This window comes from Miscanthus floridulus, chromosome 4 (genome assembly GCF_019320115.1).
Source record: "Miscanthus floridulus cultivar M001 chromosome 4, ASM1932011v1, whole genome shotgun sequence".
Lineage (NCBI taxonomy): Eukaryota > Viridiplantae > Streptophyta > Magnoliopsida > Poales > Poaceae > Miscanthus > Miscanthus floridulus.
In genome coordinates, this window is record NC_089583.1 from 110,270,683 (window position 1) to 110,341,927 (window position 71,245).

The following is a 71,245-nucleotide window of genomic DNA, read 5'->3' on the forward strand; positions in this document are numbered from 1 at the left end:
ATCAAGTCATGAAGGAATCCTCCTACAAAAGCCCCCTCATGGCAGCGTACTGCCAGAATGTGTGCAAGCTCGAGGACAAATTCTAGGAGATCGAGCTACACCATGTCCCCCAAAAGGACAACGTTGCTGTCGATTTTCTCACAAAATTGGCCGCTAGGAGAGACCCGTCCCCAAGCAGGATCTTCATCAATGACCTCCACGAGCCATCCGCCCGTGTCCTATAAGGTCTGACCCAGACACACCCCGACGCTAGGCCAGCGCCCCGGGGCTCCAACCCTGGCACCAAGCCAGCGCTCGGGGCTCCGATCCCAGTACCTCCATGATGGCGTCACCCGCCGATGTTGCTGTATTGGCACTCGATCAAACCAACTAGCGAGCATCGCTACTTGCCTACCTCATTGAGGAGGTTCTCCCACCCAAAAGGACTGAATCTCAATGGATCACTTGACACGCCAAAACCTTCATCGCGCTCGGTGGCGTACTCTACAAACGGAGTCCATCAGGAGTGCTCATGAAGTGCATCCCCACCGACTAGGGGAAGCAGCTTCTCCTCGAGGTCCATGCTAGGATTTATGGACATCATGCGGTCCCAAGGTCATTGGTCAGAAAAGCCTTTCGCCAAGGTTTTTACTGGCCCACCGCGCTATGAGATGCAGAGGAGGTCATCCATAGATGTGAAGGATGCCAGTTCTACATTCGGTAAACACATTTGCCGACACAAGAGCTCCAAACCATCCCCATCACCTGGCCATTCGTGGTCTAGGTCCTCGATATGGTGGGACCCCTCAAAAAGGGCCCAGGTGGTTTTGCTCACCTACTTGTAGCAGTCGATAAGTTCACCAAGTGGATAGAGGCTAAGCCCATCACCAACATCCACTCGGAAGAGGCGGTCAAATTCTTCCTTGACATTATCTACCGGTTCACCGTTCATAACTATATCATCATTTACCACAGAACCAACTTCACCAGAAAGAAGTTCCTAGACTTCAGTGATGGATATGGCATCAGGATCGACTGGGCCTCTGTTAGACATCCATGAATCAATGGTCAGGTTGAGCGTGCTAATGGCATGGTCCTCCAAGGACTCAAGTCATGCATCTTCGACAGACTCAACAAATACGCCAGACGATGGGTGGCAGAGGTCCCAGCAATCCTCTGGAGTCTGAGAATGACCCCGAATTGATCCATAGGGTTCACACCGTTCTTCCTAGCTTACAGAGCTGAGGTAGTGCTGTCCTCTGACCTCTACCACGGCGCCCCAAGAGTGAAGGCTTTCAACCACGATCGAGCCACGGAGGCTCAGCAAGATGTAGTCGACCTGCTCGAGGAAGCTCGTGAGACGACCATCATCTGCTCCGCTCACTATCAGCAAACTCTCTGCAGGTACCACGAAAGAAAAATCAGGAGGAGAATCCTCAAAGTCGGTGATCTCATACTCCGGAGGACCCAATCAACAAAGGAAAAACACAAATTCTCTCCACCATGGGAAGGACCCTATACGGTGACCGAAGTAATCCAACCGGGCACCTACCGACTGGAGGATGACAACGGCAACATTCTCACTAGCACTTAGAACATTGAACAACTACGTTATTTTTCCTCTAAAATTTGGTCTTACCGCTTTTTTAGTCAACACTTGCTCCTGTAAAGCACCCCGACCCGAACAGTTTCTGCCCAGGTCGCTCGGGGGCTACATGAGGGTATAATACCGAATATTACCTCTCTTTTTTATTGTCACGTGGTAAACAACTTTGTCCCCCGAATGGAAGCGCATTCCTTTTCCTTTGACTGTCCTACGTAACTTTGTTCTTACTCCTAACCGAACACACCCCGCCACAACCTGCGGTTACGAGCAGCCGAGCCCCATGGGCCATACCCAGGTTCTTAAAAAAGCTACAGCCTATGGAACTAACGGGCAGGTGCGAAAAAGAAAGGACAAAAACAATAGCTACGTCAGGATAAAAACAAGGAACGGATAGTGATTCTATCACAAAGAATAGGACTGATGTATTCATTGATACAAAAACTGTTCACACAGGGGCTCACCCATGAACTCAACTATTACATTTTTTTACTAAAAACTACTTTTATTCCAAATACTACTATGGCCACTCGACGACATCGCATGACGCCAAAGGAAAACGGCACTCGCCGTTGGACATAACCATCGCTATAGGGGCCCCTACCCGGTTCTGCTCTCGACTTCAGCGAGCACAACGGGTACCTCAAGGGACCCGCTCGGTTCCATTCCCTCAACTTCGGTGAGCGCAACAAGTACCTCAAGGGCACCACGCCCATAGATGCTCAGTAGAAGAGAATGGGGCTCCGGACCTTCTCATGCAAGCGAGGCAGCTCCTCGGTAGGGACGCTGCCACTGAAGTATGGCCACCATGGCTAGAAGAGATCTCATCAAACTTTATGAACTGGCCAACCTAAGCAGCTACAGGCGTGGAACCCTCCACCAGCATGATCCTAGACAACTTCCCCTCCACATGCGGCTCCATCTCGAAGAAGGCCTCACAGATGAATCCAGCACACCACCCCCTTCGGTGGAAGCCACCCCTTCTTAGGCAAAGACGGCCAGCACCGCCCCGAGCAGCCTCCAGCTCGACATCGTGCTCTAGATTCATAAAAGGATCTATAAGTCCTCCCCCTCGCTTACCATCTCTCTCACTTAGGAACCGACATGACATACAGGCACTCTCGGTGAGGAGAAAGGAGGAGAGACAATAGTTGGAGAACAGGCAAAGGACTATGATGGAGAGCCCTCTCCCTCCCCCTATTTAAGGAAGAAACGCGGTAGTCAAAGAGGGGCAAAAGATCAGAGCAAAAAACTCTCTCCCTTCCCCCATTCAACGTGGATGGGAAACGATGGGACACACCCTGACCGATGGGACGCACGCTGATCGATGGAACAATGCTGGGTCAGATGGAATGCCACCTGGTGAGACAAAATGTGGCCTGGGTGTGGCCCACCACTATCGCACGACCGGGCACAAAAACTAAAATGTCACCACACACAGGTAGCTCTCCGCACCCCTAGGTGGGACTTGGAAAAACCCAAAGCGGGATCTCTGCCGGGAGAGACCATCGGGCTTCCTAAGTCAATCGAACAGTTCAAAAAAACACAATAAGAGACAGGTAGGAAGCGAAGGGACGCCCCATATAGGCCACGCCGACTCCATCACAAACGACGAACACGGGTCCCGATCGAACGTTTCTGACTGAAGCTTTCCAAACCCCATCACTTAAGTCATTAATGTAAACACTACCAACCCCCTCTATTTCTTTATAATCATTTCATACATCCATATGCGCATTCATTCCATACGTCCGTGCCTCCCGGACGATTCGGGTCCTGAACCACCCGGGGGCTTAGGAACTAAGCATCGCATGTGCAGCGAAATGCATCACAATGCTCCGTGTTGCGTCATGAAGCGGCGGTTACCTTATTCGACATGAGCAACCAATAGAGCCAGGGGAGAAAAACGTAGATGAGCCCCATGCGGCCCTCACCTAGTCTGGCAGACAGGGTCATCTCAACCTTCTTATTCGATCCTGAACCTCTTACCAAGCCTACAGAATCTCCATCGAGGGAAGGCCGTTAGGCCACCCGGGTCGGTCTCTAGAACGACCTAGGCATCTGCCAGGTTGTAGGTAAAGGAGCAGTGGAATGTCACAAGAGGGCTATGCCGACCCCATCACGAACGACAGACCCGGATTCCACTCGATCATACCTGTTAGCGAACTCACCGAGCGCATCACTCGAGCCCGAGCGATCGAGACAAGCGACAAAACTCAGCCCCTCCGGTTGTGAGGAACCGAGGACGGGGTAACGCACACAACTCACACCGACCCCTACTAAGGCCCAACAGGGCTCGGGGGCTCAAGACACAAAACGCCTGAGTCTGCGACCCCCAAACTCACCCCATCCAGCTACGCTCCGACTATGCTCCAAAACGCCTGGGTCTGTGACCCCGATCTCGCCCCATCCAGCTACGCTCCGACTGCGCTCCAAAATGCCTAGGTCTACAACCCCGATCGCACGCCATCAGGATCCACGAGCACCGTCTTGTCGCCTCGCCTGATCCCTAAACTAACAAAGTAATATCCTTGGCTGCGCGGGCTACAACGAGGCCGAGATCCGCGAGCACCGCCTTGTCTGCGCCTACATTTCTCCTACAGTATTGTGGGCGCCATTCAACTCCCATACGGTAAGGCTCCCCCACATGCCTCTGGGTATCGACAGTGTTGTGGGCGCCAAGATTTATCATACCGAATGCACATGGTGAAACTCCTCACATGCCTCTGGGCATCAACAGTATATGCAAGTACCGACATCTGCCATACCCAAACAAGAACGGCGAAACCTCCCATGTGCATCTGACATTCAACAGTGTTGTGGTCGCCTACCATCATCCTGTATCCGTCGGCGTAGGCAACAAGGCTTAGAAGCATTCGTACTCTCTCTCTCTCACTTGTAAGGCCATCCCCTTCATCTATAAAAGGGGATGCGCTCTCTCCCAATAGACCCAGTTGATTCAAGCTCAGTCCCTTTAGATTCATTAGATCGATCAAGTTCACTAGCTCACAACCATAGAACTGCTAGGTTTGGACCTCAGGCACACGCTTGAACACTTAGCCCATAGCGAATCTCCTATCGCTCTCGGTCCTTCCAACTGGAGCCGACCGGACCTCTTGTACACCCCCATCTTTCTCCTTCTCGTTTGTAACCCCACTGCAGACTTCGAGCACCTGGGCTCAGGAATAAAGTCACCGACCGACTCAAACTGGACGTAGGGCACGTTGCCTGAACCAGTATAGCCCCTGTGTCATTGAGTGCTAGGCCACCGCCAATCACAACGTACGGCAAAACTATAAATATTTACGTGTTGGTCACTTTCTACACCGACACCGACGGTGAACAACTTGGAAGTTCATGGACTGAGATGATACCCAGTGGCGGAGCCAGAATTTTACTTCAGGATATTCCATGTTCAAAAAATTTCCAATGCAAATAAGAGTAATAAGAAAAGTAGAATATGCAATAGTAATAAGCAAAGTGCAAATATGCTAGCACCCTTCTTCTTCATCTAATTACAAATACAATGAAAAAATAGAAAATGAAATCTTTATTCTCCCTTAGAACTTCTAAATAATGGATCTAGGGGTGTTTTGTGTCCACATTTCTTCAAGCTGAAGCTGGGATGGGGACAGAGGGGGGAAGGTTGACCAGTCAGAGCCCGAAGGGGAGCTGCTCCTTTGCTGTAGGCCGCCGTAGGCTCCTTTCCCGATGGGCTTCGACATCGGCCATTGGGGCCGGATAGGTGCGGTTGAGCAGAGCTAAGAGAGGCGAGGGGGCTGAGGGAGAGAGCCAGAGGTGCTGCCGTGCCGCCAGTTTGCACCGCCGGCTGCTTTCGGTCGATGGCTCGATGGGAGTGACGGACAGGAGCACAGAGCGTCGGGAGATGTCAATGGGTTTTTCTGGAATCTATGACTTCGTGGGCTACTACTGCTAGTTGTTCAATTGGGCTTATGGGCCATATTTGCAACATTCAGTATACCAACATGCTATACCATTATACATATGTATATGTATTTGTTTTTGTTCCCAAAACATCGGTATTCCATGGCATACAGGTGCATACCCCTGGCGCCGCCAATGATGATATCGTTGGCTAAGTTTAGGGACCCATATATATCACTTTGAAAGTTCGGGGACCGGGATGACACTACTGACCAAGTTTAAGGATCGATGGTGAATTTTACTCTTTTTTATATTAGCATGACTAAGCTTTTTATGTTGTTGTTAATCTGAGGTGAACTAAAATGGACCATGTTTTCGTGGTTTTTTTTTTATATATAGAAATGTTTTCGTGGGGTTATTCGCTTGATGCTGCTAGATGGGCTGAGAGCCCGAGACCAAGAGTCCCGACGGCGACGAGTCAGCATTAGGTTGGGCTTATATTAGGCTTCACTGTGTGAACCGGCCCAATTTCAGAAATCGTTAATGCGCCAGCAGCCCACCACTACATAGAGAGCGGGTAAGCCTCTTGGCATTTCCAGGCTTCTAGGTTTCCGTCTCGCCGCCGCCCCCGCCAACTTGCCACTCGCTCTCCCTCCTGCTCGCCCGCCGCCCACCGCTCGCCACAACCGCCGCCATGGGACGCGTGTACGGCCCCGGGAAGGGCATGTCCTCGTCGGTGCTGCCCTACGCTCGCGTCGCCCCTGGCTGGGTGAGGTCGACTGCTGGGGAGGTGGAGGACATGATCGTGCGCGCCGCCAAGAAGGGCCACCTGCCGTCGCAGATCGGTGCGCTGCTCCGCGACACGCACGGCGTCCCGCTGGTCCACGGCGTCACGGGCGGCAAGATCCTGCGCATGCTCAAGGCCCGCGGGCTCGCGCCGGAGGTGCCCGAGGACCTCTACTTCCTCATCAAGAAGGCCGTCGCGATCAGGAAGCACCTGGACAGGAACCGGACGGACGTAGACGCCAAGTTCCGCCTGATCCTCGTCGAGAGCAGGGTCCACCGCCTGATCCGCTACTACCGCCGCACCAAGAAGATCGCCCCCAACTTGAAGTACGAATCGACCACCGCGAGCGCTCTGGTGGCGTGATGGTTGTGAATTGATTCTCTACAGGTTTGGAGTTTGTCTTAATCCTAAGGAAGTTAGTAGTAGTACCTTATGCTATGTTACTATGTGAGGTCTTTAAATTTATCTACCCGATGCACCTAGGAAGAGGCATGTATCTTGAGACTTGGCAGTTATGAGACTGGATGAGGTTTTTGACCATTGAAGCTGCATTATTCAAAATGGTTTGGAGTTGGGCTTAACCTTGATTAGGTTGGATGATGCTCTCATCAAAAGTTTAGAATGAAGCAAGAGACTTGGTATTTGGTTTCGCCTTTTCGCCCTTTCTATCTTGGTTTCACCAATTAGTTCATGTTACAAGTTTTGGTATAGCTTAGCTAATGTTTGAGATTTGAGGAGCCTCCAAGGAGACTGTGATACTTATGGATGTCGGTTTCCTTATCCCATAATTTCAAATGATCTGTGTGAGTGTTATGTTTGGTTGCCTATATCAAGTTTTTTTGTTTAGGTTCTAGAATCATTCAGCAGTGCTTCTGTTAGAATTTTTGGGATGTAATTCCAATTTGAACAAAATATTAAGGATTTGGATTCTGCTGCCCAACAAGTATCTTTGGTTGATAAGTAGCATTCCCTAGGTTCTATTGATGTGTGGTCATGAATCATGATATGTTTTTCTGTAATTTATTGTCTTAAGAAGAAGAGGCTTTTACATATATGCCATTAAAAAAGTTTGTAATTACACACATGCCATTAAAAAAAATTGACCGCACACGAGTGCCATCGTCCTGAACTTCTTTGCTCTCCAAGTCATTCCGTCGGTATTGTGTTCGTTTTTCACCGTTACATGTGGGTCCGGTCAGTATAAAGGTCCAAAATACCCCTCTCATCCTCCCGTCAAGGTCCGCCACCATGGAGGAGTGCGCGCTGAGGCCCGAGACGTCGCATTTGTCCACCGTCGGGAATGGCTCCACTCCGGCCGCAACCACAGCCTCCACCGCCTCCTCCATGTCTCTCTCTGTTGTGAGACCGACCAGGCACTGCGCACGCGTGTGTGCGAGCTCTCACTCTCTCTCGCACTGCACACTGCGCACGGCGTGCCAGCTCGAGCAGCAGCCGCCGTCGCCGCAAAATCCGCTGCCACCACAGTGCATCCGTCCGATTCCTCGCCCCAGCAGCAGCTTCTCCATGGCCTCGCCTTCGCCCCCGACCTGAAGAAGCTGCCATCCGCGCAGGTAGCAGCCCGGGCGGACCTCTGCCGCGGACATAGGCGCCGCCGAGCAGTGCTCGCCGTTGCCGCGTCGGTGCTAGGAGCCTCGACGGGAGGAGGAGCGGGCGCGAGCGAGGAAGAGCGGCGGCGCGCGTGCCGGGTGGTCGACAGCGGAGCTCGCGGCCGCCATCCCCTCAGTCAGCGCTCGTGCTCGCGGCCGTGGGCGTGCCCGCCGCGCTGTGCCGCTGCGCGCTGCGCGCCCGGGCGAGCTGCAGGCGCGCCTCCCGCGCCGCCGCGGCCAAGAAGAAGGAGATGGCGGTGCTGCTGATGGTGGCCGCGACCATCCTCAAGGTGACCGCCTCGGTGCCGCTGCTCCGCACGGCCGCCCAGCCTAGCCCTGGCCGCCGTGGGCGCAGGCGAGCTCCGCCCCGGCCGCACGCACGAGAAGAGAGAGAGTTTGAGAGAGAGAGGACAGGGATGAGAGGGGTATTTTGGACCTTTATACTGACCGGGCCCACATGTAACGGTGAAAAACGAACAGAACACCGACGGAATGGCTTGGAGAGCAAAGAAGTTCAGAACGATGGCACTCATGTGCGGTCAATTTTTTTAATGGCTTGTGTGTAATTACAAACTTTTTTAATGGCATACATGTAAAAGCCTCTAAGAAGAATAGCTAAGAAGTTAGAAGCTTAAAAAGGTTGTCTGAGCAATGGTGTTTTCCCCCCTGTTTTATTCTATGGGCCATTAATTTTAGTTCCATGTCAGGGGATCATGCAATGGTGTTACTTTTTCTGTTTCAGAGTAATTGAATCAAGTGATCTTGAACTTGAGATTTCCTTGTCATGCGTGCAATTTAGAGTGAGTACTATCTCCGCCCCAAAATAAATCAATTCCTAGAATCACTTAAAGTCAGACTATCTTAAGTTTGACCTGTTTTATAGGAAAGAGTAGCATCTTCTATGACTCTATCTAAGTACATTATAAAAATGTATCATGGTGTACCTATTAATACTACTTTGGGTGTCATAAACATTGGTGTTTTTTATATAAATTTGGTCAAACTTAAAATAGTTTAGGATAGCTCTAGAAGTTGATTTATTTTGGGCGCGACGGAGTGAGTATTAATTTTCACTTTAGAGATAAAAATAGAAACATTGAATGGCAAGGTCTTAATTGAAATGTCATTGTTTTGGTCTCCTACCTGTCATGTCTCTGTGTCCAAAGGACACACGGTTAATTCCTGGCTTCAAATTTGAGCTCTGTTAAGGTAGATTGGATGCCTAGAGAATGTAATAGGGTTACACATGATTTGGCTGTTCTTGGTTCGATGTGCTATGGAGAAGCCAGCTCTGTGCTGGATGTAATTTTGCACTGTATTGTCCTTTTAGTTACTGAGAAAATCTCTCATCGTTAATTGAAGTGATGTTTCCTCTAAAAAAATGGTTAGTGCTAAATTTATGTTCAGAGTGTGTCTACTTCTTGCTCATGATTAATTAAAGTGTTGTTTCCTCTAAAAAAATGTTTACTGCTAAATGTATGTTCAGAGCGTGTCTACTTCTTGATTGGGCTGTTCCTTTACTGAGGGTCTAGAGAACATGTTTGCATGTGCTAGATGGTCTCTATTCTCACTAATAGTCCAGGTTTTCTTAAAGAAATTATTTCCTATTTTCCTTTAAGAATTTTATCCCAACGATTCAATACTGGTATTTTGTTGGTTTAATTTATATCTTGTACATTCTCTGTGAGGGGTACAACTAGAGAACCTCCAAAGGTTACTGTTTTCAGAGTAGTGTGGTGTTACTGTTTCTGTTTGGTTGTCTGTTCCACACTAACACAAAATTTGGATCCCAGAGCTGTATATAATTTTGTACATAGTGAGCTTGAATGCTTGTAACTCTACATCGTATCATCATGCAATGTGGAGTGACAATTTGTATTTGCATTATTGAGCTAGAGCCTAGAACTATTTGGTGGCAAGGTTTTAGTCGACATTTGTTTGTTTTTGGCTCTTGGCTGGCTTTCATGTTGTATTGTCTTGAGATAACCAGGTGGTTTTTAAGTTGCTAAGTTCATGTTTATTGTTTAGCACAGCTCTACTTAATTGTGATGTTTCCTTGGCAACGGATCAAGTGTAACAGGCATAGGAAAGCTATTACCTCCTTGCTACCAGCCCACTGATAATTCTTGGTGAAATGACTTTGAGAATATTTTGACCATAATGATAATTATGGATCTGGAGGCAAACCATCTAGTTAGACTTTGCAGTATTTTGACCATGATGATTATCTCCTTGCTACCAACTATGCCCCAAAGATCCGGTAATCTGATACACAATCACTTCAGTCCAACATGTGTAGGGTGCTTCCAGATGCAACAACCGGACATTTTGTCATCAGTTGCTTGCACATATATTAGTGGTTGCATATAAGTTTAGTGCCTAATTAGAAAGTCTAATCCCATCCATGAGTGACAATGATTGATCAAATAAAGCATCCGCGCTTTATCATGTGGACGCACTGTTGGCTGGTGCTTGTAGCGCTGGGAATTGTTGTCGCATGCACGCCACTGGTCAAGATAATGCAGCATGATTTTCGATACAGTTGGATGCTTGATTTGAATTGATCGCGGACATTGTCTGCACTTGCTGTCTGGATTTGATACCATTATTTTTATTATTCGCAAAGGTCTTGAACCCGATTCAAATAGTTGCAGTGTTTGGACTGTTGTGATCCCTGCTACAGTGTTTGGTTTCAGTTGCTCAAACTCTTGTGCATGATTTCAACTTTCAAGGAACGAGGAACTCATATCATGGTGAATGATTCATTTCAGTTGGTTGGATAGTTGGTTTGCATGTATTACATATATCTTGCTGGATGTGAAGATTAGTTGGGAGAGATGCTGCTCAACATCTGTTTTGGACCACTCAACCACTGTGACTGCCTGTATTAGTCGGCTTAATTTATCTCGGAACTAGGCTTAATAGTTATCGTATCAGCCATGCTTATCAGTCATAATACATTATTTTTCTCTCACAACAAAACAATATCAGCTGGCTTATAAGCCATAGAAACGATCCCGCGAACATATTGGTAAACCATGCTCATGTCTGCTGCACATGTTAGCAAACATATTTGTACTGCTGAGTCAGGTCAAGTCAGACAGATCGAGATGCCATCTAGGTCTTCCCTTGCTTCTGATGTGGTATACTCCTACGATGGAGAACAGATTGGCTGGGAGCGTACTCGCATGTTCTGGTCAAAGCCGGGCAAGACTTCCCTGATGCCGCAAAGTGCAGGATAAACAAGGACGTTACTGGTGCACTTGCCATGTTATTAAATCGAGCACACCATTTGTATATGTATAAACCAGAGATCGCCGGACATGTTGCCATGCGCCGTCTGATCGGACAGTTCATCGCCGAGCAATACTTTATGGCTGGATCCAACAGTTTCCCAGCCTGCGAATCTGCATAAATGGTCGTTCAGTGTGTGTACTGTTTTCAGCATCTCACACAGTCTCGTCGGCATATAGTATCCTCTTCTCCGGTGCGACCTCCGTCCCTCTCGGGCTCTCCTGCTCGCGCTTCTTGATTCCATTTCCATGGCCAGCCTCGTGCACCAGGCGTCCATGCCGGCGATGGCACCGCCGTGCGACGAGGAGCTGGTCCCGCAAGGCTTCAGCTGCTTCGGCCGCTCGCTGTCGCGGGCGTCGTCGTCGAGCCGGCTCGAGTACAGGACGCTGCAGCACGAACAGGGCGAGGAGAGGCGCGCCGCCGCCGCGCAGGACGCGCGGTCGGCGCGCGCCAAGCTGCGGTGGAAGGCGGTGGCGCACGAGATCATGGCGAAGGGCGGCGGCGGCGCGCGGCGGAGGAAGCGGCAGCAGCAGCTGGCAGCCTTCAGCTACGACTCCCGGAGCTACGCGCTCAACTTCGACCGGGGCGCCGACGAGTAGCAGCACCAGCAGCGTGCATGTCTGCGTGCTGCTGAGCTTGCTGCGGCCGGCTGACCCTGCGCGCGGCGCGGTGCGGATCGGAGCCTGAAACAGCGCGGTGGCACGTGCGTGGGTTCGTGCGACCCGGGGGAGCAGCGACGACCGGCCGGCGAGGGAACAATGGCGATCTACTCAAGGTGGAGAGGAAAGCATGAGTTTTACTGTGTAAAGATCTACTACTCCGTACTGGAGATCAAGCTCAGCCCTAGCTCTCTTTTTTTTCATTCAGATGGCACGATCATGTTTGGGTGATTCGTCCTCGAATGTTCGAGTGGTGCAATAAGATCTGGCTCCTCAGTAATTTCTTCAGTCCCCGTGTTATTTTTACTACCGTTCTTTGTCGATTCATGCTTCGTCAAGACGGTACACTGTAATGCATGTGCGCCAATGTAGTTTGGCCTGTTTGTTTCGCTTAAATTTGGATTATGCTAGTGCTGCTGTTGAAATGTTATTTCTTCTGTTGAAAAGTATCGTTGCTGATCACTAATGAAGCTGTTTCAAAGAGCAAGTATAACCAGGAGCTATAAGCGGGTTGTATGCTGACGTGAAGAAGAGGGGGAGGAAAGAGAAGATAAGTGTGCTGACGTGAAGAAGAGGGGGAGGAAAGAGAAGAGAAGCGAACTGTAAGCTTATAGTCAGTTTGTGCATAAGAACCAAAAAAATATATGAGACAGATAAGTAGGCTATAAGGCGGCTAACTATTATATAAGTGAGTAGATAGATTTAAGTTTTCATACATCTAGCCATTGACCGTATTATTAGCCTTGCTCTGAGCTGAATCGGCCAAGAAGGACAGGATTTCGATGCATCACTATAGGCAAATGTGAGTTGGACTCTTCAATAACGACAGGATGAATTTGTTTATACGAACAACACCGAAAGACTGAATCAAACGGATTTTGAGATTAACTTACAAGTTCTTCAAATATGCCTAGCTGTCACAGAACTTTGAAATGACAGTCCATAACATGTTGCTCCGTTCGCTTCGCTGAAACAAGCCAAAATATTGTTACAGCTGATTTGTTGTGAGAGAAAAATATTATTCCGACTAAAAAAATAAACTGAAAAGTACAAATTATAAGACAAGCGAACATGGTCTTTGTAGGCACGACGAGCGCCGCTACCCGTTCGAACCCATGGTCGACGAGTTCGAGAACAGGTAGTAGCGCTCGTCATGCTCACAACCTGTTTGACGAAATACACTGATCAAGAGCTACTTCAGATGGACAAGTTAGCAAGCCATGTTGCATGAGCAGCTCACGGGGAGGGTATGGACATAAATGATACGACATAAAAATTTTATGGACCCAAAATTCACTTTCAAAGTTGATGGACCTAACTAAAACCTTCTCACAAGTTAATGGACCTCGGGTGCATTTAACTCTAATTTAAAATTTGATTAAACTTAAAAATAGCAACAATTATATTGTCGAATAATTATTATTAGATTAATTATGAATACGTTTTTATAGTAGAGACATATAAGCTTATAAATTTCATCGATCTTAAGAAATATTAATTTTTTTGGTTTATAAATCTAGAATTCTACTCGGTATAAGCAAATCTGCTATATGTGGAAAATGGAGAAGACTCTTGGGCCTTGGCCACGAGCCCACGACATCAGCAACAAATCAAAAGGGGCCCTTCGTGAGCGAACACGTCGGTGCCACCAGCAACGGAGCCCCACCAGGCACTCGGGCACCGCACTGCCCATGGACGCACGCCTCGCGGCGCGCCCACCCCGCCCGCGTGCCTCTGCCCGCCTCCTGTTTGCCTCCACCGCAACGCGGCGCGCGGGGTGGCGGTGCCCTCGCGATCATCGTGTCAATTCCAGCGGCGCGGGTACCTTTCCCTTTCACTCCCCTGGCCGTTCCCCGCGCCTGGCGGTCGAGCACCGGAACCGGAGCACCGCGGCGAATCTAGGTTTGCCTCCGCCCCGCCCTCTCCTCCCGAGACTCCCAGCGGCTGGAATTAGGACGAGGGTAATAGGCGACGGAGGCTGCGAGGGACGCCCCCTCATCGAATGCACCGGCGACCGATCTGTTGAGGAGCAGCCGGAGCACGCAGGAGGTTAGTCTAGGCACGTATCGCCTCTCACCCTCTCTTTCCCCTCTAGACGGTTCGATCCAATGTGCTTGTTGTTGGCTGATCGGGTTACGCGGATGCCGGATGCGTGTAAATTGAGCGGAATTCCTGATTTAGTCCCATTTATTCGTAGTAGTAGACCCCCATAATCATATTTCCTTCACTTCCGCGAAATTTTGCACTTGATCGTCTTGAGTTGGTGGCGAAATGCTTATTCTGGGTGGTCGGTGGTGGACATTTTTATGCGGCTGTGACTCCGTGAGGAGGCCACGGGGCCAAAAGTGTGAGAGTGACGCGGTGATGGGAGGCGGGGTGGTGGGGGGTGGGGTGGGGTGGGGTGGGGTGGGGGGATGTCCGGATCAAGGGTCTAGAGAAAGGGAAGAAATGGTTTAGACAATTCGAGTGCGATGTGAGTTAGGATAGGCGGCCAGCCACACTTGCAATTTATTTTCTGTGCGTCAACAAGCTGCCTACCAGTTCATTTTCCAAACTGGTTTAGATCTGTTTGTCTGATTACTGACCTAACCCCATGCTTTCTACTCCTATTTACTATTGTGACTTTTGACTCGAGGAATTAGAAAGCACAGCCCAATTCATTTGTACAATCTGTTCTGTTATTGTTTATAAAATGCTTAATAAAGAGCCACTATTAATTGAGAAGAGAATCTACGAATTGGTGGGCCATGAAGTTGCATGTTTTTTTCCCCATTTTCTTGAAAAGAATGGAGCCTTTCTTGTTGTTTTCTGAATGATATAACTGGACACTGTAGTTGAGGGGAAAGCTTTGAAAATGTCATCCACTGTGCCGAAGTCATCGAATATCTTCTAGTATGATTGCCCAGTTGGCAAGACTGATCGCCAGAAGCTACTCAAGCAGAAAGGCTGTGTTGTGTGGATTACAGGCCTCAGTGGTTCAGGTAAGCAAACCTTGCTTTCTCTCGAACTGATTTGTTGTGTGCTTCTGTCATGTGGGGCCGCACGTACACACGTCAGCGGCGGGCCCGAGACATCAGGAGAGCCGCAGAGCGCGCGGCAGCAGCGAGTGGAGGCGCGCCCAACAGCCAGGCCAGATCGAGTGGCTAAGGGCTGGCCTTGATTTTAGGAGTTGGTTTCCTTAGTTTGCAAAGATTAGTTTGTTTCCAAGATTAGTTGGCTGATTGGCTATTTATATGTAATTCCGAAAAACAATGAAGGGGAGAAGATCATTATCCTTAATCCTCTCTGTCTCTCAACTAAGCCTACGGTAGAGGGGTGTAACCTCACCGGAGAAGATGGCCGACGGCTACGAACTACGTAGCCGCGGTCCGGCCAGCCAAGGGCTTGACGCCCTTGACAGCTTCTTGCACTGTTGATGCAATTGTTTAAATTCCCAAGCTAAGATAATGTCAACTGCAGTTGGTCACTCTTTCTGCTTCGTATATATTATATCCTCTTTGTTTGTCTGTTGTTGACCATTGTTGTTGTTCGATAATGTCATCTGCCATTTTTATGTACATGGACTGAGATTTCTATACTGCACTGTTTTGCTTGAATTACTGAATTCTACTAAAGTCATTTTTGGCCCAATGCTGTGATTACTGTTTTGTTGTCAAATGGCTTTCTAGTTTTCTTCTCTCTGCATCCATGCATTTCCATCTTGTTACGAATTTGGCCAAAAATTTTATTTGTTTCAAGAAAATAAGTTCAACTCTGTTCTAGATTTATCAATAAGAAACCTATTCATTTTGACCTGAATAAATTACATACCTTATTTTCACTTGCCTTAAATTCATAGAAATAACTTTTAGGTTCTTAAAAGTTAAATATGCACTGAAGCTGTGCAGTACTTACATAGTTTGCTGACATGTATTGATGCTCTTTTGGGTGGTTACTCTGCTGGTCTCTTGAAGTTTAGTTTAGAGGGGAAGCGCCTTGAGCACCTTGATGAATCTCTTGTAAGCTTGTGAGTGGTGACCCCAGCAAAACTAAACTTTGCTTTCTATAAATCGGGGCCAATGGTCTTTGGTGTAAAAAAGGTTAATATGTAAAGTTTCCAAAAGAACTGTAATATTTTTTTTCAATTTGTATGGCATATGCCTATTCACAGTATCTTCTGGGCTTACATTGCATTTTTTTTTAAAATAAATCGGAATCTATTTTCTGTTATTTCAAAGGATGGCTACAGTTAAATGATAAATCTCCAATATCATTTGTGTTTCCAATTGACACTATTAGTTTTTTAGATGATATTTTTTTATCTATTTTTTTTTTCAATTTTTTCATCTTGCCAAGGTAAAAGTACGTTTAGGGATGAAAGCGGTCGGGAACGGTCGGGAAAACACTCTAACCATTCCCGCTACTGTATTTTTTATGTGGGAACGGGAACGGTAACGGGAAGGCCGGTCGGGAAAGCGAAATCGGAAATACGGGATGTCGGAAACGATACATTTCGATCGGGAAAAAGTCGATAACGATCGGGAATCGGTAATCCAAATCGGGAACGTCGATGCACATAACCACTTCAACCATTCAACTTAACACCAAGGTTACAACCATGTATAATACATAGGCAAATTGTACCGTTGGTAAGTATATAACACTACAAATAAGTCCACCAATTTATGAACACTAGTGACTTGTTATGTTTGTGTTGCACATATTCATGCATGAATAAGTGACCTATGATTTTTTACGTGGTATATGCTAATAAAACAACAGCAGTGAGTCAACTTTTTTATTGTCATGAAATACTTCAAAAAACTAAATGAGAGACCTGTAAAGAAAAAAGGAAAGCGCACATGCATACTTCAGCTTATCTACGAGTTCACCGAAAAAGCAGAAGTGGCTGGTTGTGTCCATCACATCCAATAGGGATTCTTGCAGCATCAAATCATTTAGCATATGTTGTAGGCACAACAAAAAAAATAAAAAAAGGAAAATGCACATGCATACGCATGGCCTTAGCGGCGTGCGCAACGCGCTCAACAGGCAAGCGCTCAGGTCGCTTTACCTTGGTAACGGCCCAGCGCGCACAGCAGCAGCAAGCACCACTACACCAGTACATCAGGCGCACACTGAAGTTTAATACCACCTCACAGAGCCAGCTGGGGAGGGGGGAGCCAGCGCTTTTAATAATTGGACTCCCGGCTTCCAGAGAGCCACAGGAGCGCTCCTTGGTCTGTGACACGAGCTGAAGTAATAATACAAAATAAAATTTATACGGGAATTAAACGGGAATTTTCCCATTAAAAAACAGGATCCGTGAATTCGGTCGGGAAACAAGCCCAACCGATTCCGTTCCCTTTTCCTGTTTTTTGCCGGATTTATTCGGTTACCGACAATCTGGTATCCGGTCGGGATAATACGGCATTCGGTGCCGGTCGGGATGGAAAATTCCCGTCCCGTTTTCATCCCTAAGTACGTTGGCATGTACATTAGGTCGGGAGCTCCACACAAGAGGGAAGCTTGCATATGTCCTTGACGGTGATAACTTAAGACATGGTCTGAACAAGGATCTTGGCTTTAAAGCTGAAGATCATGCTGAAAATATAAGGAGAGTTGGTAAGTGTCTCGCCAACATAGATGTGTCTATAAGGAGAGTTGGTAAGTGTCTCGCCAACATAGATATGTCTATAATATTTAAAGAAACTCCCATGAAAGTAAAAGAATGATAAACAAGTCCTGCATTTGCCATTATTTTATCTTTCCAGCATTCAGCAGTTCACATTTTGTATCAACTAATTTGTACAGGTGAAATAGCACGAACAAGATGCCTGACGAGTGGAGAAGTATATTAGTACCGATCTACAAAAATAAAGGGGATATTCAAAGTTGTACTAATTACCGGGGAATTAAGTTGATGAGCCATACTATGAAGCTAAGGGAGAGAGTTATCGAGCATCGCTTGAGAGCAATAACGCGGGTCTCTATGAACCAATTTGGTTTCATACCCCGAAGGTCAACCATGGAAGCCATTTTCTTAATAAGACAAGTTATGGAACGGTATAGGGAGAAGAAGGACCTACACATGTTTTTTATTGACTTTAAAAAGGCTTATGATAAAATACCAAGGAATGTTATGTGGTGGGTTTTGGACAAACATAAAGTCCCAACGAAGTACGTCGGACTCATTAAGGACATGTACAACAATGTTGTGACTAGTGTTCGAACAAGTGATGGAGACACGGATGACTTCCTGATTAGGATAGGACTATATCAAGGGTCAGCTTTGAGCCCTTATCTATTTGCCTTAGTAATGGATGAGGTCACAAGGCACATACAAGGGGACATCCCTTGGTGTATGCTTTTCGCGGACGATGTAGTGCTAATTGATAAAAGTAGGACAGGAGTGAATCAGAAACTAGAGTTATGGCGGGAGACTTTGTAGTCCAAAGGTTTTAGACTCAGTAGAACTAAAATTGAGTATATGAGATGTGACTTCGGCACTACTACTCGTGAGGAGGAAGATATTAGTTTGAAAGGTCAAGTAGTGACTAGGAATGATACCTTTCGATATTTAGGATCAATGCTACAGAGAGACGGGGATATTGATGAAGATGTTAGCCATATTATCAAAGCAGGGTGGATGAAGTGGCGCCAAGCATCTGAGTGTCCTATGTGACAAAAGGGTACCACAGAAGCTAAAAGGCAAGTTTTATAGGACGACGATTAGACCTGCAGAATGTTGGCCTACGAAAAGACGTCATGTTCAACAGATAAGTGTCGCGGAAATGCGTATGTTGCGTTGGATTTGCGGTCATACAAGAAGGGATCGAGTTTGGAACGATGATATACGTGATAGATTAGGGGTAGCACCAATTGAAGAAAAGCTTGTCCAACACCAGTTGAGATGGTTTGGACATGTCCAACGGAGACCTCTATAGACACCGGTGCGTAGTGGAATCCTAAGCCAGGATAGTAACGTGAAGAGAGGCAGAGGAAGACCGAAGTTGACTCGGGTAGAGACAATAAAAGGAGACTTGAAAGGATGGAATATACCCAAAGACTTAGCCTTAGATAGGAGTGCTTAAAAAACAGCTATTCACGTGCCTGAACCTTGATTGCTTCTGCTGGGTTTCAACTCTAGCCTACCCAACTTGTTTGGGATTTAAAGGCTTTGTTGTTGTTGAAGTAGCAAAGTTATTTTCAGATGCGGGCCTTGTATGTATTGCAAGTTTGATATCTCCATATAGGAGAGACCGTGAATCTTGCTGTGCATTGTTGTCTGATGGTAGCTTTATTGAAGTAAGAGATCCAATTTATTTGTTTTGTATTTAGTAAACTTATCGACCTCATGAGTTTACCGCCAAACACCTGTGAACTTTTTCAGGTTTTCTTGAACATGTCCTTGGAATTGTGTGAAGCAAGGGATCCAAGGGGCCTCTATAAGCTTGCTCGTGCAGGAAAAATAAAGGGTAAGGTTCATATGATGCTTGGTGTCCAAAGTGGAAATAGTTTAGAGTGCTTAGTGCATCCTGCAGAGCAAAATTGGATCAAACCAGAATTTTTTTTTAAATGTGAATCACATTTCTGCCTTTTTTTGTAATGTTAGGTTCACTGCCTAAAGAACAATTTAAAATACTAATTGAGTCGAATTATGCTTTCTTTGGGAAGCAGCTCCTTAGTTCTGATATGATTTTGCAGCGACAGTCAAATTTTGATGATGCATGTCCTGTCAATGTGAAAATGATTTTATTTTCTCGAACATGCAGGAGAGTATGTATCATTATATTAAGAATAAGAAAAGGGTATAAGAAACCCGAACAGCCACTCACAGCAGCACCTTTAGACTAAGACAAAAATGATCTTGACCTGGACCTGATAATACACTGCAAATGTAGCCTTGGGGCAATCATATTTTTGGCCACATGCTATGTTTAGATTCTTCTATTTGGTTCCTTGGCTATACTGTAATGACCAATGGTGTTGCAGCTAGAAAATGTGCAAGCTTGTAGGTTCTATTTTGTTACTATGCTCTTTTTTGACATTTGCTCACTCATTGATCATGTTACTTCTGAATGCTGAATTTAAATAAATTGAACTGATTTGTTTTGAATCTGGACCAGACCTGAACCATGGAGTTAGAGTTAGAGGCCAGTGCATGGTAGGGCCCTTAAATATTTTATTTTCAGGTGTCAGAACGTCCATTTGCCTACCCCAACTTGTTTGGGACTTAAAGGCTTTGTTGTTGTTGTTGTTGTGTCAGAACGTCCATTTGTAAGTTAGCTCAAAGTGTTCTCTAGTCGAGAAATGGAAAAGCAGAAAATGAGTAAGCCTGAAAGTTTTAACCATTAATCATCTACTGTAAAAGGTATCTTGTATGAACAGATACATGTTCACTGCAAAAATTCCATTGTGGGCTGGCTTATCTTCATTTTTAAAGTCAACCTGTCTTGTTAACTCATATAGAGTTTAGTCACGCTTCAAGTTTTAAACATGGTTTGTTGCAGGTTTTACAGGAATAGATGACCCTTATGAAACACCACTGAATTGCGAGGTACATTATCATATTAGATTTCCTGTCATCTTCACATGTTGAAGTGTGTATTATCAAGGTGTTAATGTAGCTGTTGGTTTTGGTCCATATAAAAATTTGGTAGCCTGAAACTCGAGATTCAATGTCATAAGAAATGCATGGTCGGATTAAGAGAAGAGAGTGTGCTTTATCATTTTCTTTTATTGCTACATGGTGAACCGTGTAGGTTTTACAGGCTGTTTAGCTGTTTGCATACAAGGACAGTTGTGGGTAGCAAACGTTGGCTACAACACAACCCTAAGTATATGAGTATCTTTACAAGACATTCTAAATGTGTCATGTTTATAGCTGACAAAGATGGTTAAATTGCTTTTCTGGTATAAGAATGAAATCATGTTTGGTTCTTTTCTATGCTGGTAGCAAGTTAGCACTCTTTGTTTATGACTTATACACGTTGACTACTTGCAGATTGAGATCAAGGAAGTAGATGGTGTATGCCCTTCGCCTTCTGACATGGCAGGGCAAGTGTTTACTTACCTTGAGGAGAAAGGATTCCTGCACGAGTAGGCTGAATCCAAGCAACATTCGGGGAAGATTTCAACAAGACTAGCGCTCAAAAGCACTGGCAGTTACCGTATACTAGTAGTTACATAGACGGGTCTCAAGGCCTTAGTATTTTCTTCCGTACTTCCACTGTCACAAGTTCCATGCAATTTCATTCAGATGGGGCTAGATGGTTCCTGATTTCTTTGACCTGTAGATTACATGTAATTCAGTTCTGATAACCACTTGGGGGCAGTATTGATGTGGCAATCATTGTCAGGGGAAGGTACACCTAATGTTAAGAGAAGCTGTCTTGTTATGCTCCACTTTCTGCAGCGCCGAGATGTACAGCGTGTTAAGGTTTCAGTATTGACACGCTGAAACATCCGCGTGTGGCGTGTTGCATGTGGCAGGTTACCAGGACGTCAACCGGCATGTTAGTCCGCAAATTCCTGACAAGCGTGATGCAAATCTTCTCGTAAGCTACTCTCTGTATTTTTCTTCGGTCAACTTGTTGAACTTCTGTCATAAGCTAGATTGCCTTCGCTTCGCTTGCTCGATCTGGTTTTGCTTGCCAGCGTCAACAACAAGCGTGGGGATAAAGGTCGTACATACTTCACGGGAGTAATGCGCTCGGTGCTCCGCGTCCGCGAACAGGTTGGACCCGGTACGCTGGAATTGGCCGAGTACCACAGCAAGCGTGCTGCAACGTGCGGTTTTTTACCATGGTCTACTGTTCTATCGTTCTATGCATCTCGGCACAACAGGATCTGTCACCGCCAGGCGTCAGCACGAGAAAAATGACCCAAGAGATACGCCGTCTCGTGATGAGGTTGAACGCCGAAGCACGCTTACTGGTCCCCAGCTGAACAACTCAAAACCGCCGCGCCGGGTGCCTTCCGCGCGCGCACGGCGGCGGGGACTCCTGGCACCGGTCCGCCGGTTGGCCATCGTGTACCCCTGCCTCACGGCACCCTCGCCCGCACACGTAAAATTCCCGCGCGCTCGCTTCGCTTCGGCTCTCACCTCTCAGCCTCCCACACGGCCACACTCCCACTCCACGCAATGACGCAACCAAATTAGAAAGCCCGCACCCAGGTTTACACCGCGCGCGGCAACGCGACACAAAACCCGACGAAGCCAAACCGAGCAAGCAAAGCAAGCATCCGACCAACCCCCGGCCGGGCGCGCGAGGATCGGAAGCTTAGCCAACGAAATGGTGTTCAGCGCCTCGTTCGTGGCGGCGGCGGCACGCGTGCCGGCGGAGCTGTTCCAGCAGCCGCGGCGCCCGGGGCGGCGGCGGGTGAGCGCGGACGACGTCCTGCGCGCGCTGTTCCTGCCGCCGGCGCGGGAGCTCGTGCGCCTGGGGGACTTCCTCTTCGCCTTCTTCTGCCTGCCGCTGCCGGAGTACTACCTGTCAGGGTCCGGCCGCGGCGGCGGGTGGGTGGCGCGGGTGCCCGACGCGGTGCTGTACACCTACCGGAGGTCTCTCTCGGTCAGCTCGTCGTCGTCCTCCTTCTCGTCGTCGATGTCCTCGTCGTCGGAGGACTGATTGCCGACGAGGAATAATAAATTGTGTAGGTTGCGGAATGCAACGGCCGTGCTTGTGTTTGTTTGTTTTTTCCTTTGTGTAGGAGAATCGATTAGGTGCGACTTGTACGCCCAATTCTTTTTGTGACCTCTGTATATATATCCAATGATTTGATATAGATAAATATTCAGTTTTCTTGTGAGCTGCAAAATCTAAATGATTCTTTTGGCTTTAATCAGTCTACTCCTAAATTACACAATTCGCTCAGGTGATCATAGTGTTTTCTTCCCAGTACTTTACCTTTTTTAGAGGAAAACAATTGTTTGCTTCTACTTTTAATAATGTAACATCTTTTGTAATGTGATTTTTTTTCTTTTTTAGTGGACATCTATATACAATCTGGACAAATTGTTCCATGTTCAAAGGCCCCCATGCTTGTAGAGGGGAAGCCCGGCGATAACTAAACTGGGCCTCTGACAATCTCAGCCCATTATCCCAGTTCGGTCCACGCGCTAACCCGCCGCGTCGGACGAGCAGTTAGCCAGTTACAACGACGCGGCAGGCGAACTCCCGCGAAAAGCGAGACTGAATCCACCACAAATGCATCACCACCGTCCACTTCCACCATCCGGCCAAATCAAACGGTTACCCGAGCGTCACGCTCCAAAACGAATAAAAATCCCTGAGCTGAAAACCAACACGTCAACCTCCCCATCCTGAAGCAACCCCACCTTCTCTCTTCTTTTTTCCGCCTTCCTTTCCCCGTGCAACAAACGCAAACGCGACCCAACGAATCGAATCAAATCCGCCGTCCACCTCTTCGGCGTCGGCGCCACCGGCCTCCAGCGCAAGCCCGCGTCCGATCAGCCACCGGAGATGCAGCACGGGAGCGGAGACTACGCGTCCTCCGCCCCCTACTACCAGCACCAGTACGCGCCCCTCGGCTCGAACCCCTATCCAGCCGCCACCGACGCCCTGGCGCCGGGGGCAGCGGCGGGGCGCTACGCCTCCGCGCCGCCCTACTCCCTCGGCGGCGGCTACCCCGACCAGCCGCCCTCTGCCCCGGCCTACTCGCAACCACCCTCCGCCCCGGCCTACGCGCAGCCGCCGCCCCAGTCTCAGCACGGAACCGGGTACCCGCCTTACAACACTAACCCCACGACCTACCCGCCGGAGGCATACTACACCTACACGCCGCCGCCCACCCAGACCACGGCCCCGCCGCCTCCGGAGCCCAACCCCGTGCCGCTGCCCTACGACGCCCCGTACTACGGGGGCGGGTACCAACCGCCGGCCGCGGGGTACGACAACGAGGATTACCTGAACGAGGGCGCCTACGCGTACAGCGGCGGCGGTGGCTCGGAGCCGTACGGGGCGCGCGGCACGGCCCCTGCGCGGTCGGGATCCGCGCTGTTTGATGACTATGGGCGGTCGATCAGTGCCCCATCTGATGACTATGGGCGGTCGATCAGTGCTCCATCTGATGACTATGGGCGGTCGATCAGTGCCTCATCTGGATGGGAGGAGCAATCGTGGGGCAGTGGTGGCAGTGGCGGAGGGGGTGGGAGTTATGGGGTGATCGCAAAGGCCCTTCCAAAGGCGGAAACGCGTGAGGATGCCAGTGGTGGTGCACAGAAGTTTAGGGTTAAGCTGCTGCCAGAGGGTGCTGGGAACCCTACTGATGTGCTTTGCCAGGTACAGTAATGATTAGATTGATGAAATTATGCATCATAGGCAAAATTTGTTTGAAGACTGGGAGGGCTTGGTAATTTCTAGGTTCACTAATTTTCCATGGGAATTCCTATAACTCCTTGAACCCACATCTAGTATTTGTTGTTTGTAAATTATATATAGCAAAAAAAAACCACTGTCATTTTGGTACATGAAATGCCTTGATGGTGGTGCTGCAGATTGGTCTAGATGGAATTCGCATGCTTGATCCGAGTACAAGCAGGACCCTAAGGATTTATCCACTCGATTCACTGACAAGCTGGGAGGTGAGTTTGCCAACTTCTTCTTATGAAGACAATGTCTGTATCTTTGTACAACACAAATTTGCTACAGTTTTATATTAATAATGTTTGTTTGCTCTGCTTATTTAGGTTTTGGATGCAACTATATTTGCATTCTGGGCAAAGACATCAGTGGATGTTGAACCAAAGAGAATTAGGCTGAAGTCAAGCAGTTATACTTCCAATACTATGCTTGACACTGTGACAGCAGCAACAGTGCAGGTATTGCAGCAACACTGTTTTTCCTGTCCCTGATAGTATTTAGCCTCATGTTTTCTACTAGCAAGATGCTTCTGTGATGATGCCTTAGTTTCTTTATATATACATCTTTTTGCTTCTGGTCTTATTTGTCTTTGTTGTTGCTTCATATCTGAACTAAATCTGTAATGAGAAGCCAGAAGATTTAATCCTATCTGCTAGCATGCATCAGTTCTAAGATGGAAGTTCATCTAGTCCAACATTTTTATCGTCATGCACATATATACTAAGGAGTTCATGTCTTAGTTTTTTACTTGGTTTACCCCTATTGATTATGGATTGTATAAACTTATATCTCATCAATACCAAAAGTAATCAATAGGAACAGTTGTTAGAGGAGAAAACAAAACATAAATAGTTTCCAAATAAACTTCTATAAAGCTGGAGGTTGTTACAATAAAATTGTATTCTAGTTTTCCACATTGCTAAATGAGACGTAACACATTACCTGTAAAATGGCATGTTATTCTTTATTGTCATGTTTGCATTTTAAATTTCTTCTATCCCAATGTTCGCTCTGTATGAACCACATTCTTTTTTTATTTCGTAAAAAGGGATAGAAATTGGATAACTTGGATATCAGATGGGATTTTAATCTTTTTTCTATAGAAACGGTCCTGTTTTTTTTATGTAATTTTCAGCACAAATATAGGCTGCAGAAAACTTTAAATTGTTTTCCTGGTGGTCTATTTTGTTCAGTGGATTATTTATTCATGCGATGCTTTAAGCAATTTTGCCTTTTGATGAATTGAGCAGCACTTCTTAACTTTGTGCTTCCGTATAATTAGTTTAAGGAGATAGGTGGAGATGCAAGAAGCAAAGGAGCAGTGGAAACTGGCAAACCTTCAGTACAATCAAATGAGAAAAAGAAAGGTTTTGATTGGATGTTTACAAAACCTGTTGATGAAGTGAAAGACCATTGGGTATGCTGAGCCTGAGCTGTATTATGCGTTGACTACTTACTTTCAATATTCTTGGAACCATTTTAGTTTAAGCTATTTCATCGCTTATATTGTTTGCATGTTATTTTTTTATAAGATTGTCTGCTTCTGTGCTACCACTACATGCATATAGTTGGCTATCTGTATTTTTTAACCTTTCATTGAACATTTTGTCAGCTCATGTTTGTGCTTCAGTTCTATTAATTATATGTTAATATGGCAGTGTTATTGATCTTATTCCAAGTTCTTGACAATATTTATTATATTGTATCAATATCAATGTATCACCCTTTCTAATCTTATGATTATTTTTCTTCACTTGTAATTTTGTTAAGTTTCTGCAATACATTTAATTTTGTACCTTATAGGTCCCAGATGAGGTTGCCAAGAAGTGCCACTCATGCGCTGTTGATTTTAGCCCTTTCAATCGCAGGGTAAATCTATATAGCATATTTGTCCATGTATTCATTATCTCTTATGGTAAAATTCTAATGCCTTGAGATGGGTTCCTTTCTCGCAGCATCATTGTCGGAACTGTGGTGAAATCTTTTGTGACAAATGCAGTCAGGGAAGAATTGCTCTGACAGCTGAGGATAATGCTCCACTTGTCAGAGTTTGTGATAGATGCATGGTAGGTTCTGCTACTCGATTGTTACTCATAATTTCTTTATTCTTACATTGATTGGTTTGCTTCAATGTTTGTTTTATACCGTTAGCTCTTTGCTTCAACTCCAATTTTATGGGCACCAGCATTTTTAGAACAGATTATCCAGTAGTTGTTAGTGCAGTCATCACTTCTTCGTTGCTAGCTTTTTCGAACCAGGATTACACAATATAGATGTAGCTCGTCTTGCTGATTTCTTTCATAATGTTACTTCAGAGTGGGCCCACCCTATATAGCTAAGGTTATTTTATTATTGCTGTTCACTGCCTAATTATTACTCCCTCATTCCTAAATTATAAGTCATTCCAACTTTCTTGGAGAGAACATTTCAAGTTTGACCAAACTTATATAATAAAATAATAACATTTATAATATCAAACAAGTATCATTAGATTCTTCATTAATTATACTTTCATAGTAATACCTATTTGATGTCATAAATCTTAGTAAGTCTCTATAATTTTGGTCAAACATGAGATTTTTGACTCTCCAAGAAAGTTGGAATGACTTATAATTTGGGACAGAGGTAGTACTTTCTAATTCTTGTTTGAGAATGTTTTTCTGTATGGTTAGTATTGAGTATTGACTTAAATATACCTTGGCTATATTTATATTTAGAGAGAATTATTTATTTGGCACTGAAACAAATCAGTGTTTCATACTTGGCACTCGAAAATTTGAACTTTCTTATCTGGCATTAAGTTAAAATTTTCTTTCGTAAATAACACTGCCATCCATTTTCATTGATCAATCTGTTAGATGACTGGTTCAACCGTGTCAGTTTTTTTCCCTGTGTCCGATGTACCCCTATACAGAAGACATCCACGCCGCTACACCTCTTGATCAGTGTTAGCAGAGAGTTTCTTAATGGAGAGAAGTATGGAATAGAAGATCAGCACCAACCTCTTGAGGATTCTGTTAGTGGTGGGATCGTCCAGGTCGAAGAGGCCGAGAGCAATGTGCTCCGGCGAGATGAAGTTGCAGCCCATGTTCCTGGAGAACTCGACGGCTGCCTCGAAGACATGCTTGCTGGCAGCCGAGAACGGCACGTCCATGGCCATCCCGGTGGCCGCCTGCGCGGGCCCGGCCTTACCCAGGGCGTCGCGGCAGGCCTCTCGCGCGTGGTCGACGCGGAGGCCGGACCCGAGGAACCCCACGAGGGTGCGGTCCTCGGCGACGAGGCCCAGCAGCAGGTGGTGCGGCGCGACGGTCTCGTCCCCCATCCCACGCGCCTCCCGCTGCGAGAACACCACCGCCTTCACCGCCTGCTCCGTTAACCGCTCGAACACCGCCCTGACGACGCCCGGCCCGCGCCGCCGCGAAGGGACAGCGGTGGCCAGCATCGTCACCGCGGACGCGCGGAGCGGGGCGCGCCACCGGCGTCCTCCCGTCGCCCGCCGCCGCGGAGATGCGGACGAGGACGAGCAGCAGCACGCCTCCATCGTCCGATTGTCCCTTTTCCCCTCTTCGATCAGTTCGGTGGATGATTGGATGCTCCTTTCAATTATAGGCTTCTCCTACCTGCTGCGTCACTGGCGCTGGGCATGGACGCCACCATCTTCTTTGATTTCGGCCAGCTCCCTGCCGCAGCGCACCCCACTGCCGCAGTGCGACGCGATGGCCGGGCCGCCATCCCCGAGGCTGCGACAAGCGGCGAGCTGCGACGCGCGCAGGGCAGCACCGAACATGCGGCAAAGCGAGCTACGAGCTGGCGCCCGGGGATGGCGGCAAGCGGCGCACAGGTCCAGCGACGACTGGCGAGTGGCGGAGCCGGCTCACGGCGAGGCCGCGGCGGCACGGGAAGACCTCGCACGGGGAGCAGCACGAGCGGACCTCGCGTGCGGCAGCGAGCTGGGAGCTCGCGTGCGGGGCCACGACAGCGCCGCCGGTGCATGGTGAGGCGCTGTGGTGCCGGCAGACCTCGCGCGGACAGCGGTGAGCGGCACGCGGACACTGCGATGACCAGCGCGCGGCACTAGCGAGGTTGCGGCAAAGCGAGCTAGGCGCTCCCGTGGGGGCAGCGACACGCCATCGTCCTGCCTCCTTCAGTTGGTAGGACAGCGATGCGGGGACGTTGGTACGGGGTCTATGCGTCGGGTCGCCAGGGCGATGGCACGGGGCTGCGCAAGAGCTCTTGCAATATCGTCCATACAAAAATACTTATTTGGCACCGTGGATTTCTACTGTAAACAAGGGTATTCATGTCTTTTTACTGGTCACTTGACACCGTTACTGTCCTAAATGGACGGCAGTGTCATTTACGAAAGAAAATTTCAACTTGATGCTAGATAAGAAAGTTCAAATTTTCGAGTGCCAAATACGAAACACTGATTTGTTTCAGTGCCAAATAAATAATTCTCCCTTATATTTATGGTGTTAACCAACCTTTATGTTTTATTTTTATTCTTGCTTTGCTACTTGTAAGTTCTGTTTTATTAAGTTCCTAGCTGCATCAAATGGTTCAGGAGTTTCTGATAGGTTTAGATGGAAACTATGATTTTCCGTTGGTGAAGTTATGCCATGTGTTCATAGTAGTTCTTATGTCGTACAGGCCGAGGTCACTCAAAGGCTTAGCATTGCTAAGGAAGGTGCCAACAGATCTGCAACTGTGCAAAGTCATGAAGATCTTGCAAGAAAACTGAAGGTAATATACTGCCTTTTCCTGTCATATATTCACTTAAGTGGCTGTGTGCTTGAATTAGTTGTGCATGCTTGGTTTGAAGCCAAGAGTTGTGAAAGTACTCCATTTCAAAAATGTTAAGCGGATTAGAATTCCAAAATGACAAATATAGTAAAGTTTGACCATCAATCTGTCAAAATATATGTATGTTTAGTGCAGTTATGCATCAATAGATTCGTACGTCACATATAATTGATTATATATATTGTAAGAGGAACTAATGGTCAAGTACGCCTTCATGGTGGAAGTATTTGGTTCACTACCAGAAATGTGGCAGGATTTCATTTCCTTAAGCAAGGCTAAATTGTGGATGGCCAATTTCACAACTAAATTTGGTTTTCCATATTCTGTTGAGTTCTGATAGGGTAAAAGTAGGTACTAAAGCACCAAAGAGGTCAGTACAAGCAGTGCCAGCATTCTCTGATGATGATTGGCAATATTGCTGTTGTAATGCTCATTGTATTGAAAGCTGTGATAATGCTTCAAGACGTTTGATTAATCTGCCTGCAAGTTTCATGTTATTTTAGTTCAAGAACTAAATTAACGAAGTTGCAAATGAGAAGTAAATTGCACATCATTTTGGTTATTCACAAGTCAATTGAAAACTAGATAATCATAAAGCTGTAATAATATATAATTTGTTTTAAGATATCTATGATTCTAACAAAGTTATGTTGTGATTAGGAGGAAATGGAGAAAAAATTCAAGTCTTCAGGTACTTGTTTCTTTCCATCCCTTTTACAAGTTCAAACTACATAGATTATGAACGCATCAGAATTGTGAAATCTCTGCTTGAAAAGGTCCAGCATCTGGTGGTGGTGCATCTGGTACCAGAATGAGGGAAGTCGCGTGCCCTACATGCACAGTCCATCTTCAGGTATATCAAATTATTACTGTCGCCGCGTAACACAGATTCCTTTATGCTTCTACTAGTAATTATCCATTTAGTATATTATGCCCTAACTACTGTGGCTGTGGAATTGCAGGTTCAGGTTCCAACATCTGGCTCAGAGACAGTGGAGTGTGGAGTGTGCCAGCATGCCTTCCTTGTCAGCGCCAATTGATACACCGTGGAGACAGTGCATGCTATAGAAATTATTCTGTTGATAACTATTCCTTTTTTTTAATATGCTGTATACATAATAATTGTGTATTCTGTCGTCCTGTACATGTTTCCTTGGTTGAGTTGGTGATCACGGTTAGGATGTGTCTCTTTTTTCCACCTGTACATGGGTGAATTCCAATTCGGGAGTATTGCAATGCTGTATGCAGACAATACCATTAGAGTATACTCGGTGGAGCCTGAAGAGTGAAGACTGTGCTCATGCACTCGTGTGACGTCCGCATTATGCCTGCTTGAAGTTCTATCATGCATCTTCTTTAGTACCTTTGTGCCCCGTCAGAGCCAAAAAGGGATCTGTTTTGAAGCAAATTTTGTACAGAACGTCACCTGTCAGCTATTAGCGGATTGAGGTGCGTGTTTTGCATAATGGCAAGTGTGGAGCTCTGTGCTGTTTGGAACTTTTGGATCATGCTACGTCGTGGCCGTTGAGGGACGTGACCCGTCGGAAGTGCCGTATGTTTGAGCGTTCGCCTTTGGGCAATACAGTGTTATGGCAAACACAATCGATTTTCTAGAGAAGATCAACCCAAAGATTGCGATAGTAAACTGGGCCAAGTCGGAGCATGCATGTCGCTCTATTCAACATCTCAAAAACCAGCTGCCCGTCTCCTTTTCAACCGATCCATCATTCCCCTCGAACAGGCATTCTTGGCAAACAAACAGGGTTCAGAAAAAAAGGGCCATCAAATGATCAAACCCAAAGCAGCTATACATTCTCTGCGCAGCTAGCTCGGAGGCAAGTATCTCAGGTATCGCAGGGAGGGGAGGGCCTAGCATCATCCATGCACGGGCCCAGCAAAACTGCGCCCTCTGGCGTAGGCTGTGGCCTTTGTCTACGAGCATCATACATGTACACGCGTAGATGGCAGTGGCACACGTTATCCGGCCGGTACACCCGCGCGGCGCCTCTACACGTCGCTATGCCAGTCGCCGGGCACGGCAGTGCGGTGCGGCATGTTGCTGGCATGATTGGTCGCCATGGAGCCTAGAAAGCAGCGTCCACGGCGCGCGCCTCGGATAAGCCGCGGCGCAAGCACCATGATCGTGTTCCTGAAAGCGTTGTATCATGAAGCAGGCCTCTGCAGCAATGCCAAGCACGGACTCGAGTAGCAAGCAGTTTTGTCCGTGCAGGTGCTATGCAGGCAGACGCTGAAAGACTCGACAACGAATGACAACTGCACTCTGAAAGCCTACCTAGGCGATACAGAAACCGGAGCAGGCTCTAGAGGTGGCATGATTCGACGTGATCTGAGGAGTGTGTAGAAGCTGCGTGCGGCTCCCGTCTCCGGGCTGGCTGGCCTAACCCGGCATGGCAGCGGCGGCGTCAGCCTGACGGATGTTCATGTCGCAGAAGCAGAGCTGAAGAGGTGCTTGAGTGTCTGCATCTACTCCTACATGAGAGCAGAGCTACTTCTGCTGCTAAAATGCTGTAGCATCCAGCATGAATTCGACGGGGAAATTCCTTCCGAGCAGGCTAATCGATAGTGAGATCGTGCTGTCTTTTTGACCGGCAATTTGGCAACGGCCGGACGGTATGATTACTTGGCACCTGACTTTCTTGTCAGTGTTCGTATTCTGTGTTTTGTACAATCAAACTTTGACAGTAGTTGTGCTGCTGATGAGAATAAAGCCTTGTTTAGTTGGACCTCAAAGTCCAAAAAGTTGCTACATTACCTGTCACATCGAATGTTTGCGGCCTGTGCATAGAGCATTAAATGTAGACGAAAAGAAAAACTAATTGCACAGTTTGGTGAGAAATTACGAGACGAACGTTTTAAGCCTAATTAGTCAATGTTTGGACACTATTTGCCAAATAAAAACGAAGTTGCTACAGTAGCCTCAAATTCCAAATTTCACGAGCTAAACAAGGGCTAAGTTAGGGGAGATTTGATCATTTCTTGACGAAAAAAAGCAGTCAATGAGTTTTGTGCTCTGTCTGAAGTTGTATTTGCGCACCCGCTCTGAACTCTGAATAATCTTGCAAAAGCATCTGATGCAACAAAATAGCATTTTTTTGAAAGATGCACCAATATAGCATGTAAGAACCAAACGTCTCAATTATCCTCAGGCAACTTTCGTTTACTTTTGGCTAGCGAGGTGTGTTTCTGTTCCGCATGTGGACGCTACACTGCGTACGTGGGAAAAACTTGCACGGGCTTTCCCCACTTCATTAAAATCACCCTTTTTTCTGTCATGAAGCCTGACATGTATATATTGGCCATACTCTTTCCCCACTTTAGTAAAATCACCCTTTTCTGTTCATGAAGCCTGACATACATGTATATATAAATATTGGCACATCCCCATATGGCCATACTATTTCTCGCCCATGAACCTTCCGTATACCCGCTAAGAGTCGAGGCATAGAAGAAAGTGAAGAGGGCAAAGGGAATCTCATCGAACTGAAATACTGAATTTCTTCCAGTAGTAGCTGCAACTATCACGTACAGGATAAGATTGTCAGTTTGGTGGGAGATGCCATACTACTACTGTACAATAGCACGAATGACGAACCATCATTTGTGGCATGTATTCCCTAATATAAAAACCAAAGTTGTCCACAAAGGATTCGAGATCCCCATCTTTCAATCGCCACCCCGTTCGATACAGTGGAAACGATAGGTTGCCCCTTCATCATCTGGCCGTTTGGACGTTTGACGTTATCCATCCGTGCCCATTATGCAGCTCTTTGATCGGATCAAGACATCAAGTGCATGCCATCCATCCTCTGTCCGGAAGAGCAAATTTGTATCGTTGCATTGCATGCAAGGACAGGCATGCATGAAGCCGCATCAGCCATGCTTTGCTGCCCAGGCGCCTCTATAGAAAATCAGAGGGCAACTCACGTGGTGTTAACGTTGCGTAAGCCCTTGGCCACGACGGTTCCATGTTATATAAGCGTCAATTGACGTGAGAGGTTATAGAGATGCGAGAACCATGGTGCGCCATGAGGAGAGTCCTGATTTCTAGGGATTACATCAACTATTCTTATCCTATCTTCTAATCATAGCAGGACTCTCCTAAAATAGCGCATGGAAGGTTATCGCCAGCACATTACAATCACGCACGGTGAACGTGCAGTACAAGATAAGTTACTTCTAATAGCCTCCCTCAATCACAGCTTCCATAGGTTGAGATTGACCTTGAAGTTTTCTATTAGCCTCACTGGTAGAGCTTTAGTGAATCCGTCTGCCACTTGATCCTTTGATGAAACAAAGTCGATCTCTAGTAGCTTGTGTTTAACTCGTTTTCTGACGAAGTGATAGTCTACCTCAATATGTTTTGTCCTTGCATGAAACACTGGATTGCTGGATAGATATGTGGCGCCCAGATTATCACACCATAATTTTGCAGCTCTTGGAGTCTTCACACCAATTTCATAAAGTAAAGTTTGTATCCACATAATTTCAGCTGTAGCATTTGCTATTGCTTTGTACTCTGCCTCTGTACTAGATCTAGACACAGTGGGCTGTTTTCTCACACTCCAGGATACTAGATTACTCTCTAGAAATACTGCAAACCCTCCGGTTGATTTTCTATCATCAATACAGCCAGCCCAATCAGCATCGGAAAAAACACTAATAAGTGTGGATACTGACCTGTGAATCCTAAGTCCAAGTCCTGTACACTGCTTTACATATCTCAAAATTCTTTTTACAGCTTCCCAGTGAACTGTCGTAGGTGCGTGAAGAAACTGACATACCTTGTTGACAGCGAAGGAGATGTCTGGCCGGGTCAAGGTTAAGTACTGCAGTGCACCCACAATACTCCTGTATTTAGTTGTATCATTTTCACCTAGTAAAGTTCCTTCATGCAATGATAATTTTTCACTTGTGGATAGAGGCGTACTAACCAGTTTACAATCTGCCATCCCGACTCTCTTAAGTAAATTTGAGGCATACTTGTCTTGAGTAAGTAAAATTCCATCTTTTGCCTTATTCACCTCTATTCCAAGGAAGTAGTGAAGATCACCTAGATCTTTGAGCGCAAAGTCTTCCTTGAGATCACCGAGCAAAGCTGATGTTGCTTGTGGTGTTGAACTTGCCACAATTATATCATCTGCATACACCAAGACAAACATGGTAATGCCTCCCTTGCTAAAATAAAATAGAGAAGTGTCGGCCTTCGACGCCTTAAACCCAAGTTGCACCAGTTTTTCACTAAGTCTTGAATACCAAGCTCGTGGAGCTTGTTTAAGTCCATAAAGCGCCTTATCCAGCTTGCACACATATCTTGGCTTGTTGGGATCTTCAAAACCAGGAGGTTGCTGCATGTATACTTCCTCTTCTAGCAATCCATGTAAAAAGGTATTATGCACATCAAGTTGCCGAAGAGACCAACCACAAGAAACAGCAAGTGATAGAACAATACGAATGGTTGCAGCTTTAACAACTGGGCTAAAAGTATCTTCATAATCAATGCCATAACGTTGCTTAAATCCTTTTGCAACTAATCGGGCTTTATATCTATCAAGACTGCTATTAGACTTTCGTTTTATTTTGTACACCCATTTGCATCCAATGACATTCCTTCCTTTTTGTGGCGAAACGAGATGCCAAGTCTTATTTTTCATAAGAGCTTCATATTCAAAGTCCATAGCAGCTTTCCAGTGTTTATCATGCAGCGCTTCATCTAAATCATGTGGTTCACCAGTAGACATTAACATGCCATACTTGATTGTACCGTCCTTGTAGATTTTTGTCTTGCTGATGCCGCGTTGGAGCCGTGTGACGGGTCGAACAGCAGGAGCAGCAGGATCACCAGTAGGAGCAGTAGGATCACCAGTAGAATCGGCGGGCGCAGTGGATCCAGAGGGCTGAATCCCCCCGGGGATCTGAGGCAAGCCAGGCGACCTGGGAGACAACAGATCACCGCTCTCTGGTGCCGTGTCCCCCGCGGTAGGCGGTGGCGAAGTGCTGTCGCCCCCTCCTGGCGTTGTGGCGGTAGCTGGACCACATGCAGACGACGCACTCGCATGAGCTGATGATGAAACTCCGGACGCTAATTGGTCGCCACAATCTCCGCGCGATGTAGTCCCAGGCAGTGGGACCGAAGCTGTTGCTGGCGACAGGTTCATGTGGCTCCCGTGGTCGCATGCTGAGGGTGCCTGTTCTTCCAAATTGCTGTGGCAAAATTGGTGAGAAAAATTGGCAGGCAAATTAGACTGTTGATTATTCATACTATTGTCCCCTGATTGAGCTGTGGAATTAGAAGGTAACAAAAGAATCTCAGCTCTCAAACGCGCCCCAGCATTCAGATGCAACTCCGAGAAAGGAAAAACAGATTCATCAGAAATGACATCTCTAGAGATGTAAACACGCCCGGAAGAAATATCAAGACACTTGTAACCCTTATGAAGGTTGCTATAGCCAAGAAAGGCAGACCGTTTAGAACGGAACTGAAGTTTGTGGGAATTATACGGGCAAAGATTTGGCCAACAGGCACAACCAAAAATGTGAAGCCAGTTATAATCTGGTTGTTGTTTGAAGAGTTGTTCTAAAGGCGTGAAAAAATTGATGACTTTGCTGGGAAGGCGATTGATAAGATACGTGGCTGTTAAAAATGCCTCATCCCAAAATTTGAGGGGCATATGAGCGTGAGATAGGAGCGCTAGGCCAACCTCGACAATGTGTCTATGCTTACGTTCAGCAGCACCATTTTGTTGGTGTGCATGCGGGCAGGAAACTAAGTGTGAGATGCCAATTTTCGTGAAAAAGGCATTAAGCTTTTGGTACTCACCACCCCAATCTGTTTGAACCGCTTTAATCTTCCGATCAAACATCCTTTCGACGAGATGTTGGAAATCATGGAATTTCTGAAAGACTTCATATTTAAATTTAATAAGGTAAATCCATGTGAACTTGCTGTAATCATCAATGAAGCTAACATAATATTGTTTACGCCCAACAGACTCGATAGCTGGACCCCAAACATCGGAGAACACAAGATCAAAAGGAGCATGTGACTCGCTTACAAATTATGGGTAGGGCAACTGGTGCGCCTTTGCCTGTTGGCAAGCGTTGCAAACTTGCACATTATTGGATTCAGGAATATAGGACAAACTATTATTGCGAATGACACAACTAACTATTTGAGATGCAGGGTGCCCGAGGCGAGCATGCCACCAAGACACAGACGGCTTGGTGACGGTTAGAACTTGTTTTGATGGTGTAGGGAGAGGGTAGAGGCCTTGATGACAGCGACCTTTAAGCAGAGTTCACCTGGTTTCCTGATCCTTCACCAAAAAATAATTAGGGTGAAATTCTATGAAAACAGAATTATCGGAAGTAAAGCGATGAACATATACTAAATTCTTTGCTGCTTTAGGAACATGCAGAATATTGTTTAGCTTAATATTACAGCTAGGGGTAGCAATAGTAGAATGACCAACATGACTAATCGCCATACCTGATCCACTAGCGGTGTGGATTTGATCACCGCCATTGTACTTCTCTCGAACGACAAGCTTTTCAAGCTCGCTTGTAACATGATTAGTCGCACCACTGTCAGTGTACCAGTTGGTGTCGACGTTGTAGGAATGATTGGCGTAGGATGCCTGCTTTTCTTCTGGCATGTACTCTTCATCGAAGCGGTACCAGCACCTGGCGGCCGTGTGGCCCTTCACAAGGCACACCTAGCAAATGGGACGAGTGTCCTTGCCACGGCCAGTACTCTGCCCCTCATGACGCGGGTTGTTGTTGGAGCCAAAAGAGCCACGACCGCGACCCTTGTTGTTAGGGGGACCGCGACCACGACCACGTTGGTTGCTGCCACGACCACGGTGTGAACTGTGGCCACCACCACGGCCAGCCATGTTGGCCGAGCTTTGGTCACCTCCATGGACCAGATCTTGTCTGGTCTCAAAGGTGAGCATCTGCGAGTACAACTCGTCGAGGGAGACTGGTTCCACCCTGGCAATGAGGGCGGACACCAGTGACTCGAACTCTGCTCCAAGGCCAGTGAGAATGTACTCTACTAGCTCATCATCTGTGATGGACCGACCCGCCTCCGCCATGTCGTCGCTGTAACTTTTCATCTTAGTGAAATAGTTAGCAACAGATAGATTACCTTTCTTGGTTGTGGAGAGGGTAATGCACAGATTGACTACGCGGGCGCACGTTTGGGAGGCGAACAAGGCCTCTATGCAGCGCAAGGCTTCTGCCGCCGTCTTTGACTTGGCTATGTGAATCATGATTTCCCTGAACACCGAGGCGAAGAGAAAGCTCAGGATCTGATGATCCGTTGCATCCCACGCCATGAACGCCGGGTTCGGGACCTTGTGACCATCCTTGTCATCGATCTGCTCCGTCGACATGATGGCGGCGCCCGTCAGATGACCGTATAGCTAGGCGCCGCGGACCGTCGACTGAACATGCGCCTTCCATATGGCATGGTTCGTGCGTGTCAATTTCTCCGTGATCGCGCCGGCGATGAGGGAGGAGGGTGGGAGAGCAGACGAGGTAGACATGGTGGCGGATACGTCTCTTAGGCTCTGATACCATATAGAAAATCAGAGGGCAACTCACGTGGTGTTAACGTCGATTAAGCCCTTGGCCACGATGGTTCCATGTTATATAAGCGTCAATTGACGTGAGAGGTTACAGAGATGTGAGAACCATGGTGCGCCATGAGGAGAGTCCTAATTTCTAGGGATTATATCAACTATTCTTATCCTATCTTCTAATCATAGCAGGACTCTCCTAAAATAGCGCACGGAAGGTTATCGCTAGCACATTACAATCACGCACGGTGAACGTGCAGTACAAGATAAGTTGCTTCTAATAGCCTCTACTACCACCCGGCCAGTTAGCTCAAACTCACCCATCAGACCATCAGTCTCAGCAGCCCAGGACCCTCAACCCTTGTAGTAGTAGACAAGCAATAGAGGGCAGGCTGTAGGAGGATAGCCGATACATAGGGCTGGGTAGGGTAGGGTAGGGTATGGACCTCCAATCGTCCATTCCATTAGGCAGCTGGCTGCTGCACAGATAATGCATATGCATGGATGGTGGTTGTGATGGGGGTGTGAGCGAGAATTGTTCCAGTGGCCAGGCCAACCAACCGGTGATCGGCCGGGGCTGATCCTGTTGGTGTTGATGTCTCCAGCTCAGCCCAATGGTCGAGTTGGGCCTTAACCTCGTGCCCTGATCGGGAACGCCCAACCCTACATGGTTGGTGAACCCCCATCGCACTACGCTATAAAGAGAGGTGGAGACCAGCGGCTCTCAGTATGAGGTTCACCGTGAGCCGCCACACTCATCGACAAACCCAATCTGATCTAGTGAGGGGCACAACCAACGATAGGAATCTCCACTGCCATCTTCACCGCCGCATCTGTGCCACCACTACACTACGACTGACCTCAACACCGTCACCGCGACACCGCCAACCTAGACCGCATCACTTTCGCCATGGCTACGTCGAGCTCTTCCTCCAAGCCCGCGGATGGTCGGTGACATCTCACTTCCCTTCCTCCCTTCCTCTCCATCTCTCTCTCTAGATCATGTTCTAGGAAGTTTTATCCCATATGTAAGGTTGTACCCGCTAGATCTATGTCTAGGTGATCCACTATGTCTATCATTGGTATCAGTTGAGCCTTACCTAGTGTGTAGATCTAGATCGGGGTAGAAAGTAGAAGGAGATGATTTGATTTGTGATTTTGATTCAAACCTTAACCCTAGAAGAAAGGATGGAGAGGTACGAGAGGACCTACCTGGGTTTCCCTCACTGCCGTCGCCACCATCGTCGTGCGGGGAAGAAGAGTTCTCACCACCGATCGTCCGTTGACGGCGCATAGGTAGAACGAGTGAGCCCCACCACAGCGCGTGTGGGGGACTAGGGCACCGTGGCCCAGACCTCTCAACAGTAGCATGCTCAGCCCAGGGCGAGTGCGCACATCGGCGAGGGGACCAGTGGTGGCACTGCTACCCTTCTCCGGCCACCACGAGTGGTCGTCACCGCTGCTCCTCCTTTTGCGGTTGCAGCGGTGAGAGAGAAAAGGAAAGGGAGAATGCGTTAGGGTTTTAGGGGAGCGGCCGGGTTGCATTTTTTATCATCCGAAAGCTATGGAGGACTACCCGATCGGATCCGTCGGCTGAAAGCAGCCGGGCCAGATTTGGCCCAGGCGTGAAGACGAATTCCCGGCCTAGGCCCAGGTTGCGGCCTGTACACGGGGGAGCGTGCGTGAGCTGCTAGGCCGCAAGCACGTGAGGTGCGAGAGGGCCACGGTCCTATTTCTTGAATGGGCCCTATGAACAGTTGAAAGGTCCTAATATGGCTAGAGGGGGGCGAATAGCCTATTTAAAAATCTACAAATCAACTAGAGCAATTTGATTAGTATGACAAATAGCGAAAAGCAAACTTGCTCTAGCTCTACAAGGGTTGCAAGCCACCTATCCAACAATTCTAGTTGCAATGATTCCTAGGCACACAACTTGCAAAGTTACTACTCACTAAGAGCTCTCAAACTTGCTACTCTAAAGAGCTCCACTAGATGAACTTAAAATAACAAAGCAAGCTTTCAATTCTAATTACACTAAAGAGCTTGCTATAACTAGTTTGCAAGAATATAAATGAGTGAGTAGGGTGATTATACCGCTGTGTAGAGGAGTGAACCAATCACAAGGTGAATATTAAATCAATCACCGGGAGAATACCAAATAGCAAGAGACAACCGATTTTCTCCCGAGGTTCACGTGCTTGCCAACACGTTACGTCACCGTTGTGTTGACCAACACTTGGTGGTTCGGTGGCTAAGAGGTGTTGCACAAACCTCGTCCACACAATTGGACACCGCAAGAACCTACCCACAAGTGAGGTAACTCAATGACACGAGCAATCCACTAGAGTTACCTTTCGGCGCTCCACCGGGGAAGATACAAATCCCCTCACAATCACCAGAGATGACCACGAACAATCACCAACTCGTGCCAATCCCCCACCGCTGCACCAAGCCATCTAGGTGGTGGCAACCACCAAGAGCAACAAGCGAAATCCACAGCAAAACACGAATACCAAGTGCCTCTAGATGCAATCACTCAAGCAATGCACTTGGATCATCTCCCAATCTCACAAAGATGATGAATCAATGATGAAGATGTGTGGGAGGGCTTTGGCTAAGCTCACAAGATTACTATGTCAATGCAAATGGCTAAGAGAGTGAGCTTGAGCCGGCCATGGGGCTTAAATAGAAGCCCCCACGAAATAGAGCCGTTGGGCTCCTCACTGCATTGAACATGGGCCGACCGGACACTTCGGTCAGATTGATCGGACGCTGGACCTCAGCGTCCGGTCATGCGATGTGCGCCACGTGTCATCGGCTTCAAATGTCGATCGCCTGATCTCAACAGTCAAGAGATGACCGAACGTGTCAGTTAGAAAGTGACCGGATCCTGGAGCACAGCGTCCGATCGTTTCTAGTAAGGTTCCAAACGTGATATTTCACAACCGGACACGTCCGGTCATGCCTGACCGGACTCACCCAGTGTCCGGTCACACAATGTCTCCTCTGTGCGCCTCACGTCAGCATACGTCAACACTGACCAGACACACCCTACCAGCGTCCGATCGAAGACCGAAACATGCGCCCTCTACTGCCACTGACCGGATGCTCCAGTCCAACCAAGACTAGCGTCCGGTCACATACAGTGACCTTCGTCTTCTCTGTCTAGGGCGCCAGTGGCACCGTCGGACTATCCGCACTCATTTATACCTTTGCCTTGAGCCTTTTGTTTTTCTCTTTCTTCTTTTCTAAGTTCAAGCATTTGATTATCACCATGCCATCACCATCGTCATGATCTTTGCCATTGCTTCATCACTTGGAGTAGTGCTACCTATCTCATAATCACTTTGATAAACTAGGTTAGCACTTAGGGTTTCATCAATTAAGCAAAACCAAACTAGAGCTTTCGATAGTAGAAGAAGAGCTTTACTTTTATAATTTTTAGAAGCAATTTTGATGAATTTTATTAAGTTTAGATGTTTCAATCTTTGCTCAAATTTGAACCAATGGGAAAATTTGTTCAGAGAGTGGATAAGTACTAATGAAATGCTTATGATAATATCATTTTAAGATTATTTTTTCATGTTTCCGCTGCAAAGTTGATGTTTATTATCTTTTAATTAAATTCGAATCAACGGGAGGATTTAATTTTGAAGAGTAGTTATAGTATTCAATAAATTATGATATTGTTATTTTTCTAACCAACGTTGATAATAGCAATATTATAATTTTTTTATTCATGAGTTTTTCCATGCATTAGTTCTATTTCTGTCCAACGGTGATGTAGAATTAATGTAGAAGCATATTGTATGTTTTAATTTTGACCAACGTTAAATTATGGCATGCAATTATTATGTCTTGTTTTCTCACTTTCTCTAATGATGTTTTCAGGACTCAACCCTATGGCATTCATCTCGCACATTTCGCCTCTTGAAGGGGGCAACTATCGCGTATGGCGAGAGAAGTATGAGTTGGCACTTGCGCTGTCCGAGAATGACTTAGCACTTACTCTCTGTGTCCTACTGGGCCAGTGGACCTGGTGAGGGCAGAGAATGAAACTAATGTTGATTTCACTGCTCGGCAGCGAGATCATGCAAAAATGAGAATAAAATACGATCTTGATCATAAGAAGTGGGATATTTCAAACCGCAAGTGCTTGATGGTGGCTAAGTCCACTATTTCAGATACAATAAGGGGATCAATCCTAGATTGTGACACCGCCACCGAGTATCTCAAGAAAGTAGAGAGTCGGTTTACTGGCTCTTCAAAGGCTTATGCAAGCACCCTGATCAAGAAATTATTCAATGAGAAATACTCTGGTGGAGGGATAAGAGAACATATATTGAAGATGAGCAACACGACATTCAATCTCAAGCTAATGGATTTGGAGCTCAAAGATGAGTTTCTGATTTATTTGATTTTTGCTTCTTTGCCTAAAGAGTATGAAACTTTTGTTGTTAATTACAACATGCAGCCCGATAAAATGGGACATTGAGAAGCTCATTGCCATGTGTGTGCAAGAAGAGAAGAGACTTAAAAGCTCACATGGTGACTCTGATAACCATGTGAAGGACTATAAAAAGAAGAACTTAAACAAGAATGCCAAACCTCAAGGGAAAGCCCCTCAGAATGATCACCATCAGAAGAACAACAATGTCCAAGTTGGCAAGGATCAATACAAATGGTGCAAGAAGCATGGACATTACCAGAAGGACTGTCCAGATTTCCTGATGAGCCTTTTGAAGAGAGGTGAGGACATTATCACATTCATAGATGGGTCCTTGTATTTAAGTTATTCAAAATCTACTTGGTGGATTGACTCAGGTGTAACTATTTATATTGTAAATTTATTACAGGGATTCCATACGAGGAGAACCCTGCAAAGAGAAGAAAGAAGAATTAAAGTGGCAAATGGAGTTGAAGTTGAAGCCATTAGAGATCTCTCTCTAGAATTAGATGATGATTTTGTACTTTAGCTTTCAGATGTCCTTTATATATCCTCTTTGTGTAGAAATTTGATAAGTGTTTCACGTCTAGATGATGATGAATATGATTGCCATTTTGGTAATGGCAATGTCAGTTGTGTTTAATAATAAGTGTGTTGGTCTTGCCTTTCGACAAGACAAGCTTTATTTGTTATCACTTTCTGAGAACGTGAATGTTGTGAGCACTGAGAATGAGAATGCCTCCTCGTCTATGAATGGAAGAAATAAATGGAAGAGAGTTCATGATGTATCATCGAAATTATGGCACTGTCGTTTAGGCCATATTTCAAGGGAGAGAATAGAGCGATTAATTAAGAAAACAATTCTTCCGCCATTAGACTTTTTAGATTTAGAACAATGCATTGATAGCATAAAAAGAAAGTATGTTAAGGAAATAAAGAAAGATGACAAATGAAGCGCAAGAATTTTAGAAATAATTCACACAGACATATGTGGTCCTTTTCCTGTGAAGAGTGTGGATGGCTATGATTCATTTATAACATTCATAGATGATTATTCTCGTTATGGCTATATTTATCCAATTAAGGAAAGATCAGAAGCATTGTATAAATTTAAGATATTTAAGGCTGAAGTAAAAAAATCAGCACAATATAAAGATTAAGATAGTAAGATCCAACCATGGGGGGAGTACTACGATCGACACAACCCATATGGCCAAGTTCCTAGACCTTTTGCAATGTTCTTATAGGAAAATGGCATAGTTGTCCAGTACTCTACACCGGACGAGCTTCAGCAGAATGGAGTAGCTAAAAGATGCAACCGTACCTTAATAAATATAGTGAGAAGTATGGTAAGTTACTCTACTCTACCGATAAGTTTATGGATGTAGGCGTTAAAAACCGCCATTCATATTCTTAATCGAGTGCCAAGTAAGTTGGTGCCCAAAATACTATATGAGTTGTGGATAGGAAAGGAACTCTCACTTAACTATTTACGTGTATGGGGCTGTCCAGCTAAGGCTAAAGTCTTTAACCCAAACATAGGAAAGCTAGACTCCAAGACAGTCAGTTGCCATTTCATTGGCTATCCAGAAAAATCAAAAGGTTATTGCTTCTATTGTCCTAACAGACATACGGAGTTTGTAGAAACGAGACACGCTGTGTTCTTGGAGGATGATATGGTTAGAGGGGGCATGGTAGTGCGAGAAATTAACCTAGAGGAGAAGCGAGTACATGTGCCTACTCCAATGGTTCAGGAGCCATTCTTCACGCTACCTGTTGTTGCTGCACCAATAGTGCAAGACACTGTAGTAAGAACACATGTTGTTAGTTCTCCCATGGCGACAATGAATGAACATGAGGAACCTATCTTTCAGGATCCTATAGAACCCGTTGTCACACATGAGGAAGAGCAACAACAGCCTCATATAGAACAAGCGTCAACTAACGAGGCCCCTAGAAGGTCTCAAAGAGTCAGGAAACCAGTTATTCCCGATGACTACGAAGTCTATGAATATGAAGAATCTCAAATGGAGGGTGATCCCACCTCATTTGAAGAAGCCAAGAGAAGCGCTCACTCATCAAAGTGGCTTGAAGCCATGCAAGATGAAATGATATCAATGAATACCAACGGTGTTTAGGACTTAGAAACAATTCCTAAAGGAGCCAAGACAGTAGACTGTAAATGGGTCTACAAAGCTAAATATGACTCCAAAGAGAATGTAGAAAGATTTAAAGCACGACTTGTGGCGAATGGCTTCACGCAAAGAGAAGACATAGATTACAATGAGATATTTTCTCCAGTCTCATGTAAGGATTCTTTCAGAATTATAATGACGCTTATAGCACATTATGATTTAGAATTACATTAGATGGATGTAAAGACGGCATTCCTAAATGGGGATTTGGACGAAAATGTTTACATGGCACAACTAAAAGGTTTTGTTGTGGAAGGAAAATAACGTATGGGATGTCGCCTGAACAAATCCATTTACAGATTAAAACAAGCATCAAGACAGTGGTATTTAAAGTTTGATAGAATAATAAGGAAGTTTAGGTTTCAAGAAAATATAGAGGACAATTGTGTTTATGCAAAATTCAAGAATGAGAAATATATTTTTTAATCTTGTATGTGGATAACATCTTACTCGCTAGTAGTGATGTTAATTTACTACTAGAAACGAAGAAGTTCTTGTCCTCGAATTTTGATATGAAGGATCTCGGTGAAGCTTCGTTCGTTCTGGGAATAGAGATTCACCGAGATAGAAGAAAGTGGTTTTAGGATTATCACAAAAAACATACTTAGAAAAGGTTCTAAAGAAATACAGTATACAAAATTGTAAGCCTTCACCTGCTCCCATAGTCAAGGGCGATAGATTTGGAGAATTCCAATATCCTAGGAACGAATATGAGATCAATCAAATGAAAGCGGTTCCATATGCTTCAGCTGTCAAAAGTTTACAATATGCTCAAATGTGTACACGCCCTGACTTAGCGTTTGTTACCGGGTTACTTGGCATATATCATAGTAATCAAGGAATAGAACACTGGAGACTAGTAAATAAAGTTTTGCATTACTTGCGAGGCACAAAAGGCCTCATGCTAACGTACAGAAGATCTGATTCCCTACACATAGAGGAGTATTAAGATTCAGATTATGCAGGACATGATAGAAAGTCCACATCAAGATATATATTTACTCTCGCAGGAGGAGTTGTATCGTGGAAAAGCTTCAAGCAAACCATCACTACATCATCTACGATGTATGCTGAGTTTATAGCGTGTTATGAGGCCACAGGGTAGGTGAATTGGCTGAAGAAGTTCATGCCTGGGTTGAAAGTGATAGACGACATACATAAGCCACTCAAGTTATACTATGATAATAATCCAGCAGTATATTATGCTCACAACAATAAGTCAAGTGGTGCTACCAAACACATTGACATAAAGTATTATGTTGTGAAAGACAAAGTCTGGGATCATATAATTAGTCTTGAGCATATAAGTGCCGAAAAGATGTTCAATGATCCACCTACAAAAGGCTTACCACCCAAGGTGTTCAGGGAACACTTAGCCGGCATGGGTTTAAGGGAAAGCCTATGATTACTGGACATTAAGGGCCTAGTTGAGAACCTATTTCAAAACAGAGAGGTGCATTGTAGCTTTTAATCTAATGGCACTGACCATGACGATGAGACACGCTCTATGCACTGATCTGTGATAGAATGGAAAAAAAGATAAAGCAAGCTAAGTTTAAGTAATAAGATGAGATCAAGAGAGAGATTGGTAGTGTTGATCTCTCTAGCTTGGCCCAACGGCCAAGTTGGGCCTTGACCTCTCACCCTGATCCGGGGCGCCCAACCGTTGGTGGGCCCCTCCGCACTACGCTATAAAGAGAGGTGGAGGCCGCCGGCTCTCAGTACGAGGTTCACCGTAAGCTGCCACATCCACCGACAAACCCAATCCGATCTAGTGAGGGGCGCAGCCAGTGACAGGAAGCTCTACTGCCGTTTTCATCGTCGCCTCTGTGCCACCACTGCACTGCGACTGACCTCAACACCGTCACCACGCCGCCGCCGACCCGAACCACATCACTTTCGCCATGGCTACGTCGAGCTCTTCCTCCAAACCCGCGGATGGTCGGTGACATCTCACTTCCCTTCGTCCCTTCCTCTCTCTCTCTCTCTCTCTCGATCATGTTCTAAAAAAATTTATCCCGTATGTAAGGTTGTATCCGCTAAATCTATATCTAGATGATCCACTATATCTATCAGATCCATCGGTGGTTCAATTGGAATTTGGCCTTGATCTTGCCCACGGATGTTACGAATCCGAATGTTCTCTTCCATCAGATGGAAGCATCATATGGCCTCATTGCAATGCAGCCTATTGGTTGGAGGTTGGAGGTTGGAGGTTGGAGTGGAGGTCGACGATGTCCTTGCTGGTGAACTTTGTGAACTGGACAACACTGAATTCGTCGCCGTGAGGGCCGTTTCTCTGAAGTCTGAACAACTATTTGAGGCTACTGCCTGATTAGGCATGCCGTTAGGCGTTAGGTGTAGCAGTGGGCTGCTCGTACTGTCCTCGTAGTAGTACATGTACATGCTACTGCGCTAAGCACAAGACCGGACATGCATCTAAGCACACGCTCGCGAATCCAGAGAAGCGCTCTGTAGTGCGTGATGAGAGCAGGTGGCGTGGGTTTGCGTCGACGCAGCCTTGGTTTCCTACGTTGCTGCTCTCTAGGCCGGTTGCGCCCGGTGCCAGCGCGGCAGCGCCTGACACGATCGTCCGAAATCCTATGCTATCAGTGCTCTTGCTAGGCCGCCGAGTCTCAGACGCGGATATCGTTCAAAATGGACGGTCTAAACGCACGGCGACTTGGACTTGCTGCTCCGCCAGAAAGACTACTAGGAGGAGCGAACTCCGTGTGGCTATTCGCCTAAAGTTTGTCTCGAGACCGGCCAAAATCCAGCTGGTTTTGCCAGAATTTTTTGCAAATTCAGCCGTGACTCGAGGAGCTATGTCGAGGGTGCCGCCAGCCCACCACGCAGTCCACACATACGGCGTGCGGAAAACAGTAGCGATGCCGTATCAGCATGTCGGCGGCGGCACATGGGGATTTTTTTTAATTCTAACACTTTTTTAAATTAATTCTAAATGTAACACTGTCTGTTTTTATTTTCAAAACTAACACTTTTGGCCGCATCTATTGCCATGATACGTCCAAAGGCCTGTGTCGCGCCATGCATGGTGGCGCGGCAGGGGGCTGACGTGGCGACGACCGGGCCGGCTGACCGTTGACGTGACAAGGCCTGCCTGCGGCAGTGCCATGCCCTGATCCATGGCGCGGCAGAGCCGTATAAAAACCCAGCGGCTAGTCCCGCCTGGCCACCGCGCCCGTGCCAGCCCGCCGTCGAGCACGCCGGCGGCCGCGCCATGAACGCCTGCACGGCACGACCACCGGCCGCAGCTCCCGCACGCTGGCGCGCCACCGCCTCTGGCTAAGCATGGCGGCTGCCCGCCGAGGCCAGCGCCCACGCCTCCCGGCCCAGTCTAGCGTGCCACCGCCACGAGGACGAGCGCCACTGCCACGAGGTACTCCCCTAGTGTAGTTAGTATAGTTAATAAAGTTAGTATAATTAGTAAAGTATAGTTAGTTAGTTTAGTTAGTATAGGTAATATAGTAAGTTAGTATAGATAGTAAAGTTAGGTAGTTTAGTTAGTACATTTATTGAGTCTAGTTATACATTGGATTTAGTCTAATTAGTTGTTGTATTGTATACATGTTAATATTAGATTAGTTAGTATAGTTATAGTTAGAATAAGTATTAATATTACTATGGACATTACGTACGACGATTTCGACGACTTGATGAAGTTTCTGGAAATACTTTTACAGATGGATTGTTGTGTTAGAGTTTTATACTGAGGAAGTGTTAAGAGAGAAGATGGTATATTTGAGGATATGGAAAAAGAATTAGAATGGTTTGATGAACCTCATAGCTTCAACGACCTTTGTGTTTGTTTGAATGTAAAGTTTGGCGGTGATTTCACACTAAAGGCGAGGTTTGATACTGGAAAGACTAAGGCACACTATGTCCTCGTGCCTTTGCGTGACCCTGCTCACTGGTCCCACTACACTACGATGCTCCAAGGTTCCAATGTGCCCATGTCTGAGGTGGTGGTGGAGAATGGGTACAGGACGCAGAGTGTTCTGGACGACCCGTCCATTGATGGTTTTAGAGACAATGAACAAGAATTAGGGGTCAAAGGGGAAGGAACTCAGGATAACATGGATTTGGACGGTCAGTTGACGCAGGAGCAGTTTCATTCAACTGCAGTAGGCCGTATAAGCAATGACTTCGATGTGAATGAGTTCGAACGGGAAGAGGAGGAGCATGAGGAGGACAGGATCGGTGATGTAGTTAGCAGTGATTCAGACGATTCTGATGATGACCAAGGAGGTACAGATGATATGCCAACGTCGGCTGATGTCATGCCAGTACCGGTTCATACTATGCCATTACCAATACCAACTAAGGTTTTGCATGGTGTCTAGGCTCAGGGTAGACTAGTCACAGATTTGATAGCAGATGATACCCCCTATGATTCATGGGTCAGAATTAGCGAAGCGCAGCAGTATGTTCCACCACCACCTTACACAGCGACTGAGTTTGAGCAACTAAGGTCGATAAACGTACCTTTTAGGGGCGTTCCAAACTATAGGGATGTCAGCATGACGGATATGGTAGTTTGTGACACCGGTCTCCAGATGTGTAGGAAATCATTGTATGACCATGAGAAAGAAACCCTTAAGAAGGGGATGATATTCAATACAATGTCAGAGATGAAGCTCTTCCTTCAGGACTATGCTGTGTATCACCATAGGTCGTACATCGTCACTCATTCGGACCAGGAGTTGAGGTACCACGTGATATGCAAAAATAATTGTATGTGGACGTTAAATGCATAAAAAAGATAGAGTGATGGTAAATGGAGGATAACTAAAGTTGTCGAACCCCACACTTGCCTAGACAATAGGGAGAAGAAAAATCATCAGCAGCTCACTACACGTTACCTTGCCCATCATATATTAGGGCTCGTTGATGACAATAATGATATTTCGGTGTCTTCTTTACAATAGTCCATATCTGGCTTCGTTAAGTACGATGTGAAGTATGGAAAGAATTGGCGTGCTAAGCAAATTGCCCTGACGATTTAATTGGGTAGCTGGGAGGAAGCGTACAATAGGGTGCCTTATATCTTATGTGCAATGCATTACTACAACCCTAGCTTGAAATAGTTTGTGGACACCGGAGGGATGTGTTTTCGGGACCCATTGAGGCATGTCCTCTATCGTGTGTTTTGGTCGTTCGTGCAAATGGAACATGCATTCTAGTTTTGTCGGCCAGTCATACTTGTTGATGGCACTTTCCTGACAGGAAAGTACAGGGACACCTTGATGATGGCTGCTGCTGTTGATCCTGAGGACCAGATATTACCCATGGCTTTTGCTTTGGCAGAGGGAGAGAACAATGAATCGTGGTCATGGTTCGTGTGGCTTCTACGTGTACAAGTGCTTGGCCCATCTCGCACTATATGTTTGATCTCAGACCGTCACGTATGGCTTCTTAATGCTGCAGCTGAGCATATAGATGGGTTCCCACCTCTAGTGCATAGATGGTGCATGAGACACTTTGCCGCTAATTTCTAGCGGCGTCAGCGGAAGCAAGAGATATGTGACAAGGTAAAGGCTCTATATTGTGTACGTACAGAGCACCAGTTCAAGAAGACAACGAGAGAACTAGACAAGATGGTAAATGAAGCGAAAAAGGCCTGGTCAGAGGCACAGATGGAACATAAGGCTCAGTGGGCATTTGCATAGTTTTAGTTATGGCATCATGACCACTAACTCCTCGGAGTCCTTCAACCGTATATTCATCGGAATTCGATCGTTGCCTGTGTCTGCAATTGTTGAGTTCTCCTTTCATAAGTGCAACGAATTTTTTGTTAAGAGGTGGGAACTTGCGTAGAGGAATATAGCTGAGCAAGAGTGTTTTGGAAAGGCTGGAGTTAAACATTTGAAGGAGGCGGAGGAATTGGCCAAGCAGCACACCGCCGAGACGTATGGACCTCGCTGCCATATCTTTAGTGTACGGGGCAAGGGTGGCACAAGCTTGGACAGCGAACGTTATGGTGGACGAAACTATCGTGTTGATCTTGAAAAGGTAGAGTGCAGTTGTAATGTCACTCGGATCATGCATGCCCCTTGCTCTCATATGATTAGGGATGAAAACGGATCGGATATGAACGTATATCACTCATATTATATTTGTTTTCATATTTCTGTTCGGATTCGGATTCGGATTCGGACACGGATAGCGTTCGGATACATATACGAATACGGATTGACTCGGTTACGGATACGAATAATGAGTATCAAATACGGTATGAATCGGATTCGAAGAAGGTCGGATACAAATATCTATTCGGATATTGAGTAAAAGCATCATATATATATATATCCAAGTAATCCAAGTGGGAACTTATATATGGGCCAGCTAGCTTAGCTAGGGTTATAGAGGATTGGACCGTTTGGGCAAGAAGTAATATTTTGGCCCAATTCCAAAAATCACAATTCGAGACAAAAAAAACAAAAAATTATTGTTTGAGGCCCTAAACAAATTCAAATGAAAATGTTGTAATCAACAAAGTTTCATAACTTTTTGGGATCTAAAACTTTCATTTTGGTTGTTTCTCCATCTGAGATTCTGAGGTCGTTTGAAAAATCCAAATTTTAAATTTGAGAAATTTAAACGTAGTTTTCTTTGACAAGATGATTTCAAATAAAAAAGTTTTCAACTATAAAGTTTCATAAATTTCTGAGATCTACAACTTTTATTTTAGTCATTTGTTCATCCGACATAGTGGTAGTAACATTATTCATGAATCTCACACATCTCTCATAGTTTATGAAACTACAAGAGAGAGATGTAAATTTTGTGAACAATGTTACTACCATAATCTTGGATGAACAAATGACCAAAATAAAAGTTGTAGATCTTGATGAGTTTTACAACTTTTATGTTCATGACTTTTTCAGCTGAAGTCATTTAATGTTTGAAAATGACGTTTGAAGTTGCTATTTTTTGAAATTCAAAATTCAAATAGATAGAATATAGTCACATGAAAAGATGAACATAATAATAGCTATAAGAACACAATAAATTGATAGAACATGATTTTAGAAAATTTTAGAAAAAAAATTATCAAATTTGAAGTTAGTACGAGAGAGAAAAACTAGTTACAAGTTTTAGCCAAAGATTAAAAAGAGAAATAGGCGTTCTTTAACCATTTCGAAATTGAAATTCAAATAGCATTTTGAAGCACTAAATGATTTCAAACGAAAAAGTTGTAAACAACAAAGTTTCATAACTTTTAGATATCTACAATTTTTATTTTGATCATTTCTCCATCCAAGGTCGTTTGAATAATATTCGGATAATATCCGTTTAAATAATATCCGGATATATCCGATACTTAACCGGATTATCCGATATCCGCCGGATATCGATGATATTACATTCGTATTTGATATCCGCTTTATTATCCGTATCCGAAAAAAATTATGGATATCTGAGTAACTATCCAGATAAGTGTTCATATTTGTTCGGTCGAACGAACGGTCGAATAAATATCCGTACCGTTTTCATCCATACATATGATCATGGTCTATAGGGTTTGCGGGTACAGCTATGAGGATCTGCCATATATATCACCCTTTATCTCTGTTCGAACACCGTTATTATTTAGGAGATGAGCTTCGAGCCATACCTTGACCCGACACAGTGTCCACCTTATAATGGTTACTACGTGCTGCATCCGGATCTAATGAAGGTAGAGAAGGGTAGCAAGAAGAAGAAGCGACTCAAGGGGGACATGGACGCTATGAGAGGGTACGGCGAAGACATGTACGGCGGGAGAGACTTCAACGAGACCTGTGGCAAGAATCTTTGCTCTGTTTGCAAAGAATCTGATCACAAGGCTAGCAGGCATAGAAGACGAAGGTAGCAGGTGCTTTTATATTGTGTTCGTATTGCATAATAAGTTGTTCAAATTTGGCAATGATACATAATATTAATTTGAATATTGTTAATTTGAATACTCTAACCCTTTGTTTATCAATTTGTAATAGGATAGCCCCTCCCACGTTGCACCAGATGTACCCCTTTCTTGAGATGGAGTACGACTACCCCCTTTTTCCATCGGACGACGAGGTTTCCAAGAGGCATTCAAGGGATCTTTACATTCTTGGGACTTAGTTCATTACGTCGAACTTATGTCGAACAAATATTGTCATCTGAAACTTGCAGACTCATAAACCAATGAAAATGTTATGTGGTAACTTGTCGTCCATTTATTTGCTTCATATTCATTTCACATTGCGCATGGTCGCGGCAGCACTTGTAGTTGTTTACAGCACCGACAACAGCTCAATTGAGGCTGGTCAGTTTCTGTCAGCGTCACTGTCGCGTCATGGGCTATGGCGCGTCACTGTCGTGCCGTGGATTATGGTGTGGCAAGGCCTGGGCTATGGCACGGCAGAACCAGTGGGCTATGGCACTGTATTTGAAATAATTTCAATCGATTATGTTCGTTTTAGAAATTCTCGACGCATGATACAAACAGATGGGATCACTTAAGATCGACCATGGGTAATCCAAGTACATGATACATGGGTATAATACATCAATAATTCAAATAGAATATAAGACAACACAATGAAATTTGTAGTACATAGCTACATTGATCATTAATAACGCATGGAACTAACAGAAGGCGCAATCATAAACCCTTACTCAGAAACATACTGAGTAAGTAACTGATCGTCCGAGTACCAATCCTCAACCACAACCCTGTTGCTGTGGCTAGGCTCTCCTACATTGCCCTGATCTGCCTTTCGCCTGTAGTAAGCGGCCTCCGCTTCACCCTCCTCCGCCTGTAAGCCCGCCTCTACTAAAACGATAAGCTCGCTCAGTCTGCCAGTATCGTCCTCAGCCTCCTCTACCTACAAGCCCATCTCTGCTAAAGCGATGAGCTCGCTTAGTCTACCAGTATCGTCATCAGCCTCCTCTGCCTCATCAGACAGCATAATCGGTGATTCAACGGTATGACCAGCTCGCTTTCTATGCTCATCTAACTTCTTTTCCTTGTACCTTGCACGAGCCACCTCTACAGCATGTTCCTCGCTGCATCCAATCCCTTCATGTATAAAATGCATTCAGTTAGCAACGCGATTATATTACATTTAAAATCAGGCAACGAAAAATAGGCTTTTAAGCATTCACTGGTACATAATGCAACAACATGCTCGTTCAAGACCTGCATCTGTACTCTTGTCTCCTCCCTTGCCTCCTTCCTTGCCCTCTCCTCCTCTAACGTGATCCGTCTCTCCAATCCCTATTTGTCAAGCCCAACATCGATCGGGTTATAAATACTGTGCTATCTAGCAAACTCACGCATCTTTTCTTTGTGATGTTTAACGAATAGGTTGACGTAGTCGGGTCCATATCCCCTCTTTCGTGCAATTATTTTCTTCCCCTTTAGTTCATCCAAGAACATAGCCTAACCATCATAACATTCCCACCTGCATTTTCTATTGCTCTGTTCAAACAAAAAATTATATCATATATGTCTTAGTAAAAGAAATAAAATATGATTTCATAGTTACCACAAAAATAACCAACCTCATCATAGTCAACCATATGGCCACAATAATGGCCTATTCCAAGCTCCGAAGGGATTAGACCATAGTTGGATTTAACATCACATTCGTACTTGACTGGAGGTGCTTTGTAAATTAACCTTTCTTTCTTCTTTTGCTTTGTCTTTGGAGGTTCTTCAGGCCACTGGTTCTTCGACCATACAACCACTCCTTGAAACGACACTTCGCCATTAAAAACACCTAAATAAGGTGTCATTAGTACATGAACACATATAGCTCAATATTTTAACACATACACTTTGCACTTACTTCATGCTTGTTTGGACACACAAACTCCAACGTATTCTCAGGGTTTATCACAGCCCGATCTCCACAATTGCATAGAGGAGGTTCCTCGAGTCGTCTAACTACGGCTAAGTGCTTCTCCTTAGCCATCATTAGAGGGGGGTTAGGGGGAGGTGGAACTCACCACTCGAATTGCTCTCGTGGATGTCGCGCTCGCCACCAATCGTCGAAAAGGAGGTACCTAGGATCAAACTTGTCTGCATCGTCGATCCACTGAAAGAAAAAACACCTCTCATAGACCTACACGATAAAATTCCAACAAAATCTTATTAACCTAGTAATACAAATAAAGGAAAAAGCATACGAAAATAATTACTTACATTAAAACGACTGCATGTGTAGAAGCAACGGGCCGCTGTGTCGGGATGTCTTGATTAAAACACGTCGGTTGGACGACCACAGTCACAGTTAGGGACAGAGAGTTCAGGAGGGACGGGGGCATCTTTGCTAGACTCGTCGGGGTATAATTCTCTAGGACGACCCCGTTTTCACAACAACTGCTCCCGAAACATGTCTTCTATATAATAAAACGATCCAAATTAAACATCAATCAAAACAACGTAAATTAATGTAAAATATAATCATTTGTATTGTAACTTAAATAATATAACCAACACTTATAGCAACAAAAATATACATGGTAAACAAACTTCTAACTAAATAATTAACCTTCAAACCGTAGCCTATAGTTCCCAAACATAATTTTTCTTCTAACCTTAACTCGCATTCATAATATTCCTATCTACCGTTCAAACAAAAATAAAAAGTACGTCATTATCTTGAACGAGGACGAGGAGGGAGGGAGGCGGCCGGGGAATAAAAAGGAAGGGAGGGAGGCGGCAATGGAGGGCCGGGTGAGACGCGGGCGCAATGGCCTGGCGCGGGCGAGCGAGCAGGCTGCTCGGGCAGGTGGGACTGGCTGTGGGATTTTTATATGGCTCTATCGCGCCACGGATCAGGGCGCGGCACCGTCGTGCCAAGATCGGTGGCGCGACAGGCCTCACCACGTCAACGGTCAGCCGGTCTGGTTGTCGCCACGTCAGCCCCTGCCGCGCCACCATACATGACGCAGCATAGACCTTTGGCCGCGCCGTGACAATAGGCGTGGCAAAAAATATTAGTTTTGAAAATAAAAAATAGACTAGGTTAGATTTAGAATTAGTTAAAAAAATGTTAAAATTAAAAAAAACCACGTGGGGAACCTCCTCGCGAGTATGCATGCGCAATGCGTACCCGGACGTGTGCGGCGCTAAGCTTCAGGCTTTACACGGAGTAAACAAACATGCACTCCCTCAAGATGAAACAGCTTTTACTGGCCGGTCAGAGCTGATCACCAACAATGGGCCAGTTGGGTGAAATTTAGAAATTTAACTATCATAGTATTTTTTATTTTTATTTGACAATTAGTATTCAATCGTAGACTAATTAGGTTTAAAATGTTTGTCTCACGATTTCCAATCAAACTGTGTAATTAATTTTTTTCGTCTATATTTAATGCTCTATGCACGTATCGCAAGATTCGATGTAATAGCTACTGTAGCACTTTTTAGAAAAAGTTTTTAGAACTAAACAAGGCCTAAGTTTCCACCGAGAAAAAGAAGAAAAAAAATACTATGGGATGGGTGCCTAGCTGCTCTTCGGTTGCCTCACGCAAACAGTAGCCGGACAATCACAGCCCAACGCACGCTATAGTGTTCGTTTTTGTCGAGTAAAATTCTCGAAAATTTACGAGCACTGTCCAAACTTATACGATGATATATTTGGGTCTCTACCTCCTGAATTTTTATATTTAAGTTTCTAAACTTGTATTAAGATGTCACTTAAATCTCTGACGTACTCTCAAATTTTGATATTTTGGAGCCCTAAACTTGTACAATCGTATCATTTAGGTCCTGAATTCGTGGTTCAACGCACAAGCATATGACCCATTAACGCCATCTACGTGTGTTGACATGCAAGTTTTGGTATCTAGGTGGCACCGTCATACAATTTTGAGGATATAAATATATTAAAAGTTTGAGAGTTACCCGAGTGACCACAATACAAGTTTGGAGACTTAAATATAGAAATGGAGAGTCAAGTCCAAGAGTCTCTTTATACCATTCCTCATTCTAATAGGGATAGAGATTTTTGTGAAAAAAAAAATCCTCCAATAGCTTCTTCAATTAAATCTTCAAATATTGCCATCCTTTATTTCTGGTTTCTCGCTAGTCGTCAAAGATAAAGAACGGAGATGACTCTCCAAAGCACGGACAAGATATAAAGAAGTTGTTAGCCTGCTAGAAGATGATAAAAAGATATAGAGAACGATTTTTATTCTAACAGCTCTTGAAATGATGATTTATCTTGGAGATGTTCTAAGGACCGAGTAGATGACATCGGCAAAACTCTCGTTTCTTCCTCCTACCCCAGCGGGCCTCTTCTTGTGTCTGGCGGCGTAACGTAACTGCCGCCACGGCAGCACCTCGCGTTGCGTTGCCTAGCTAGCTAGCTCCGGCGTTGTTCACAGGGCATCGACTGCACAAAATCCGTGGTTTTCAGTCTAACAACAACACCATGCACGGGCGCGGGTGATGCACGCGAATGGAATCCAGTGGAAACGTAACGCGACGCTGATCCACTACGGTACGAGGAACGGAACAGTCGTGCATGTGAGTAGACGATTCGCTAGTCACACCCAACAACTGCTTGGAGGCTTGGAGCTGTACAAATTCGCCCACTTCCAAACTCCAGGCCACCACTTGAACCGTAGTCGAGGCGGCGTGGAAAAAAATCTTTACGTAGAAGAGAGGGCGACCGGCCCGGACGTCGTGTACAACGCGCATCGCGCACGCAACGTCGGCGTCAACCACGGCCCACGGAGCCCGCCGCTGACCTGCGACCGTGCGGCTCACCGCACCACATCCACATCGCACGTCCCCGTGACCAGAGACTCGGCCGTGCGTGCACCGAGAGCTCCCGGCGGCGGTCTTCTCGTCTCGGCCGGGGCGGGTCGGTCCCCTGCACGAGCCATGCATGGTCCCGAACCCAACCCGGTGCGGGTCCGAGCGCGTCGCATCGCATCACATCACAGGTCGCGGCGCACCACCTCCCCCTCCAGCCCTCCCGGTCTGTTTAGATTCCAAAAAATTTTGTGCAGTATCCGTCACATCAAATCTTACGGCATGAAGTACTAAATGTAGAAAAAAAAAATTAATTACACAGTTGATCGAGAAATCGCGAGACAAAACTTTTGAATCTAATTAGTTCATAATTAGACACTAATTACCAAATACAAACGAAATACTACAGGAGGCAAAATCCAAAAAAATTTGCATGTGCGCAGGCAAAATCCAAAACGAAATACTACTATGATGACGGCACAGAGACACGAGCGCAGGCCGTTCGCGTCTCCAGCCTTTAAACGCCACGACGACGCGACGCCAGGCCGGGAGCGAGCGAGCGGCGCGGCAGCCGAAGCGAGCAAAAACGACACCAACGGGCGGATTTTTAAGTCCGCTTCCCTTCGCCGTCTCCTCTCCACCCCGTGCTGTCCCCATCCTTTTTTTTACCCGCCCGCCCGCCAGCCGCCGTTTCGGTTGCTCGACTGGGGGAGTGCCAGCGCTCGAAGTCTATGGCGGCGTCGGCGAGGGCGTGCTTGGTTGCGCTTGCCCTGGTGGCGGCGCTCTTCCTGGACGGAGCGGCGGCGGCGGCGGAGGGGAATGTCAGAGGCCGCGGGTCGCTGACGCTGAGGCAGCTGCTGCGGCAGCGGCAGGTGCGCAGCCACCTCAAGCGCCTCAACAAGGCGCCACTCGCCACCATTCAGGTACTCCTAGCCCCCCGCCTACCCGTCCGTCTCCTCCCACCGCACCGGCGACGGCGAGCGTATGCCTCGTTCCATTTCCATCCATCCATGCGTTTCGCATTCCCCTCGTCAGCGGTTTCGTTTTCTTCGGGTGGGACAATGGGAGTGAATCCAAGTGAATCGATTCCATGGGTGGAAAGAGAAAAAAAAAGCGAAGGTCCTGCATTTGGCATGGAAGTAGGAGCAGGAGAAAGCCGCCCCTTTCGAGGCAGCAGGGTTTTTGTTTGTGCCTGCGCGCCTGCTATCGCTTGGTCCACTTCGCCGCTTTGGAAGGGTTGAATGGCTGTTCCTCGTGGACCATCCCCGTGCCGTCGGGCTCGCTTTCCTTCCGTCGCGGGAGGAGAAAGTCTCGCTTTTGGACAAATTTTATGGGTGCCCGTGCTTCCTTTGGTTCATTCAACTCGAAGCTAGAGACGCTTGCTTTTGCTCGCTTTCCTTTCATCTTTGGAGAACTATCATAGTCCTTTCTTTCCTGATGAACCATTGTTCTTATGCAGAAACATGATAGAACTATCATTAGTTTGGTTAATACTCTCATCTTTGGAGTATTTTTTTGGTTGCCATATCAATGTAGCATTGCTTGAATATGGAATTTCATCACTTTTTTCCCTCTTTTTCTGCAAATGAGAAAATACTACATGTACAGAAAAAAAAAGATTAAGAGAAAATCTTAATGTTCAGAAAAAAGTTTAGCACAATCTTTTTTTCCTTGCATCTTGCAACTGGTACTGATTATGAGAAGTCAACTTAACAGAGTCCAGATGGAGACATCATAGACTGCGTGCATATCTCCAACCAGCCTGCCTTGGATCATCCCTTCCTCAAGAACCATACCATCCAGGTTGCTCTCTCTGCAGTGCCATTGCTCTTTCCCATTTCGCTTTCTGCAGCAGTGCTTCTACCCCACACATCACTACAGCAGCACTCAAAACTTGCTCTATCATCACATCACCTTTGCAGATGCGGCCTGCATACCACCCGGAAGGTCTGTATGATGAGTCCAAGGTTGCATCGCAGCAGAACGCCCAGAGAATCACCCAAATGTGGCACCAGAATGGGAGGTGCCCCGAGAACACGATACCGATCAGGAGGACCAAGGAGGAGGACGTCCTGAGGGCCAGCTCCGTCCGGAGGTATGGCAAGAAGAAGGGCAGGAGTACCGCGAACCCCATGTCGGTTGACCCTGACATGCTCAACGAGAGCGGCCACCAGGTTAGCACAGATTGTTTCATCCAATGACCTTAATACCAGTATTGATATTCTTGTCCCTGAACTGTGATTATCTCTGAAACTGCTGATTTAACCTTGTTCCCTCTACCTCCCATGGAGCAGCATGCCATAGCATATGTGGAGGGGGACAAGTACTATGGCGCCAAGGCTACCATCAATGTGTGGCAACCGAAGATTGAGCAGGCCAATGAATTCAGCCTGTCCCAGCTCTGGATCTTGGGGGGCTCCTTCGGCCAGGACCTCAACAGCATCGAAGCAGGATGGCAGGTGAGGGAGAAAGAGAAACCCACTTCATGAAAGTTCTATTAAATGCTGCCTTTCAGTTTCCATTTCTGTTCTTCATCTTCTTCCATGGGCTCAATAACTTCTCCTCTGCACGCGTCCATAATTTCTCTCTTGTGTGCTGCAATGATGATATGAGAACTGCTGATGAAAGAGCCATTAAATGAGTAGGAGCTAGACTAGATTCTCCAATGACACAGAACTTTTCTGTTTCATGAGCTATACTAGCAATATGTGGTGTTTAGGAGCTAAGCATGCTGTAATGGTGGATTAAAATGTGCCGTCGCTTTCATTGTGGGAGGGTTTTCAATTTCGGTATTGCAAAAATTTCGGCCACCACCGAAACTACCGAATTTCGCGAAATTCGGCCGAAATTTCGGCGAATCTTTTTTAGAGACTAGCACATGAAGTATGTTTTTTTCTAAAAAAACATTTAAATCTAAACAAATATTAATATGATTTATGACTACACATCTATTGAATACAAAAATATGCAATATAAACAATAAAAAATTGAGTCTAAAGTTATATAACACATGTATTAGTGTATTACAAAATTTCGGATTTTTCTTTCGGCCACCACCGAAATTACCGAATTTCGTGAAATTTCGCCGAAATTTTGAACCTTGATTGTGGCTAATGGCTCTGTGCTCTGCACGAAATTGCAGGTTAGCCCGGACCTGTATGGGGACAACAACACTAGGCTCTTCACCTACTGGACTGTAAGATAAACATCACATTCTTTTCAATCTTCATGAACAATTATTTTTGGTTTATCTTTGTCCTCGGCCTAGATCTACATCCCTATCTTATGATTATCAAATTGGGGGATGGCCTAATGATACTGATTTTGTATTGCTTTGGATACTGCAGAGTGATGCGTATCAGGCAACAGGATGCTACAACCTGCTGTGCTCGGGGTTCATCCAGATAAGCAATCAGATCGCCATGGGCGCCAGCATCTTCCCTATCTCCAACTATGGTGGCTCACAATATGACATCAACATTTTGGTCTGGAAGGTAAATTCCAAAAAGCTCTCACATGCTGAGCATACTAAATCAAATTCATGAATGAATGGACCCGGAGAGAATCCGTGGTGCCCACCTGTCTCTTGTTCTTTCTGAAGGCGCCTTCAGGCTTGAGTCAAGGCTACAACTGTGGCTCTGGCCCTGTTTGTGGACGCACTCGCAGTAGAGTGACAGTTGGCCCCACGCACGAACCAGATTTGTCTGCAAATGCAACCACTGATAATGATTGCCATTTTTAATAAATTTCTACAAGAATATTCACCTCGGGCTCATGTTTCTTCTGTTAGAAAATCTTACCCTTTTCTGCCGCAGATATTTCAAATCTGGCTCTTTTCCTAAGCAATTGTGTAGTGGCAATGGCATTGCCATGTGCTGTTATCTTGTTTTTCCATGCATTTCCGGAATTTCGTTGAAAGATTGGGTAATTTGCAGGTCGTTTTCATCAAAGGCAGCTACCTTTCCATAGTGCATTTGAGAACACAATCTTTCTTCTGCGCATGCATGATAGTAGCACTAAAAGGACCCTACCATAATAATACTTCCTGATCATCATGAACCTATCAGATAAACTCACTCAAAATTTGCGGTTTTGCGCAGGACCCAAAGGAGGGCAACTGGTGGTTGCAGTTCGGCAACAACTATGTTCTGGGCTACTGGCCATCCTTCCTCTTCTCCTACCTGGCGGACAGCGCCTCCATGATTGAGTGGGGCGGCGAGGTGGTGAACTCGGAGCCCGACGGCAGCCACACCACCACGCAGATGGGCAGCGGCCACTTCCCGGAGGAAGGGTTCGGCAAGGCCAGCTACTTCAGGAATATCCAAGTGGTGGACTCGACCAACAACCTCAAGGCACCGAGGGGAGTGGGAACCTTCACCGAGCAGTCCAATTGCTACGACGTGCAAAACGGCAACAATGGTGATTGGGGCACCTACTTCTACTATGGCGGCCCCGGGAAGAACTCTAACTGTCCATAGTGAAGATTGAAACCCCCCCTATCAGAAGCCCTAACACACACCCCTTGACACCTCTGTATCATCCAGTAAATTAGTTCATACTACCTCATTTTCTTCATTTTTTTTCTCTCTTGGTTTTGGTTTTGTTTCACTCTTATTTCTACCCCTAGTTTATTAACTTCTAGGTGAGTGAGCGTGTATTGACATGCATGTGAGATTGTTCTCTCTGCCTCAGAGAGAGATGTTGGTCGTCTGGTTCGTTCTAGGGAGGAGAGGACTGTGGTCAAGTTTCTGAAGAGAAACAGGCCTGTTGGTTTGGTTGTGCCCTGTGTCTGTCAAATAATTTTCGCCCTCTTCGCTTGGCTTATAAACCGTATTTTTTCAGCCAACGAATATTATTTTTTTTTCACAACAAATCAGCCAGAAAATCAGTCAATAGTACTTTCAACCATTGCTTATCAGTCAAGCGAACCGGGCATATATTCTTTTCTACGTATCTAGGGCGTGTTTGTTTCGCGGCGTGGCCTGGGGACGCTCGCCTAGGCAGATCGATCCGGTTGGCCCAAGCATCTTTGTCAGGCTGAGAAGCAAACAGGTCTCTATTCTCCTAGCTGTCACTTGTTAGGTCGTGGGTGTACCTCTCTGTAACCGTAGATCCGGGAAGATTCCTCGTCTTTCTCTGTTGAGGCGCATCGGCAAGCGTGGACGCCGATGCCGTGGTGTAGTAGACGTCGTAGTGGCGAGGAGGTGAAGTCCAGTGGCCCGGTGTAGACCTACAGGGGCGACGGCGGTGTGGTAGGACATCCCGTCGCTGGCAGCACTTCTTTATGATCGGATTAGGGTTTTCTGTAGGTGGGATGGCGGCTCCAGTGAACCTCGTCTCCCGAGCCTTGATCCCCACCTTCCTTTTATGTGTGTTGTGCGACAGGGGCCCACCAACCGTATTAGGGTTGGGCTCCCCCGATCAGGGAGCAGAGACAAGGGCCTAATAGGCCGTTGAGCCTATTGGTGGAGATCAACTAACATTCTCCCCCTTGATCTCATTTCATCTTTCAATTTCATATCATTTACTTTTGTTCATTCCATTACAGATTAGCGCATGGAGCATGTCTCATCGTCACGTTCCATTGCCGATAGACTTAACAGCTACAACATACTACTCTGCTCTGAAATAGATACTTATCTTTGGGCCTACTTTTGTCCAGGAATTTTAGGCTTTTCCTTAAACCCATGCTAGCTACATGTTCTCTGATCACCATGTTCTCTGAACATGTTGGGTGGTAAGCCTTTTGTAAGTGGATCCGCGAGCATCTTTTCTGTACTTATATGCTCAAGACTTATGACTTGATCTCGGACTTTATCTTTTACAACATAATACTCTATGTCAATGTGTTTGGCAGCACCACTTGACTTATGTTGTGAGCATCCTGTACTACCAGATTATAATCACAGTATAACTTTAGTGGTCTATAGATGTCGTCAACCACCTTCAAACCGGGTATAAACTTCTTTAGTCAGTTCACCTGCCCGTTGCCTCATAACACGCTACAAACTGTCATACACTGTGGACGATGTAGTGACAGTTTGCTTTGAGCTTTTCTACGAAAAAGCTCCCCTTTGCGAGATGATAGAAAATCCACGTCTGGATATATATTCACTATCGCATAATCAGAACTTGAATATCCCACTATGTGGAGTCAATCAGATCTTCTATACGTCATCATGAGGCCTTTCATTCCTTGCAAATAACGCAAGACTTTCTTTATCAATTTCAGTATTTTGTTCCAGAATTGCTCTAGAATCTGCCAAGTAAAAAACCCGGTAACAAATGCCAAGTCAGGGCGCGTACATACTTGAGCATGTTGTAAGCTTCCGACAGCTGAAGCATATGGAAGCACTTTCATTTGATTGAGCTCATATTGGTTCCTGGGGCATTGAAAATCCCCATATCTGTCGCCCTTGACTATATGAGCAGGTGAGGGACTACATTTGTGTATACTGAATTTCTTTAAGATTCTTTCTATGTATGCCTTTTGTGACAGTCCTAATACCCCTTTTCTTCTATCTCGGTGAATCTCGATCCCTAGAACGAACGAGGCTTCACCAAGATCTTTCATATCAAATTTTGAGGACAAAAACTTCTTTGTCTCTAGTTGTAGACTGACATCACTACTAGCAAGTAAGATATCATCTACATACAGGACAAGGAAGATAAACTTCCCATTCTCTAAACTTTGCATAAACACAATTGTCCTCTACATTCTCTTTAAAACCCAAAGTGCCTTATTGTCTGATCAAACTTCAAGTACCACTGTCTTGAAGCTTGTTTTAATCCATAAATGGATTTCTTTAGGCGGCATACCATTCATTCTTTTTCTTCCATGACTAAACCTTTCGGTTGTGCCATGTAAACATTTTCCTCTAAGTCTCTGTTGAGAAATATCGTCTTTACATCCATATGATGTAATTCTAAATCGTAATGTGCCACTAATGCCATTATGATTCTGAAGAAAACTTTACATGAGACTAGAGAAAAGGTCGCATTGTAATCAATTCCTTCTCTTTGCATAAAGCCTTTTGCCACAAGTCGCACTTTATATCTCTCTATATTCCCTTGAGAGTCAAGCTTTGTTTTATAGACCCATTTATAGCCTACTGTTTTGGCTTCTTTAGGAATTATTTCCAAGTCCCAAACTCTATTGGCATTCATTGATTTCATTTCATCTTCCATGGCCTCAAGCCACTTTGATGAATGATCACTTCTCATGTCTTCTTCAAAAGAGGTGGAATCAACCTCCATTTAAAATTCCTTAGTGTTGTACACTTCATAATCAGCAGAAATAGCTGATTTACTAACTCTTTGAGACCTTCTAGGGGCCTCCACATTTGGCACATCTTATGTTTGAGGCTGTTGTTGCTCCCCCTCATGTGTGGCAATAGGTTCTATAGGATCCTGAAGAATAGGTTCCTTATTTTCATTCATTGTTGCCATATGTGGAATAACAACAGGTGCTAACACCATAATATCTTGCACTGTCGGTGCAGCGACAACATATAGTGAGAAAATTGGCTCATGAATCATTGGAGTGGGCGCATACACCCGCTTCACTTCAAGGTCAATTTCTCGAGCTACCATGCTCCCCCTCATCTTTTTATCCTCTAGGAAAATAGCGTGTCTTGTTTCCACAAACTTTGTGTGTCTCTCTGGACAATAGAAACGAAAACCTTTTGACTTTTCTATGTAGCCAAACAAATGGCAACTTACTGTTTTGGGATATAACTTCTCAATGTTTGGGTTAAATACTTTAGCCTCAGTAGGGCTTTCCCACACACACGCAAGTGGTTTAGTGAGGGTATTCTTTCTGTCCACAACTCATATGGCGTTTTGGGCATCGACTTACTTGGTACTCTTTTGAGAATATGAATGGGGTTTTTAACGCCTCCATCCACAGGCTCAACTGTAAGATGGAGTAACTTATCATACTACCCACTATATCCATCAGGGTACGATTGATTCTTTTAGCTACTCTATTCTGCTAAGGTTCGCCTGGTATAGAATACTGGGCTACTTTGTCATTCTCCTGTAAGAACCTTACATAAGGTCTAGGAACTTTGGCCATATGGGGTATGCCGACCATAGTACTCCCCTACGGTTAGACCTGACTATCTTTATCTTTAAATTGCGTTAGATTTCAACTTTTGCCTTAAATATCTACATTTATCCAATGCTTCTGTTCTTTCTTTGTTTGGATAAATATAGACATAACGGGAGTAATCATTTGTGAATGTTATGAACGAATCATAACCATCCATACTCTTTATAGGAAAATGACCACAGATGTCTATGTGAATAATCTATAAAATTCCTACGCTTCGTTTGTCATATTTCTTACTTTTCTTTATATACTTTCCTTTTATGCATTCTGTGCATTGTTTTAAATATGAGAGCTCTAATGGAGGAAGAATCTCATTCTTAACTTGTCTTTCTATTCTCTCCCTCGAAATATGGCCTAAACGACAGTGCCATAATTTCGATGACGCATCGTGAGCTCTCTTATGCCACCATTTCTAGAGTGACTCTCTGTCACCAGCTGCTTTATCAGCTGGGTAGCATATGTCTTTGAAGAGCCAATGAACTGACTCTTTATTCTATCGAGGTATTCGGTGACCATGTCACACTCTGGGATTGAGCCCACAATTGCAGGTTCAATCATGTTCTTTATCACAGCCAAACATTTCTTGTTGGCAGTGACCCACTTCCTATACACAAAAGTCATAGGACTATCTTTTGGGATTCAAAATCCCTCTCTTTAGTTGCCTAAGTGGCATCATTCTCTTTTGTCTCCCTCATCGATGTCACAAACTCAGTGGAACACGGTGAGTTGACTACCCAGTCCACCTTAGACAAGATGAAAACCAGGTCAAAACTTTTCTTAACATAAAATAACACCATTTGCATGCCTTGATTCCAACGTTGGTCAAAATCAAAATATACAATTATTCTTATACACTAATTCTACATCACCGTTGGGCAGAAATAGAATTAATGCATAAATCATTAACTTTCACAACTGTTCTTACACACTAATTCTACATCACCATTGGGCAGAAGTAGAATTAATGCATAAATCATTAAAATTAACAACTTTTCTTATACACTAATTCTACATCACCGTTGGGCAGAAGTAGAATTAATGCATAAATCATTAAAATTAGGCAGAAGTAGAATTAATGCATAAATCATTAAAATTATGATATTGTTATTAACAACGTTGGTCAGAAAATAACAACATCATAATCATGTCAAATCTCCTTTTCTCCAATTAAATACCACATTGGTTCAAAATAACTGGAGTATAAACAACTTTTCTTTGGCTGTGGAAAAACTCTCTTTTTCTTAAATTTTACCCACATGGAAAATTGCTTTTTCTATCTCCTTTAATCCATTAATCAATTTCTAGGAAATAAACCTTTACTAGAAAACCTTTCTTTTTCTCTAGTTAAATATCACGTCGGTTCAAAATCACTGGAGAATATACTTTTTCTTTAGCAGCGAAAAACGTATACTCAATTTCTTGAATTTTACCCACAGGAAAAAATTACTTTTCTATTTTTCTTTTGAGTCAATTTGCATTTTCAATTTTCCAGAAAAAGAAAAAAGGAAAATACGGGCTCTTTTCTTTCTTTCTCGGCCCAAAACCGGCAAAAGCTGGCTTGGCCCGCCTCTCCGTGCGTGCGCAGGCCGCACCTAGGCCGCTACCTGGGCCTGGGCCGGCAAAGTGCCGCGGCGCGCTCGCGCTCGCCTGGGCCGGCGACGGCCCGATCAATCTCGGCCGTCCACGCCGATCCGACGGCCGAGCGTCGATTTCGCTCGAATAAAAATGCCGACGCCGCGCGCCCCCGAGCAAACCCTAGATCATTTTCTCTGTCTACTGCTCTCTTCGTCGCTCTCCATTCCTCTCTCAGCCACAGCGAAACCATGAGTGACCGAGAGTGAGACGGCAAGCGAGCGGGCGGTGGAGCGACCATGGCGCCGTCGCGCGTGCTCCCCAACGGGTGAGCACGCCACCGTCGAGCGGCCTGGCCGTGGCGCCCCCTTGGCCGAGCTCTTCTTCTCCCGCACCGGTGAAGGGCCGACTCGGCTCTTCTTCTCCCACGCCGGCGAAGGGACATTCCGATGCACGGCGAGGAAGATCCACCCCTTCCCCTTTCGAATTTGGATCTCCTTTTCTCTTATCCGAACAAGGGTTTAGATCTAGGGTTCGGAATCCGACCTTCCCCTTTTCCCCTTTTGTGATTTGGATTTCTCTTCTCTTATCTGAATCTGATAGGTGGGGATTAGGGTTTAGATCTAGGGTTCAGGTTCGTTTTCTTTTAATTTCTTTTCTTTTCGGAGTTCATCCGAATCTCTTCCCTTCCCCTTCTTCCCCGTTCCCCTTCTTCTTTTGGGATTAACCCAATTTGGGATGGGGTTACAAATTAGGGTTATGGTTTCAGTTGAACCTTTTCTTTTGATTCGTCCATCCTTGCTTTTCTTTCTTGGGTTAGGTCTTAGGGTTCGGCCAAATCCGAACCCACTCTTCTTTCTCATGCGAGTTAGGGTTAGAGTTGGTGTAACACCCCGGTGTTATGCCTGCATTTAGGCACTGCAAATCACGTATATCATGCATCATCAAGCATCCAAATCATACATGCCTAATCATGTGAATAACAATTGAAACATTGCTTTGAAACATCTGAAACATGCGTGAAACCTGAATGCTGCATACACCTATTTAAGAATTGTTTTGCCCTGAATTTTTCTTGCTAGGTTAGTAAAACATGTTTGGCTACTATTGTAAATCATCTAGCAATGTTTAGTTCAATTTTTGGAGCAATGTTTGTATTCAAATTAATTCAAAATTTGGCTTCAAAAATTAATTCCCAAAATTAGGGTTTTGAGCTAAACGTGGACTTTGATCTTACAATTCAAAATCTAGAAAGAATTTGGCTGTGGTCATAAAAGCAAAGTTGTAGAGAATTAAATTCTAAACAACTTTCATTTTTGGTACATTTTCAAAAGAGGTCATTTTCTTACTCAAAATAATATTTGAAAGAGGGCATTTAAAAATTCCTTGAAAATATATTTGGAAAAAGGATTTTTCTCCTTCGCGGGCCGCCGCCTCGCTTCTAGCCCGCCTGCCGAAGCCAGCCCAGCCAGCATCCCGCGCGCGCCTCACCTTGCCTCGGCCCAGCCCAGCCCAGCGCCGCGCTGGCCTGCCTTCGCGCGCCTACTCGGTGTCGTGCCGCGCCGCGCGCCCGACCGCGACAGAACTCGCCCGCCGCGTGGCGGCCATGCGCCGTCGACGCCGCCGCGCGTCGTAGCCGGCCTGCGCCCGCACCCGCCTTCACCTGCCGCAGCCAGTGCGCTCGCTCACTCCATCCCGCGTTGCCTCTCCTCCCCGCCAGAGCTGAGAGCCCCAAGCTATGCCGCTCGTCGCGCCACGCACCCGCCGGCGAAATCCGCCGCGGCTTCCTCACCTCGGCCAGCAATCACGCGCCTGCAGCTCCGCCTCGCCCTCCTTCAAGTCATGCTCGTGCTTGTGCCGCCTTTCGAGCTCAGGTTGAGCCTCCCCGAGTCTCACCACCGACGGCCATGGCGCCGCCGTGCTCGGCCGCCATGGAAGTCGTCTTCCTTCTCTTCTCCAGCCCCGCCTAGCTACCCTACCACACTCGCCGTCTTCTCACGCATCACGTGCGCTCACCAGCTCGCCCTGTCATGGCCGGAGATGCCCACCGGCCTCATGGCCGAGCTGCGTCGCCGCACAAGCGCAAGCATCGGCGAGGCACTCTGCCTCAGCCAGCCAGGCCGGCCAGGCCGAGCGGCAGTGGGCTGACGCCCTGCTGGGCCATCTTTCCCTCCCTTGCGCTCGGGCCGCGCAGGCCGAAAACGGCCGTGGGCCAGCTGATTTCCAGCGGGCTGGCCCAGTAACGTTTAAACGAATTGTTTTCCATTTATTTTTTATTATTTGAAATTTGAAATGGTTTGAAAAATGTTTGGGTACTCAAATTTGCTCCAAATTTGTTAAAATAAATTTGTCTAGGTTCCTTATCATCAGATCTACTTGGGAAAATTATTGCATAACATTTTTGAAATACTTTTCTGTAGAACTTTATTTAATCATGAATATTGCTGATAACTTGAAAAATGTGTAGAAAAATCTATAGGCTTCGGAAAAATATGATTCCAAGTTTGTTAATCTTTTTATGTAATGTACTTTCTAGGAAAAATATGTGTCATACTCGTGCTGTAGAAAAATTTTGAGGTGTAGTTCAAGTACCTTGAATAGCTGATTTTTGTTATTTTAGCTAGAGAGCAAATTTTGTATAAAACATGCATGTGACAATTTTTGTACAGTTATTGTATGCTATGAAGAACCTAGGAAAAATACTAATCCTGTTGTTTGACACTTTTCACAGTTCAAAGTATTTTTATGTACAAAATAATGCCATAGCTTGTGATTTTTGTGTAGGCTAATTTACTCATTCAAACACCATGAAAATCTGATGGTAGTCTAATTAGAGTAGTATCATGCTACTGTAATTTTCTCAGATTTTTATAAGCACTAGAAATATAGATTGCTGTTGTAGCCCTAATTTAAAAGGAAATAAAATAATCCTCTTTAATACAAGATTAGTTAATAATAATAGCTTTGGTGTATCTTTGAAACATTTGATAAGGTGTGTTGACTTAAACATATTAGTAGTAGAAGAGAATGCAGTAGATGACATGTGCTTGTAGTATATTTTCTTGGATGATGTTGACTACCTTGCATTTAAACATATCCATTGCATTCATCTCCTTCGATGCACCGTTTGCATAAGCACTTACGCGCATTGCATCATACTGGATCGCAAACCAAGAACCCAGTCATCATACCCGAGGAGCCCGAGGAGCAGTTCGAGGTGCAACCGCAGGAAGTGCCAGAAGCCGACGAGGAGGACGTTGAGGAACTTCCGGAGTGCCCCGATCACCGTCCGAGCTCCTTCGAGAGAGGCAAGCCCCGGAGCATTTTTCTCCCGGTTTGCAATTATTAATTAAATGCTTTACTTTAATTGATGCATTACGTTTAGGAGTTGTTTGCAACCGTTGCTGCATTATACCTTGTTTACCTTTGTTATACTACATCCTTGTTACCCTGGTATCTGCAGTCGAGTCAATGCTTAGCTGGCTTAGATCGGTAAAAGTCAGGTGATTTCCTGTCACCTGCGAGCTATAGGTGGTTACCTGGATCTGCTTGGATAACTATGAAGTCATGGTATAACTAAGTGTTAAATGAAGTTGAGACCGGATGGAGACTTGCAGAGTTTTGGACTGTAGTGTTTCCGTCTGTGTCAATTAAGGACCGACCGTTGTTGGGCCTCGAGTCATGTTGAACGCATGTCTTACATTTAGCTGGCCGGATAAAGTACCTTCCGACCACGAAGCTGGGAGATTTTTCAGGCCGAGTAGATTGCCCGCAACGCACTGTGCCGACGCAGGTGTGGTAGGACACGAGGGCGGGATGATAAGACCAAAGTGCAGTCAGTCGGCCCCCGGGTACATGTGGTTCCTAGTAAACTCGAGATTCCTAGAAAGTTGACTCGGTGATCAATATCTTACTTTAGCAGGTGAGTGAGGTTTGTGTAAGGAATAAATCACCAGCTGGTTAGGAATCGATTCGAATCGCCATCACTCCTGGATAGTGAGCACTTGACTTGAGTTACTTCATCGTAGTAAATGTTATGGAACACTTGGACAGTTATAATGAATATGACAGTATGGAAGTTGTTTAATGATCATTGGTTATCATTATTTGCTTAATCACATGTTTACTCTAGTATAGGTGCAAATCTAGTCGACAGGTTAATAATAATTAACTTGGCAATAATGCTTTTTTTGAAAGATTCTTGCAATGCTAAAAATGCTTCTTTTTGCAAATGAGTCAGCTACCCTACTATAAAGCCCTTCATAATCCTTGGTGTCATTTATTTTTGGTTATGTCGGGTAAGTCTAGCTGAGTACCTTCTCGTACTCAGGGTTTTATTCCCACTTGTTGCAATGGGCAGATGTATTACGGCTACTGTATCAACTGCCTTTATCCTACGATGGGTGATGCTTAGGACCATGGGCATGGTCATTCCTTACGTCTCATCTGATGCTTTTGTTGGAGATGATCATTCGCTGGCACTATATTTAAACTCCGCGTGAGTGTGTGTGTGTGTGGTTTGAACAAATGACTTCCGCTACTTTTATTCGAACTGGTTTTGTAATAACTATGTTGA

The 71,245-nt window shown here is 45.6% G+C and overlaps 5 protein-coding genes and 1 pseudogene across 6 annotated transcripts; all 6 read left to right on the forward strand.

The window, feature by feature from the left end:
- The first annotated feature begins 6,061 nt into the window (after positions 1-6,061).
- LOC136552582 (small ribosomal subunit protein uS15z-like) lies at positions 6,062-7,212 on the forward strand. The gene has a single exon (XM_066544145.1). It carries the CDS (start codon positions 6,162-6,164, stop codon positions 6,615-6,617), a length of 456 nt encoding a protein of 151 aa, XP_066400242.1. The 5' UTR covers positions 6,062-6,161; the 3' UTR covers positions 6,618-7,212.
- A 3,616-nt stretch (positions 7,213-10,828) lies between these two features.
- Positions 10,829-12,107, forward strand: LOC136552583 (uncharacterized). The gene is made up of 2 exons (XM_066544146.1): positions 10,829-11,930; positions 12,023-12,107. The coding sequence occupies exon 1, from the start codon at positions 11,404-11,406 to the stop codon at positions 11,752-11,754; it is 351 nt and encodes a 116-aa protein (XP_066400243.1). The 5' UTR covers positions 10,829-11,403; the 3' UTR covers positions 11,755-11,930; positions 12,023-12,107.
- A 1,398-nt stretch (positions 12,108-13,505) lies between these two features.
- LOC136552584 (adenylyl-sulfate kinase 3-like) lies at positions 13,506-20,899 on the forward strand (annotated as a pseudogene).
- Positions 20,900-21,911: 1,012 nt separating this feature from the next.
- LOC136552585 (uncharacterized) lies at positions 21,912-22,604 on the forward strand. Its single transcript, XM_066544147.1, has one exon. The coding sequence runs from the start codon at positions 22,092-22,094 to the stop codon at positions 22,425-22,427; it is 336 nt and encodes a 111-aa protein (XP_066400244.1). The 5' UTR covers positions 21,912-22,091; the 3' UTR covers positions 22,428-22,604.
- Positions 22,605-23,120: 516 nt separating this feature from the next.
- LOC136550312 (protein FREE1-like) lies at positions 23,121-30,482 on the forward strand. 2 transcript variants are annotated; one of them, XM_066541847.1, is made up of 10 exons: positions 23,121-24,101; positions 24,317-24,403; positions 24,509-24,640; positions 25,465-25,599; positions 25,986-26,051; positions 26,138-26,248; positions 28,833-28,925; positions 29,649-29,676; positions 29,762-29,838; positions 29,948-30,482. In XM_066541847.1, the coding sequence occupies exons 1-10, from the start codon at positions 23,283-23,285 to the stop codon at positions 30,023-30,025; spliced, it is 1,626 nt and encodes a 541-aa protein (XP_066397944.1). In that variant the 5' UTR covers positions 23,121-23,282; the 3' UTR covers positions 30,026-30,482. The 2 variants fall into 2 exon arrangements, with proteins under 2 accessions (XP_066397944.1, XP_066397943.1); XM_066541846.1 differs by having other exon boundaries at positions 23,122-24,101; positions 29,646-29,676.
- A 27,063-nt stretch (positions 30,483-57,545) lies between these two features.
- Positions 57,546-61,559, forward strand: LOC136552587 (protein neprosin-like). Its single transcript, XM_066544148.1, has 7 exons — positions 57,546-57,907; positions 58,701-58,787; positions 58,907-59,158; positions 59,279-59,443; positions 60,127-60,180; positions 60,332-60,478; positions 61,085-61,559. Exons 1-7 carry the CDS (start codon positions 57,716-57,718, stop codon positions 61,460-61,462), a joined length of 1,275 nt encoding a protein of 424 aa, XP_066400245.1. The 5' UTR covers positions 57,546-57,715; the 3' UTR covers positions 61,463-61,559.
- The last annotated feature ends 9,686 nt before the right edge of the window (positions 61,560-71,245 follow it).

Bases quoted from the DNA above. Each gene is read 5' to 3' on its own strand.
- LOC136552582 (XM_066544145.1), top strand. From the start codon at position 6,162: ATGGGACGCGTGTACGGCCCCGGGAAGGGCATGTCCTCGTCGGTGCTG.
- LOC136552583 (XM_066544146.1), top strand. From the start codon at position 11,404: ATGGCCAGCCTCGTGCACCAGGCGTCCATGCCGGCGATGGCACCGCCG.
- LOC136552585 (XM_066544147.1), top strand. From the start codon at position 22,092: ATGGTGTTCAGCGCCTCGTTCGTGGCGGCGGCGGCACGCGTGCCGGCG.
- LOC136550312 (XM_066541846.1), top strand. From the start codon at position 23,283: ATGCAGCACGGGAGCGGAGACTACGCGTCCTCCGCCCCCTACTACCAG. The intron at 25,600-25,985 runs GTATGCTGAGCC...TGTACCTTATAG, and splicing joins ATGAAGTGAAAGACCATTGG to GTCCCAGATGAGGTTGCCAA. The intron at 29,677-29,761 runs GTACTTGTTTCT...CTGCTTGAAAAG, and splicing joins GAAAAAATTCAAGTCTTCAG to GTCCAGCATCTGGTGGTGGT.
- LOC136552587 (XM_066544148.1), top strand. From the start codon at position 57,716: ATGGCGGCGTCGGCGAGGGCGTGCTTGGTTGCGCTTGCCCTGGTGGCG. The intron at 58,788-58,906 runs GTTGCTCTCTCT...TCACCTTTGCAG, and splicing joins TCAAGAACCATACCATCCAG to ATGCGGCCTGCATACCACCC. The intron at 60,181-60,331 runs GTAAGATAAACA...TGGATACTGCAG, and splicing joins GGCTCTTCACCTACTGGACT to AGTGATGCGTATCAGGCAAC.